A 72089-nucleotide genomic window follows, 5' to 3' on the forward strand; every position below is an offset into this window, starting at 1 on the left:
GAACTATTGGCACAGACAGACTAAAAACATATCAGGATGACAAATTAATGTTTATGTGCAAAAGTATAACTTGGAGAGCCAAGAATTTGCACAATAATTTGGAAGAAACAGCACATGAGTGAGGGATAGATTTTGGTAAAAGTAAAGGATTGCAGAAACAAGATGTAGATCGATGGAGAAGTAGGTGGATAAAGAAAAAGGATGAAACGGTTGATAAAGCATCATTAGCTTTTCCTGTAAAAGAAAAGGAGCCAGTGACAGTAGAATGTCCAATGAAGGAAATCCCAGGAGGAGGATATGTACATGTTCCATGGACCAGACAGGATATATTATCATTTACAAATCATTTTCCAAGATTACGAGAAAAACCTGTAGAGTGGTACAGGCAAGAAGAGAGGTTTGTAAAGTTTTCAAAGGTTTTGTGGGAAGATTTGGATGGATTATTTGACATTGTTGTACCCGCTGATTTATGGACAGAGTGTAAAATTACAGTTGATTGGCCAAAGGAAGAATACCCTAGGGATGCAAAAACAGGAGCCCCAGGTCCAGAAGTCATGAGGAAATATGAACAGGTCATAACATTTAAAAAAAAAAATTTCAGCCAAAGGAAACAGATTAGGTAAAAATAGACAAAACAACTCAAGAAGCTAAAGAATCTGTACACGCCTATTATGAAAGGCTACTCTTAGTTTTCAAACAGTATAGTGGATATGAGACTTCAAGCGAGAAGGATATGAGTCATTTTGTATGTCGATTTATGTTTGGACTGAGACCTGAGATAAGTGAAATGATTAAACAGCATATGATGTGTTGGCAGTCTAGTACAGTAGATGAATTATTGAGATATGCAAAATATTGTAGTGATGACATTGAAGCTAGACAACGTAAACTCAAAGAAAAAGCAATGTGGGCACAGGTAAAAGTTGCGGAACAGCAAGAAGCCCAGATAATTAATCAGACTAATTAAGCGGGCAGACAAAATCTAAATTTAATATTGGTAAAGGAAAGGGTCAGATGACTATAGAAGAAGCTAAAAAGAAATGGCCATGTTTTAATTGCAGAAATATGGGGCATAGGAGGGATAAGTGTAAATTACCTCCAAAAATTAATACAGAGAATAAATCATTAAATCCACAGTTGCAGAATGAGGTGAGTTACCAATCACCACCACAGCAACAAGTAGTTACTCAGCAGAGTCAGGTGCCACAACCACCTCTCCCGCAGAGTGTAAATCCCCAAAGGTACAGTGCAGAGGCAGGATTCTATGATGGAGAGCAAGTAAAGAAATTGCAGCGCGCAGCTGCTGTTTCGCAGTATTGGTTACATCCGGAAGGAAATGAATCAGATGAAAGTTTATGACGGTGCCTAGGAGAGGAAGAGGAGTGCATGGTTGGCACAACTGTAGAGGTAGATCAGTCAGGTCCATTTGCGGATGGAAAGGTGAATGGTGTAAATGTTATTTTCCTTGTGGATAATGGTGCTACCCGTTCTACTGTTATATCAGCAGAAATTCCAAATCTTCCTCTCTCAAGTGAACATATCCAAGTTGTAGGTGTAGCAAACAGACAAATTAAAGCCCTTCTAACACAACCAGTAGAGGTGGAAATTGGTCCTTTTAAAGAAATGCACCGTTTTGTGGTGTGTGATAGCAGATCTGTAAATTTACTTGGACACAATATATTGTGCAAAATGAACTGTGCCATATACTGTACTCCAGATGGCATTGCTTTCCAAACATCAGATGACGATGTTTTGTATAAAATGACAATGGCAGTAATTGACTCTGGAAGAAATGACGCGTTCCCTGTGTTTAATAAAGAGAAAATTCCAATAGAACGTAAAAGAACTGCTAAGAATGAGGTATGGGATTTTACAAGTGAAGATATAGGTCTAATGAAAGGAGTAAGTCCTGTGACAATAACTATAAGAGAAGATACAGTTTATCCGAATACTCCACGGTACAAATTGACACCAGAAATTATTGCAGGAATAACACCAGTAATTGATAAAATGATTGAACAGGGAATTTTGAAAGAGATAATCAGCAGTCCATGTAATTCACCTATAATAGGACTGAAAAAGCCTAATAGACCTTTAATGAATAGTACAAGACCTGGGAAAAGTGAATAAAATTGTTGTCCCCTGTTGTCCAATCATGCCTAATCCTGCTGTGATTTTATATCAAATTCCACATGATGCGGAATGGTACACACACATTGATTTGTGCAAGGCCTTCTTTTCAATTCCATTGCATCCTGATAGCCAGCCGATTTTTGCTTCCAGGTTTGAAGAGCGTATTTTGGCATGGTGCCGCATTCCTCAAGGGTATACTGAGAGTCCTTCCATATTTAATCAGATCGTGAAGTAATCTCTAGAAAACTTGAAAATGCCTGAGAAATCTGTATTGGTTCAATATATTGATGACCTATTGGTGGCATCAAGAAGCAAGGAAGCCTGCATTTCTGACAAAATTGCATTGCTGAATCATTTGGCAGAAGGAGGACATAAGGTGTCCCCATCAAAACTACAGTTCTGTCAGCAAAAAGTACAGTATTTAGGTCATAAGATTGAAAAGGGTATGAGAAAGGTGACAACAGAAAGAATCAGGATTATCAGGGGAATGAGACTGCCAACAACACAGAAAGAGGTGAGAATGTTCCTTGGAATGGTTGGTTATTGCCGACAGTGGATAAGTGGATTTTCGTTAATTGCAAAACCTTTACAGAGATTGACAAAAGGTGATGTAAAAGACCCAATTGTGCTGGATGAGAAAGACATGGAAGCCTTTGAAAAATTGAGAAACAGTTTGTGTGAAGCGCCAGCGCTAGGCATGCCTGATTATGAGAAAGATTTTGAGCAGTATTGCAGTGAAGGAGATGGGGGTGCACTTTCAGTTTTGGTACAGAGACATGGAAGAAGAATGAGAAGGCGAATAGCCTATTTTTCAGCTATATTGGACCCAGTAGCAAAAACATTGCCTGGATGTGTGAAAGCTGTAGCAGCCACTTGAGTGAGTTTAGAACAGAGTGAAGGAATTGTGATGGGATATCCTGTTAAAGTGTATGTTCCACATTCAGTTGAGATCATATTAACCCGCACAAAAATCCAATTTATGACCCACAGCCGTTTGACCAGATATAAGAAAGTGATTTTGGGTGCAGACAATGTAACGATTGTAAGATGTAAAAATGTGAGGTCACTGTGTCTTTACCTTAAAAGTATCCCCTTGAGGATCTGTTGTACCTTCTGCTCAGCCAGTGTGTCTGTGGTATGGAATGTTGGTGTGTGATGATGCTGTAGAATATTAGATGAGTGAGGTTGGCAGTTGGTGGATGGGCTGAGCAGCAGCTAGGCTGCTTCTGGTGGGGCTCTTAATTACATCTCTTGAACTCAACATCTTACTTAATATACACCTGGATTGATGGACCCTTCTTTTATTACAACATTTTGGCAACTATTTTTTAAAGAACCTGCGTGTGCGAACTGATGGAAGCTAAGCCTAAGTGAAATTTAACCTATTTGAAGCCTGAAGAAAATTCTTAATGAAGAACCCCCTCTTGGAACCAAGTGCAACAGCAAGCTTGTAGCCCTGAGCCCCACCAGTGACCACAAGACCTGTCGGCCCCAACCCGGGCGTGCCAGTTCTTTCTGTGTTTTCTTGGACTTGTTGGAGTGGTCCTGCAGTGATGTAAGCTGGTGTGGTGGTGTCCTTTCCCACCGATGACCTCATGTTCGGTTGTATGCAACCACTGTGTGGGAGTACCTGCCGTGACTATCTTAGCCAGCTGTGTTTCAGTTACAAGAGTTGTAGTGTTTCAAGCACTGTGTGTGGATTTTGACCACTGGGTTCAACCGAATATGCAGCTGTTTTAGTTGTTGGGTCTTCCACAGAGTCTGTGGTGGAAAGAGCGACAAGGAAAAGGAAATTGACACCTGCCCACAGAGTCTGTGGTGGATGGAGCGTCAGGGAAGAGGAAGTTGACACCTGCTCATGTGTTTTCTTGGGCCAACGATGAGCCCATGTGTTTTGTTTCACCGTCTGTGTTACAGTTAGTGGTGCAGCGTCTGTGGCTATTGAAGAAATTGTTCTGTACTCCTGGTTAAAAGATTGACTTCTGCGCATGTTTTAAAAATAACTTTCAATCAATCATGTCATTTGTAAAGCGCACTACTCACCCGTGAGCGTCTCAAGGCGCTGGGGTGGGGAATGATACTACTGCTCGAAAAGCCAGGTCTTAAGGAGTTTGCTGAAGGTCGGCAGGTCTTGGGTCTGCCGTGGGTGGATGGGGAGGGTGTTCCAGGTCTTGGCGGCGAGGTGGGAGAATGATCTGCCGCCGGAAGTCGCTCTTCGGAAGCGGGGGACTGTGGCGAGGGCGAGGTCGGCGGAGCAGAGCTGCCGGGTGGGGGTGTAGAAGCTGAGTCGGTTGTTGAGGTACGTTGGTCCGGTGTTGTGGAGTGCCTTGTGTGCGTGGGTGAGGAGCTTGAAGGATATCCTCTTGTTGACCGGAAGCCAGTGCAGGTCTCTCAGGTGGGGTGTGATGTGGCTGTGGCGAGCGATGTCGAGGATCAAGCGTGCAGAGGTGTTCTGGATGCGTTGGAGCCATCTCGGGAGTTTGGCCGAGGCTCCTGCATAGAGGGCGTTTCCGTAGTCCAACCAGCTGCTGGCGAGGGCCTGGGTGACCTTTCTTCTCATTTTCAGTGGGGATCCACTTGAATCCCTTTGCTCACCTGTCTCCAACTGACTCTTCTCGAGCGTGGTGTCCAGCTCGAGTCCGTGCCTTGAGAGTTTATGCAGTGGTGTGGAGCCTTTAAGCTGTACAGCAAGTATGTGCTTGGAGTCACCCGGGACGCTCCTAGCGTACATGCTGCCTACGTGCCGCCATCTTTTCTCCTGCTGTTATATGTGCCACCATTTTAGAGGGCTTTGCTGGTTGTACACTGTACCTCTGCCAGCGGATGGAGAAAGTTTTTTTTGGGGGGGGGCACAGCTGCACAGCCATTCAGAAGACGCGACAAGATATTGTTGTTATGATCCGAGGACGCGACTGCTTATAAGGCCAGAGGACACAGTAATGGACATAGGGCATGGTGATCTTTAGTTGCACTCACTTTGAAGGGAACATTGGAATGCGGCCGTCAGTTGCAAGCAATAACATGGTCTGGTCAGAGGACACACTGAACTGCGGTTCGTGATCCGAGATGTTATAGAGTTTTGGAAGGCATTTATATCTTGGAACAAAGCCGGTGTATCAACGTTTATGTGTTGTTTCCATTTGACCTTACTGCTAATATCCTGATAGTGTTGTCATTTCAGCTAGGGTAATTTTTTCATGCTCAGAGTCAGTTTAGAGTGAAGCTTAGGTGTGATTTCCTCTGGCACTTCATGGTGTGGTTGATGGATGTGTTCTATATTGTTACTTAGGTTCTGTTAGGAGTATCCGTGTCATGATATGTTCTGCTCGTTTGAGGAGTAACTATGGCGTGAGTTGTTTTCCTTGTTTTATTTAGATTCCTGCATGTTCCTTAGTCACTGTTTTTTGTTGTTGTTTTTTTTCCCCATAGTGCAGGGTACAGTTATTATCACATTGACAATTAAGTTCAATCAGACATATATAAATTACATATTTTGCTCCCCATCCTTATTTCTCTGCAGTTCTAACTCCACCACAGGGGACACACATATCTCTCCTCTGTACAAATTCCATTTGGACTACTTCTTGTCCCATTTCTTTGGGCACCCTCTTGCGATAAACACTTCTTTCTCAGCTATCATACACAATTATCGAGCTCCCTCTTCCATACCGCTACTTCAGGTTGCCTGACTCCACCCCACCCCCTAGCAATTTCTCTTTTAAATAACGTGAAGCCCAGCGTTGCAAATTGTTGTTCCATCTCTGTAAGATCCGTCGCCTCCCATATGTTTAGCAGGCCCAGTCGTGGCGTCAAGGTAAGTGTCTTTCCCAGGGCAGAATGCATATGTGTTGTATTTCTGTCCCATCAGCTTTGCACCATTGGGCACTCCCATATCATATGGTGAAAGTTGGCTGACTGCCTGCATCCCTTGAAGCAGAGATCGCCTGGCCTAGACCCAATCCTTGCTAGAGTAATCCCAGCCAGATATGAGCGGTGGAAGATACGGAGTTCAATAAGGCGGAATCTGAGTGTGATGGCAGCTTCTCTGGGAGACATTAGCGCTTGCCTCCAATCCTCATCCTCAGTTACCCCTAGGTCCCTTTCCCATTTCTCCTTGAGCTGTCCGAAAGAGTCTGGCATTTTATTGCTAGGTTTCCTATAGGTGAAGGAGACGGCTTTGGTGTGCAGCTGTCCATCTAACAGACGGTCCTCCAAAGGCGAGGACTCCGGTATGTCTACACAGCTAGGAAACGCCGCCATCAAAGCATGCCTTATTTGCAGATAGCAAAAGGCCTCACTGGGCGCCAGTCGGTAAGTCCTCTGTAACTCTTCAAACCGAAGAATCCTACCCTTCTTAATCAGATCACCCACCGTCGAAATACCAATCATGTCCCAGTTATCGAATCCCGGATGATGGCAGAGCATACCCACCTTTTGTGACTACCACAACGGCGTCAGTCTAGTGAGCCTGTCTGTCCAACCCAAACGGGAGTTGGCCAGTCTCCATATCTGCAGCGTGTGTTGAGTGGGACCTACAAACTGCTTTCTCCGTGGACAAGAGTAAAGTGCCCCAAGATAGCCAGCCCGATCCATCTGATATCTATCTAAAGCACATGCCAGATCATCCGGTGGGGCGTATCTCCACCTATTTACAGTCATCAATTGCGAGGCCCAGTGGTACAACTGTATGTCAGGTAACGCGATGCCTCCATCATACCATCCCTTCATCAGTTTTTGAAGCGCTATTCTCGGGGCCCTTCCATCCCATAGCAGAGTACGCACCTCCCCATCTACCGCAGTAAAGTAGGCATCTGGAACTCTATGTGGGCAATTTTGTAAAATATATAAAAACCGCGGAAGAGCGAGCATTTTAAAGAGGGCAGCACTGCCAATCAGTGACAGTGGCAGGGATCTCCAATGTTGGACATCTGCTCGCAGTCGCGTCAACAAGGGCGCTAAATTGCGATCATAAAAGAGAGCCGGATCTGGCGTGACAAAGATCCCCAGGTATCTAAAACCTTCCTCCGCAACCATCAGGGCACAGTCTTTTGTAAGACGTGGGGTCTGTCCATGAAGTACATATAATACTGACTTGCCCCAATTAATAGCGTATCCAGATACTTTCCAAAATTGGTAAAAATGTTAAGGAACATATGAATGGATCTGTAAGGGTTCGCAAGATATAAAACTATATCATCTTCGTAGAGTGATATTCTATCTTCACAATCATGGGACCACCGCAGACCCCTGGTCATAACATCCTGACGTATCCACGCCGCCATGGGCTCCAACATCAGCTCAAACAACAATAGCGACAGAGGGCAACCCTGTCTGGTGCCTCTGCGGAGAGAGAACTGTCTGGATGTGTAGTTGTTCACTCTGACTTGTCCCGATATGTCAGTATAAAGTAGCCGCACCCATCGCATGAATTTAGGGCCCAATCCTGCTCTCTCCAAGACCCCAAACATATATGACCATTCAATTGAATCAAAAGCCATGGAAGCGTCTAGGGATAGTATGACTGCGTCTTCTTCTAGGTATTTCTGTCAAGCTTAGTCACTGTTCTTGATAGAGGCGTGGGATGGCTGCGTGTTGTTTGTCACCCGGTTCTTATTGAAATGTGTGGTGTGGGATGACTGTGCATTGTTTAAGTCACCCGGTTCATATTGAAATGTGTGGTGTGGGATGACTGTGCGTTGTTTAAGTCACCCAGTTTTTGTTGAAGCGTGTGGTGTGGGATGACTGTGCGTTGTTTAAGTCACCTGGCTCTTTTGAATTGTCGTGTTTTGTATAGGTGTTTGTTGTTGCGATGACTCTGCCTACTTTGATTATGAAATGGTCTGTGTAGGATTAAAATGCACGTTGTTTAAGTCACCCGTTTTGCCTATTTATTGATGTTTGTCATTTCATTTTTCAGCTCTTTATGTTCTCTGCTGCACCCATTTAATATGTATTTTTGTCTGGCTGCATTACGTGTTAGCCTGGCAAGCTGGCATGCATGTGGTTTGTGGGTCAGGTATTCGAGGTGGGGTGTGGTAGATTGTGTGATGTGTTTTCTTGATTGGTGGTCAGGGAGAACATGTGTGTGATGTGTGAAGATGTGTGGATCGTGTGTTTTTCTATAGAGTAAGTAATGGGTTACGTGGTGCTTTATTCATTTCCTATATTGTAATGTATTGCATGTATTAGATTGCATTTGAGTATTAGATTGCATTTGCTATGATGACGTCTTTGTTATTGATGTTTAACATTTTCCTGGACTAGGATCCATGCTATTTTCTTTTGTCACTTTTCCATATTGTTTGCATGAACAATTACCACCTTTACATTGTATAAGTTACATGCATATTTTCATATGTATTGAGTTGGGTTTACATGCATTGTTTATTTAAGATTATTTTATTTAATGTGTTGCATGCTTGTACATCCTACTTTTCCTTTCCGGAGTCCTTCCTCTTGCTATTTATTTGTGGGATGCATGGGGTTGTATCAATGTTTTCTTTTTCCTTACAGGAAAGGGGATGTGTTGTATCTGCTGCTCAGCCAGTGTGTCAGTGGTATAGATTGTTGGTGTGTGATGATGTTGTAGAATGTTAGATGAGTGAGGTAGATGGGCTGAGCAGCAGGTAGGCTGCTCCTGGTGGGGCTCTTAATTACATGTCTTGAACCCAACATCTTAATAACTAATCTTACTTAATATACACCTGGATTGATGGACCCTTCTTTGATTACAGTAGGATCCATAAGTGTTGGGAGGGAGACGGAATAGCGACGTGACGCAGAACAAAAGATATCGTTCTAATAGGTGTCCCTCCCAGCCTGCATCTTTTGCGTACCATGCATAACAATCCACTAAAACAGTAAGACTTTGCACAGTGTCCTTAAAAATCTCCATTGAGCGAAAACTACCAGAACCAGGTGAAAGTGTCCCCACTGGTTCTCGGCAGGGATCCAAAAATCACCCTATGCTCCTGACAAAAGCCACGGACTCAGGAGGGCGCAAGTAGGCTGAAACATGTTGACCAGATGTTTCTTTAGATAGATGTGTGGGACACCTAACTTTGTCCCAACACACATCCAGTATCTTTTTTATCTTGCCCCAACCCTTATTTTTTTATTATATTTTTTTTAATAAAGTCATACGATTTTGGAAGTAGGAGGTAATTTTAAGCACATTGTTTTTGCATTATGGATCCCTAATTGTCTCTGGCATGAGGACAGACCTGATCATGTTACTATCAGTCATCAGTATGTTAGCGGGTAGGGGGCGTGGCTAGGCGCCAATGAATAGAAGGCTAAGCACAGAGCTCCCACCCGGCGATCCGTCATCAACTACCATCCTGGCGACCTGAGGCCCTACGGTGGGGCTGGAAGACACAATTTACCCCTGTGATAACCGGCAGAGACCGAACTTGAAGCGGGTTACAGCAAAGAATAGAGCGACCCACGTCACGCCACCCAAAATGGCGGACACTTTGACGAGGAGCAGGCAGGAGTCGTGTGATCGGGGCGAACTGGTGACCCAGAGGGGAACTACCCCACACCCCCTGGACTGACAACAGACATCGCAAACTGGTTGCCAAATGTTGCAGATGAGGTAGCAGAGAGCCATGGTGCTACTCACCTATGCCCGGGGTACGGAGACACTGTGGCGCATACAACTTTGCAGACCAAGATTCCGACCCTCCATTAAAACCCCTGCTGCGCTTACCGGAGGACGTGGAGGGGCCGAACGACCTAGCAAGGCAGCATAGGAAGCAATATGGGAGACGTTGACCCTGCCGACGAATGAGGAGAGGCGCTCACCAGTGGCTTGGAAGACGAAGTGGGCGGCAGCATAGAGGCCGCAATCCAATGCGGGGCCCTGACTTAGGACAGCGCAGCCAGTGAACAGCCCTTTACAGCCGGTGAAGAAGCGTTGCAGGACTCCACTATGGGTGTGAGTGAAGCAGGCAAGATCTCTAGCTGCTACTCCTGTAATGGCAGCAGCCTACATGAGGATCAAGATCTAAAAGCGCCTGGACTGCTGACCCTCGGCCTTCGGATGGAGCTCAGAATGGCAGGCTACAGCAAAGAGCACTGCAGTCCTGAGGAGAAACCAGGGCAGAGAGAGAAGAAATGCTAAGCAAAGAGCACTGCAGTCCTGAGTAGAAACCGGTGCAGAGAGAGAAGAAATGCTCAAAGTTAACTGTCTGGTGAGCGAGCTGCGGCATCTTGTCACCAACGACGGATCGGCTGTAGCTGTTGATCAGAGTAGCTGCTGATCGGAGTGTTACGGCACCAGAGCCCATCTGGGATTAATGCACGCCCAGCCGAGTCTGAGTTGAGATCTCCAGTTCAACGTGTGAACCTGCAGCGCACATCTGGGGAGTTGCCTCATAAGTGCATCCTGAGCACCAGCCGACAACATGGACCCCCGCCTGATGGTCCGAGAGAACTGATGAGGAGGTACGTCCTGGTACGCTCTAACAGAAACTGCCCACTGAGCCCCCTGGACTGCAGGTGAGCAGGGAATCGGCGTGCTGGGGTTCAGACAGAGGCAGCAGGACATGCAGGAGAGTGGCCTGAACTAGGGGCTACCTCCGGGCTGTAATTGAGATTGTGGTATTTCTGTCCGGAATACGCCTGGAGACTGGCAGGAGGCAGTTATGGAGGAAGGTTCCTAAATAGAGCTGGACCCCCTCCCCATGTTCACAGTGGACCTATGCAGAACTAACCACATCAGCAAGAGTTGGAGGGCACTAAGGACTTGGAGCGAAATTCCAGCCTATTACGAGCGGTCCTGAGAAATAGCAGGCATCCCTTTCGAATAAGGCCCTCCCTGCCCAAAAAATAGGATCTACGCCAGGCATCTGAAACACATTCACTAGAAGCAAGGATTATTGAGCAATAGCGGATTTCTACTTAGTGCGCTGAAAAAGAGGCTCTACTAAACACTGAGGACAAACAACCAAACCCAACTCTAGAACTCTGACGGGCTGGAGAGGAGACAGAGACTGATGACCTGAGAGTGTAAAGCTGAAGGAACATGGGGAAACCCTCCAGGAAACGGGGGTCAGAGGGCCCTGATTCCCTATTAGCATCAACACAGACTGATGAAACGGAAGAGGCTGGGTCGCCCCCAGCGGGGGACCATCAGAACGGACCGACGATCTGCGACATTATGCAGGCTATCACCACGTCTCATGAGGCGTTCAAAGCAAAGATAGACACTATAGGCACAGACCTCAATCTCCTGAGAGACGACCACCGATGCCCAACTGAAAGGGTCACCTCCACTGAGCGGAAGTTGGCAGACATACCCCTTGAAATGACCTCACTACAGAAGTCGATGTCCATCATGGAGACTAGGGTCAAGGCACTGGAGTTACGGGCAGAGGATAGTTAAAACAGAGCCAGCAGGAACAATATACAAATTATTGGTGTCCCCAAATGGGCGGAAGGTGCTAACATACTGACTTACTTGGAGGATTGGCTCCTTACAGAAGTGGCACCAAAGGGCTTATCCATGTTTTAGGCCTCTCAGAGTACCCACCCGGCCTCCTAGACCAAGAGCGCTCCAGCGCCCAATAGTAGCCAGACTCCTACACTAAAGGAATCGTGACCATATACTGGTGCAGGCCCAGCTATGGCGAGACCTCCAGATCGACAACAGTTGGGTAATGATATTCCTGGACTTTTCCAGAGAAGTGCAGAAATAGTGAGCAACCTTTCTAGCAGTCAATAAACACTTTTGCCAGCAGAACATTCTTTTTGGAATGATACTCCCAGCCCGTTTGTGAGTGGTCACGCCGTCAGGAGTTCATTTCTTTTTGTATCCACAAGAAGCATGGAATTAGATCGAATCATGACCAGAATATGGATTGGGGAAGGGCTCCATGAACTCCTCCCCTCGTCATTGCAAATCCAGAACCACCAAAAAAGCAGAACCATTCATAGCAGAAGCCAGACGTGAATACTGCAATGTGCTGAGGGCTGCAACAGAGATTAGTAACAATGGTACAAGCCCATGCTCTCCGAACTGCGAGCAGGGGGACCAGCACTCAGAAGACAACTGGGACACTATCTCTCCAGAAGATACCGATGTGGAGCTGCCTAAGATCACTCCTGGATCGGCAGACAATTTAAAGAAGAGGCTGTGAGTAATAGTGACTCTCGAGCAGCTTTGAGTAAGCTGCATGCTACACTCAGATGCTTCTGGCCCCGCATGGGCGTTACTTTTTTCTTTTACCTCTAATGGAGACTAAGACTTGAATCTTATACTAACTACAGTGGGATGGGGGGAACTGGGGTGGAGGGCTCTGAGTAGACATTGGACACTTTAGCTAGCCATGATTGCAGTTTTGCGGGTACCCCGTGAGTAGGTACCAGTTGGTATCTTGTTTGGATGGGGATTGTTCTCATACCTGTCATGGGGAGTAGGGGTTGGAGTTCAGGTTCTTTGGTTATACTTTTGTTGGGAGTTTGGCATGTCCAGTGGTTTGGGTGGGACGCAGATGTGACATGGAGTAAACGAGGAGACAGAGTCATACAAATCCCCATGAAGAGGGAACAAATGCCACGCACCTACACATGGCACCCACCGTAGAATATAAAATCCTCCCGTGGAATGTTAGGGGGATGAATACCAAGTCTAAACGACACAAAGTATACACCTATCTAGCACAGAGGCGAGTACAAATTGCCCTATTACAAGAGACACACCTTAAAGCCAAGAAGGGGGCTGCGCTGTAGCATAGATGGCGGGGGCAAGCCTATTACACAGACTACTCCGCTTTTGCGAGAGGGGTGTAGGGATGGATTAAAGCTGGGGTCCCATTCTAATACACTGGGCACCTTGTGGACCCTGAGGGATGCTACGTAATGATGTCTGGGAGGCTGGAAGGTCGAGATGTCACCATAGGGATTCTCTGTAGAAGGCTGGCTTGTATATGGTGCATACTTACTTAAGAGAAGAACCCTGCACTAATCTAGACAACCGTATGGTGATTTTAGTGGTCTTATACAACTTTAGAAAGCTCTCTAAGTGGTAGCTGTGGAGAGCAGTCTTCAAGCTTAGTCCAGAAAGAGTGTAAAGCAGCTTATTTTACAAGTACTTAATCTTATGGTATAGGTTAAGTGAAAAAGAACCACAAAGTGTAGTTCTAAAAATATGTATTTATTATAAACACTCACTAACATTTTGCAATATCTCCTACCCGGAGATATTGTCACAATACACACAATACTTTGATCATAGAACACGTAAGTAGTACAAATACACAGTGGTCTCCAGGGGGAGAGCAAACGATATAACAAAATAGTGGAATGCACCAAACCACAACCTGAGTCGAGAATGGATCCAGAAGAGCAAGGGACCCAAGGAACCACCCAAGGTGAATATCTAGGAACCCCAAGGAAGTCATGTGCAGAGTGGGAACACAACCGTGTGCTCAATGTAAGTCACTAGGTAAGTTGTGGTTGCAGTTTTAAAGAAAAATTACCCTTCCCAGTGGACCCTGAAGAAACCCAGTGGAAGACGTAAAGTTGGACAGTCCCCTCACCCATGTATACCCCAGGAACCAGGATAGCGACACCAGGGATGCTGGGTGCATAGCTGTGAAGTGACGTTGTAAACCGCCGTAGACCACAATGGAGGACTTCAGTGAAGATGCTGTAAGAAACTGGCTCTATATATACTACACCAAAATGAGGTAAAGTGTGTATAGAGTCCATGTGTCCCCAGAGGTAGACAGAGGTCAAAGTTAGATAGAACCTTACTCTCTAATAGTGGTAGCTGGCTGAGCAGTACAGCAGTATCAGAGGACAGTGTTAAGCATTTGATGTACACACTCAGTCAGCAAATTATTTCACACTGAACTCTAGGCCAATTGCTTTTGTATAAAAATATGCTGTTGTTTATTTTTAGAACCAAGCAAGCCTGGCACAGGTAAGCATTAAATACTGTTCAGTAATAAGTTACTGGATATGAACAGTTTGAAAATGCAATAGAAATTGTACTATGTTTGATTTACAGGGGAGCACTATGGAACATGCCAATTGTCGTGCATTTAAACAAATCTTTCAGATTCCCGCTTACGCTCGCAATGCTCTGGTGCGATTGGAATTTGGGCTGAATAAACAGAGTTATGAGCATTGAGCCTCAATGGTGCGGCTTTTCCAAGGGGTTTGTGCAGCCCCCGTACACAATGAAGTCAATTCTAAAGATCATTTTTATGAAAGGAAACAATCCGTGGCGCGAAGGCCTGCATACTGCCTGTAGTGAATTGAACCTCGACATGACCAAACTGCAGGATTTTATTCACCAGCCTGGCATCCAAAAGTCCAAACTGAAAAAACAAGTCAGAATATTATCAAAGGAAGAGGAATTCATCCAGTAGTAATATTGGGATACTTGCAAGTTCCTAAGAAGACCACCTAAGGCGGCCATACCTCGACACGGCGATTTTAAAACAAATTTTTGTGGTGAGACTTATGGTCTTGCTCATCAAAGGCATCAACAGTCACTGGAAAGCCTTAGCGGCAATAACAACTTGCAGACTTTGGCCCATCTGATTTGTACATGTCATTGTTTGTCACATGCACAACGCACTTTATTGAAACCTTGTTCCTAAAACATGGGGTGCGAACCTGTACTGAACTATGAACTGCTTTTTAATTTGGAGACTCCAATGGAATTGGCAAGGTTTGCAAAGTTTGCATATAAGGCTAAAGAACTCTTAGGCAAGTCCGGCATACCACACCCTTGAAACAAAATTACTTGCCTCGCAGAAATCATGCTTCATTTAGGATTGTACATCCTTTCATTTTATTGAAATGAACTTAGTTTATTTAAGCCACTGTCGGACTCATGTATTTTACAAAACATCTAAACTTTTTATTTAAAATATGGTTTTAAACATTCCGAAGATAATTACGAATGCTCTTTATAACTCGGTGACTCCAACCCTCCACTGTAAGACTTGCAAAGTTTGCACATAAGGGGAAGAACCGTTCAGTATTAAATTGATTTATTGGCTTCATTCCAGTACTTCATCGATTTTATCTGTTTTTAAGCACGGTTTGTAAAAATCATCTTTGTTTGTTTTAGTAGATATAATATATCAAAACTCGCTTGGTAGGTATTAATTGTAACGAAGTATGTGAAATTTTATTTGAATTTTTGTAACAATTTTTATTAATTGACACAATAAACTACTCATTCATTCATTCTTTCATACTTTGTTTGATTTACAGGGGAGCAGTAGTATGCAACACTTAGCAAATCCAGTTCGTTGAAATGAATTGGCTTTTTCAGTAAATTACAGGTAAGTTACTTTTTACGTTACTTTTCTAACTCAGTGCTGGATACCTAGATTCAGCACTGGGACATTTCCTGCAAACAGGTGAGTAAACACGTTTTGGTTATTTGTGTGATTTTTAAGGAGTATTTTTAGATTTCAAAACTCCACTCTTAGAAACTTTTTGGAGAAATCCTAGAGACCAAATTGAATAACTCTGTAAATGTCACCATTTATAAAAACCCGCTTGGAAGAAATCAATAAAGAGATGAAAGAAATCCAGGAGTATTTAATGCAAACAAAGCTGCAGAAACTAGCTAAAGAACTAAAGAAATTCTCCTTAGAACGGATACATCCTTACAGCAGCAAGGATTACAAACCCAATGAAAATACCTCGAACTACGATTCCAACAGTGTATCATCCAATGACAGCTCAGATCAGAGCGGAGATGACACAACTACCCGAGGTAGAGGAAATTTCAGAAACAGAAGAGGCAATAGAAGAGGCTACAACAACTTTGGACGCCCTCCATATTACCAAAACAGGGGACAAGGTGTGCCCTTCCACCCCTTCAATCCACTATTTCAAGGATGGCCGAACCCGTTCTTCCAAGTACCTATGAACCAACAAATGCAGCCACAAGGAGGCCAACATTTTCAACAAGGCATTCCTTTTTTAGGGAATGGCCGGTCCAATCGCCGCTCAAGACAAAAAGGAATAACCTGGTCCGATCAAACAAGACAGGTCCAAACCAGGAGCGTGACCAAGGCCAAGACGGGACCAGGTCCAACGACCTTATCGTAAACTTGACAAACAAAAATCTTACGGAGAACGAGATCAGTGTCCTAAACAAAGGCCTAGGTTATGTACCTACCCTAAAGACTGACATTTTCAAAACAAAATGTGAACTAGCCAATTTCTGCCGCACCTTAAAACTAAAAGCTTTCTTTAAGGACGAATTGCCACCACCCCAAGAAGGAGATGCAAACTTGAGAAATAAGTCCAACTTCTGCCCTCCCAACTCACAAGTCCCGATCGAAATATGTACCTTCGAACAGGCCATAATGAAAGAGCTGGATGAACTGAATCTACAAACCCAAAAACCTTTTCAAAACATCACTAAGGCGGAACAACTGGCCCTTACCGAACTCAGGAACGACAAAGAGATCGTAATAAAACCAGCGGACAAGGGTGGAGGAATAGTCATACTATCCGTTGAGGGTTATGACAAACAATGCCAAGATTTACTTTCAGATACCAAATTCTATGAAGTCATAACAACAGACCCGACGATGCGTTTGCAAAGGACAATATCTCTCATGATCGAAGAGGCAGAAGCTAACAACTGGCTGTCCAAAAAAGAGGCGGATTACCTAGAAACAAAGTCGCCAGTAACACCATATTTCTATTCCCTTCCAAAAACACACAAAGGAAAGATACCCCCTCCCGGGAGGCCGATAGTTTCTGGGATCAATTCAATTTTGGAACCCCTCTCGGAATTTGCAGACCAGTACTTGAGACCCATAGTCCAAAGAACCCCGACGTATCTGAAAGACACGAGAGACCTACTAAATATGTTGGCCAATTTCAAATACTCAGAAGACACAATGCTCCTAGTAGGGCTCGATGTAGAGAGCCTCTACACGAGCCTACCACAGGAAAAAACTCTAGACATTCTGGAGACAATACTTTTTGGAATGGAATGGCCTTATAAAATGCCCAGACATTTCGTCCTTGAATGTTGCCGACTAGCGTTAAATGAAAACTTTTTTCAGTACAAAGACACCCTCTTTGCCCAACGTCATGGGACATCTATGGGCAGCACCTTTGCCCCAAGTGTAGCGGCACTTTATGTAAGCACTTTTGAAAACACCTATGTTCATAACAGAAATAATCCCTTTTTTGAACAGATTATTTTTTGGAAGAGATATATAGACGACATCCTATTGATTTGGAAAGGAAACCACGAAACTCTAAAGAATTTCCACTGCTGGTTAAATAACCAAGATGATTGTCTAAAATTCACATACGTTGCCAATGAAAAAACCCTAGATTTCCTGGATATAACTGTTTTTGCAGAAAACAACACCTTACAAACTCGGACTTTCTTTAAACCCACAGCCAAAAATAGCTTATTATCATTCAAAACCTTCCACCCGCGGCCATTACGAGAAAATCTCCCGTATAGCCAGTTCCTCCGCTTGAGAAGGAACTGCAGCTCAATAGGTGATTATAAAAATCAAGCTGAGAATTTATGTGAAAAACTCACGGCCCGAGAATACCCCAGGAAGGTGATCCACTCTTGCAAAAAACGAGCACGTAACCAATCGAGAGAAGCATTACTAGAAACACACCCCAAGACACAAGATGACAGAACAACGTGTATTACTACCTACAGTCCAGTCACAAATCAGGTCAAAAAGATAATCAACAAAAATTGGAAGATTATAACATCAAACAAACTAAACTGGCCCAAACCACGCTTTGCAAACAAGAGAAGTCAAAATCTCAAGGACCTACTGGTTCACACCAGGCCACCGCCCAAGAAAAAGAAAAATCAACCAGGACTATGGAACACAGTTCCAATAACAGGACGTTATCCTTGTGGAACCTGCACAGCCTGTGAGACCACAAAACCCACAAAAGAATTGCAGCTACTTCCCAATTTCGTCTGGAAACTAAAGCGCCACACGAACTGCAATACAAGTCATGTTATTTACATGATCACCTGTTCGTGCCAGATGAGATACATTGGCATGACCTGCCGAAAAGCAAGACAGCGACTATGTGAACATCGCAGCCATGTGAATTGTAAACGAACCACTACCAAAATGTCCACCCACTATAAATAATTAGGTCACACTATTAATGACCTCCAGTGGGTCATTCTGGAAACTCTAGAAACAGTAGATAGGAATGCTACTAAAATCCTATTCGAAAAGGAGCAACGCTGGGTCCATAGATTAAAGACAGACACCAGCGGTCTCAATGACTCCATTCCATGGTTATCCCTGAATAAATGATTCAAACCTATCCTCCTACAATGAAAAAAAAGAATTTGCACCCCACAAACCAGAGCCGTAACCACAGAGAGTGAACAAACAGAAACTGAGTGCCAAAACTTAATAAGAGCCCCATTGGAAAAAGCCCAAAAGAATTGAACTATTCGAACAGACCATGTATCAATTTCAACCACAAGTCTCCCTTTTTTTACAATAAATTCACAACATAATTAATAACTCCACCATTTCTATGAATAAACAACGACAAAAATCTGTTTCCAAATTCAATTAATCTATCGAGGAATTAAATATACTCGTGAAATACGCTGCATCACCGCGAGCAGAAATAGAATTGACAAACTACAAATATTTTGTCTATTTCTATTATTTTTGGTTCTCTTAAAGAACCGGATTCAACTCCCAATGAGTTCCGGGTGAAGAGTGGCAGAGACAGCACATGCTGCGCGTACCGAGGTGAAGGATTGAGGTAACAAGCTGAAACAACGGACATTGGAGATGCAAACCGCAAGTAGTATTTCTATTTGAAACTAACAATTGACCTCTCCCTATAGTACAACCTCCCTCTGTGAGCCCTCCTCCCTGAAGAAGCAAAACCATGCAAGACGTAGAGGTAGGCTCGATAATCTACCATCACGAGCTCAGCTCTTATAGCCAAACGATCCACCCAGAACCTAATCACTTATCGATACTGCGTGTACAATATTAACCATAGCGACAAGACCCAATAGACATCACGGTAACTCCAGGTGGTCACACAAATCAGAAAAGAGAAATCCCCCCCCCCTTTTTCCACAAACAGGACCACCAAATAGCCACCAATAAAAATAACATAGGACTGTCACCTGATAGCGAACAAGCATGTCACCACTCTTGTTATCAGAACTTTTAAAGATAGTCTGACACGGATAGAATTTACAGCTATGAGCACCGCACTACAGTATAGCAAAATCACTCTTTTTCACAATGGCATGAGAATGAGTAAGTTGACGCCTGAAATGACTGTGATTCTGCACAAAGTATTGCCATTTTGTAGTTTCTTGTACAAATCAGTAGTTTTAAAAATATTTTAAAAATACTGTACAATTGTACACAACTGTGTGTCTCCCAAACCCCCCCTTTTCCCTATATGTTGTTCTGTATACGTTCTCTTTTTCCTATAGGTACAATGCGACCTTCTACTACCTCAAGAATCAGGTTATAAATTTACTTATTCTTTCACTTTATTCACTGCACCATTTTGGTCCTGAAGAAAGCCTACTGACCTTTTGGCAACTAAGGCTGAAACACTAATGGAGTGCGCAAGAATTTATAACCGATTCTACAGCTGCACAAAGTAATTTTATACTTGTCCAACTCCAGAGCCATTAAAGTCAATATTCTGGCAGCCTTGGACAATTTTAATTTATCACCACCTTTTCACTCACCTTTCCACGATCACTACTGCCTTAACCAAAGGTAAAGCCTCCTGGCGGAGGGTGCACACAAAAAACTGACCCAAGGATTACGCACTCACGTGTTTAAATGAGCGGGGACACATCATATACCGCTACGAGATACCCAAAAAACGCGTGTATGATGGTCTTTTATTGGGAGACACCCACTTACCTACCTGCAGACCTTGGTTTATACAGGACAAGTGATCCTTTCCCCTATAGGCTTTAGGAGCCTCCATGGGGCCTCTTATAAAAGCTGGACAGCAGCTAAGCAGGCAGCTTGTGTTTTTGGGGTTAGGTTTCCAGGATTGCCTGACTAGCCAATATCGAAAAGACCAAAACGAAGCCTCACACATTGTCTTGTGATGTATAAGGGTAAAAACTGAAATAAATGTAGTTGGTAAAAAAAAAGGTGGCTATTGGCAGAACAGAAATCAGAAATGTAAACCTCTTACCTGAATTTTATTTAAGACTGGCAGAAACAATGCGGACCTCACTTACATTTTCTGTTTTTTTCAATATAATTGTGTACCACCTTTTTGTAGTTGCCAGTCTTGCAATTCATTCTTAACTCTACCTTAAACTTGAAAAAAGTGCTTTAATATTCAAACCGATACAAAATAGAATATTACATCATTTTTTGTCATTTCATTGACAAGGTAAATAATCATATGGATTCTGGGGCGATGAGTTGTCTTTCTTTGGCAGTCTTTTAGTGTATTACATCCATTACCTTTCCCACCGAATGTCGGTGATGACGTGGATGACTTTCTAGAAGAAGCAAAATTGAGTAAGTCCTCTTCATGCCTCTTTGAAGCATGGTCGCAAATTACGTCTTCAGTTCATGTTTTAATGAATTACTGAAGCTAATCGTTAATGAAGGTTTGCAAAAAAGAAACTTGTTTGAACCGGCTGTTTAGCACACATGCTATTAAAAAGAAGGCTGAGGCTAATTTAGTCGCAGATGTAGAGTCATAAGGCCTGGGTCACAAAGGTAATTTTACACTTTTGTGTAAGTTTAATATTTTTTGGGTATTCCCAAAACACACACGTTTAATTTACTGATAGTTATTTCATGACTGTGGAGGCTCCACAGGTGGGGAGGAGAACTCCACATATAAAAATACAGACCTGTCCTATCTTTTTAGGTACGGAGTTCTTTTCCCCGACTGCGTCGTTTCTGCAGTCATAAAATAAACCACTACCTTGAAATTTGTGTAAGAGTGTTGCAGAAACAGAGGGGATCTCAATTAAATGCTCTATTTTTTAGGTCTCGCCTTTTCCATTCCGCAGGAATGGATTGGAGAGAATTCTAGTGGTCAAAATACTTGTCAAACTATGGCTTTTTCTGTGCGGTTTTCTTCGAGTTCATGTGGCCACAGGCACGCGCTTTTGGGACATAAACTTTTTTTCCACTAGCTTTTGTTGTTTTTCATTGGCTCTTCACTTTGGCCACGCCTTATTGAAGCTGCTCCCTCCGCCCACCTTCTCTTTGTCCAGCGAGTGCCTCTTGCTTATCTCACCGTAGCACGACAACATTCAGACGTGCACTCTTTCCAAGCATACCCCCCCGCCTTTAACTCGTGTAAACACGCACACTAAACACAAACAGCCCACAGACTCTCTCCCATTCACGCACAGCAACACGCACACGTCGACAACATTCAGACGTGCACTCTTTCCAAGCATACCCCCCTGCCTTTAACTCGCGGAAACACGCACACTACACACAAACAGCCTACAGACTCTCTCCCATTCACGCACGGCAACACACACACGTCGACAACATTCAGACGTGCACTCTTTCCAAGCATACCCCCCCTGCCTTTAACTCGCGGAAACACGCACACTAAACACAAACAGCCCACAGACTCTCTCCCATTCACGCACGGCAACACGCACACGTCGACAACATTCAGACGTGCACTCTTTCCAAGCATACCCCCCCTGCTTTTCACTCGCGGAAACACGCACACCAAACACAAACAGCCTACAGACTCTCTCCCATTCACGCACGGCAACACGCACACCAAACACAAACAGCCCACAGGGAGCATAAGACCAGCACACGTGGTAGTAATGAAAACTATACAGAGTCCAGCCGCTGCGCACCAAATTCGATCTTTTGGGACTCACATGTAGCTTACGTTACGAGCAAGATGGCTACCGGCGTTCATCCATCCTATCAGTGCCACGCATCGAAAGCCCCCGTGTCCCTATTACCCAGAAGCCCAGCACCATAGAGAGACACAGGACAGCTGGCACTCTCCTAGATGTCCATGCTCTACAAATCGGGACACTAACGATAAATGTATTTTTGGTCAGAGGAGTTAAAACACCCTTTTGTGTCTGCAAATAAATCATCATTTTGGGACAGAAATAACAAGGAACACCAATCCATGCAGTTATTCCAGGACAAAGGTGTGAGGATAACTAGCACCAAGACAGGTAATAGACTGTGACCGGCACATCTGCAAAAAAAATTCACGCACGGCAACACGCACACGTCGACAACATTTAGACGTGCACTCTTTCCAAACATACCCCCCCTGCCTTTAACTCACGGAAACACGCACACTAAACACAAACAGCCCACAGACTCTCTCCTATTCACGCACGGCAACACGCACACGTCGACAACATTCAGACGTGCACTCTTTCCAAGCATACCCCCCTGCCTTTTACTCACGGAAACACGCACACCAAACACAAACAGCCCATAGACTCTCTCTCTCCCATTCACGCACGGCAACACGCACACGTCGACAGCATTCCGACGTGCACTCTTTCCAAGCATACCCCCCCTGCCTTTCACTTGCGGAAACACGCACACCAAACAAAAACAGCCCATAGACTCTCTCTCGCCCATTCACGCACGGCAACACGCACACGTCGACAACATTCCGACGTGCACTCTTTCCAAGCATACCCCCCTGCCTTTTACTCACGGAAACACGCACACCAAACACAAACAGCCCATAGACTCTCTCTCTCCCATTCACGCACGGCAACACGCACACGTCGACAGCATTCCGACGTGCACTCTTTCCAAGCATACCCCCCCTGCCTTTCACTCGCGGAAACACGCACACCAAACACAAACAGCCCACAGACTCTCTCCCATTCACGCACGGCAACACGCACACCAAACACAAACAGTCCACTGACTCTCTCCCACCCCCCCTCCCAGACTCTCTCCTATTCACGAACGGCAACACGCATACCATAGCTTCTCTCTCATTCATTCATCTGCACGTTCCTGCCTTTCACTCGCGGAAACACGCACACAAAACTCAAACAGCCCACAGACTCTCTCCCACCCCCCCACACTCCCAGTCTCTCTCCCATTCACGCATGGCAACACACACACCATAGCTTCTCTCTCATTCATCTGTACGTTCTCCCCCCCTCCCAGACTCTCTCCCATTCACGCACGGCAACACGCACACCATAGCTTCTCTCTCATTCATCTGCACGTTCTCCCACCCCCCTTCTACTTTTATGCCCGCTTTTCTCTCAAAACATTTTAAAACACAACCAACAGCCCCCAGACTCTTTCACATTCACGCACACCATCTGCTTCTTCCTTCTACCCTCTCTAAGGTCCAGCGCACGCCTTTTGCTGAACCCACCCCCTTCCTCTGTAGCACGACAACATTCAGATGTGCACTCTTTCCAAGCATACCACTTCCTGCCTTTCAACTCGCGGCAACACGCACACGCACTTCTCTCTCATTCATCTGCCCGTTTCCCCCCCTTCTCTAGCACAACAACATTCAGCTGTAGTAATTAAGTACGGTAAAATTAGCAAAGCACCAAAAGACACATTTTTTACAAATTTCCTTTGTTTTCCAACACTTTACATTATCTAACAATTCTAAAACATGGCGAATATCTCTTTTTTGCAATTTTTTAGGAGATACTTACTTAGGGTAAAAATACAAGGATACTGCAGTTGGTTAATCTCAGTTGTAAAGATTCTAATCTGTTGTCGGACATCCGCTGTGATATGTAAATGTGGTGCGAAAATGCAGACCACTGCCTCTCTCACATCCAGCTGCACGTTCTTCCACTCCCCACACCCCTCCCTTTCATGCACGCTCTACGCTCTCCTTTTTTTTTCTCGAAACTCAAGTGAGGCCACAGACTTGCTACATAACTTGCGTTCTATTTCTTAATTTTAAAGTGACAGAAGACTTACTCACTCTGGCCTCTGCAACACAACCTTATTACTTAACACTAGTAAGCACAACCACAGTACCAACACAGCCTAACTCACCACCAGCACAAACCACAAATAACTGCTTTTGAATTTGATGAAAAATAAAAACATATTTTACGAATCATCTTATTTTAACTAAACCTTTACGTTACTTAGCATTTGTGATGATATGCTGCTCTATTCAACCACACTTCCTTCTTTAACTCCCTGTTCTCTTCTCTTCTCCTGTGCTCATCTACCTCATTCTATCTATCTATCGCTCTCACTCTATCTATCGCCGTCACTCTATTTATCTATGTATCGCCCTGAATATATCTTTAGCACTCGATCTATATATCGCAACACCACAGCATCACTCAAAGGCACCACAGCATCACTCAAATGCACCACAACATCACTATGCCCTACCACAGCATCACTGAACGCCACAGCATCACTCATCGCAACAACAACATCTATCCGCACCACCACAACATCAATCCATGCAACAATTCAACAACAACTATTTATAAAATCTTCGCTCAATGTTTCAAACTTTATTACAAATGCCACAAAAAATGTTTAAGATTTCACTTCTAATCTTAGATATTCTTCACCAAAAAAAAACACTGAACATAATATTCACAAAAGGTATTTAGGAAAGTTTACAATATTGCCATTATACATTATAAATAACTTTTATTTCAATATTAATTAACAAAAAAAGACATTTATATTAGTAAGATATATACATCTAAGTCAAGTAAATACAAAACATGTGGCATTACAAATGCTGTAAGTGTCACATTTGCTAAAGTTAAAAGTATTGGCATTGTAAATCAGAAAACATAAATATAAAATGTAATTTACAAAACCAATAGCTCCAACTTTCCTACTGCGAGACCTATTGGCAACGCCAGTGCTTGTTTAATACAATTGTTTACTGCCTTTTTTTTAGTTGCGAGTCTTGCAATTATTTCTTAACTCTACCTGGAACTTCAAAAAAAATACTTTAATATAAAAAATAAAATATTACATCCTTTTTTGTCATTCCATTGACAAGGTAAATAATCATCTATATTCTTGATGAGATGAGATGATTTTATTTGGCAGAATTGTTTCATATGGTATGGGCTTGCATCTCCCTCTCAGAGTTTTGGACAGAGGTTATCGACTTTGCTAACGATGTTACCCACCAGAATATTTCACGTTCACCGATAACGTTTGCTGGGATTGTACCCGCACTCGGCCAGATGTAGGCTCACAACCGGATTCATCGATCTGGCTCTGACCTAAGCTAAGCTTCAGTTAACACTTAATTTGAAGGCCACAAAGCAACGAGGGGGCAGGAGAGCAAGCACAAGCAACGAGGGGGCAGGAGAGCAAGCACAAGCAACGAGGGGACAGGACAGCAAGCACAAGCAACGAGGGGGCAGGAGAGCAAGCACAAGCAACGAGGGGGCTGGACAGCAAGCACAAGCAACGAGAGGGCAGGAGAGCAACGAGGGGCAGGACAGCAAGCACAAGCAACGAGGGGGCAGGACAGCAAGCACAAGCAACGAGGGGGCAGGAGAGCAAGCACAAGCAACGAGGGGGCAGGAGAGCAAGCACAAGCAACGAGGGGGCAGGAGAGCAAGCACAAGCAACGAGGGGGCAGGACAGCAAGCACAAGCAACGTGGGGGCAGGAGAGCAAGCACAAGCAACGGGTTTAATCTGAATAAGTCTAAACTGTGACACAATTAATACAGTCTTTTTTTAACTGCATATTAATTATTTATTTTGTTTTTCCCATCCATATTTTTATAACATTATCATTCATATCTATTAATCTTACGTCGCTGAAAGAAAAATGAGGATACCTTTACAAGGAAAACAGCGGAAATGACAACATCAGAACTAATGACCACATAGTGTTTTTCCAACCAGAGGCCCAGGACATTACTTCCTAGTATCAGGTTCAAAAGGGATGTCCAGGAGATGACACAGTTGTTTTTATAAATTGTTAGTTACCATGGCTTTGCTCCGTGATGTTGTCTAGTGCTTAGTTGGGGGCAAGCCCTAGAACCTGGACCAAATGCCAGTTGAAGTGTCTCTATGAAAATAGGAATAGTGTTTTGTAGTGCAGTGTACTGTTAAATAATTGCATCAGGCCTCATCAAAGGGCAAGAGGCACACAACAAATCCAACAAAACAACAGGATGCAAAACAATACAACTGAATGTCAAATGGGAGGCCAAGTACCCCGAGTAACTTGGACTCAGTGTGCAATGTAAAGCACATCTACTTGTTATACATTCTTAGCACATTGTTGACAATAAAGCAAATTCTCCTTTTTCTAATTCAAAGACCAATCCTAACCTAATGGTCCTTTACACAGAATATATAACAAACTATATACATTAAAAGACCCCCAGTTTATTCCAATCAATGATATCAAGCCCAATGCATTTCTGGACCCCGTCCATTTTGCAGGGGCCAATCTAAATGAAAAAATAATAATTGTACAAGTTGGTGTTACCACAGCAACATGTATACACTTTATGATGTATAGGCAAACGTTTGCACTGAACTTTTGCACAAGCAACGAGGGGGCAGGAGAGCAAGCACAAGCAACGAGGGGGCAGGACAGCAAGCACAAGCAACGAGGGGGCAGGAGAGCAAGGACAAGCAACGAGGGTGCAGGACAGCAAGCACAAGCAACGAGGGGGCAGGACAGCAAGCACAAGCAACGAGGGGGCAGGAGAGCAAGGACAAGCAACGAGGGTGCAGGACAGCAAGCACAAGCAACGAGGGGGCAGGACAGCAAGCACAAGTAACGAGGGGGCAGGACAGCAAGCAGAAGCAACGAGGGGGCAGGACAGCAAGCACAGGCAACGAGGGGGCAGGAGAGCAAGCACAAGCAACGACTCATGCATCCACCCAACCTCCACTCAACTCCATTCGCCCATTGACACATACATCCAACCATCAATTCATAAATCCACCAATTCTATTCAACCAACCACCACTCAACTTTATCCACCCACTGACTCCATCCACCTAACCACCACTCAACTCCATTAACCCAGTGACACATACATCCACCACTGTACTCTATCTACCCACTGACTCATGCATCCACTGACTCCTAACAGTTTGAGCCCCTCAGTCACTTCGGGACACTCGCCGAGTCTCTGCCCCTCACTTTCCAAGCCCCCTCCCCGCCCCCTCTCTCGTACACACTCTCACATCACCGTCCTTAGCTGCCCACAGGTAGCCTCCGCCCCTCCCTCCCTGAAGCACCGTCAGAGGCCGGCTTACCGTGGGCAGCTTCCACTTCACGCCCTGCACCTTGGAGGAGCCGGGCACCAGCTCCTTGAAGCCCAGCGAGGAGGCGATGGCCGGAAAGGAGATGTTTCCGAAGAGCTGCCCCGCCTGAAGGCACTCGGCACACAGCGCCTCTAAGTCCTGCCGCAAGTACTTGATGGCCTGCTCGTTGGTGCCCAGGCCATTGGCCAGAGCTCTTGCAGCTCTGAGTGACCCAGGCGTGCTCCCACTCCTCCCGGAAGGCCTGCTTGTAGAAGTAGCAGGCTATGACGATGGTGGCAGGCACAGTGTAGAGCATGCTCCATCAACTTCTCCAGCTTCTCGGTCTTTGTACAATTGTGCTTCATGATGGTGCGAATGCAGAAAAGTGACACAAAGCCAGCAGGAAGGAGGTGCCAATAAAGAGGTAGACAAAAAGTGGGGGGAGCACGAAGGAATGCAGAGCGTCCACGCTGTTGATGCCCACAAAGCAGACGCCGCTCAGCACATCACCGTCCACTTGTACCGCGGCCAAGATGGTGATGGTTTTGACGGTGGGCACGGCCCAAGCAGCCAGTGGAAGTACTGCGTGTTGGCTCCAATGGCTTTGTGGCCCCACTTCATGGCAGTCGCCAGGAACCAGGTGAAAGACAGGCCAGCGCTGTAGACTTGGGAGCTGGGAAAACGGGCTCGAGTCTTGGCGTCGGTTCAGCTTCCTGTGATTCTGGGCAAATCACTTAATCTGCCCGTGCCAAACAAAAATGTTGTCATGTAACTGGTGCTCTGCTCATCCAAAGCGCTCAATGCCTCCGGGCAGAGTTTGCGCTGTATAAAACTGCAAAGCTGGGCTGTGTTGGCCTTGGTGTCTCTTACAAACTGTGCCGTATCTCGCATGGCCCGAGGCCACCTCGTGGGCCATTGTAGGCTTCCGTATGACTCCACGCTGAGACTTCCTGGTGTGGTGGTGGCCGGTCCTGCTGCTCAGCCGGCCTTCGCTGCTCCCCGCTGCCGCCCTCATGGTTCCCTCCTCTGGGGCTCACTCACACGCGTGGCTGCACGCGTATAAGCCGCGCATTGTTCCCGGCCCCAGGGCTCGGTATCGATGGTCTGTGCGGGCTCCGTATCGGCGATCACAGGCGCCGATGCAATCTTTGCACTCAAGTTCGTGCAGGTCTAGTGCTTTTCACTTCATGCTCTCAGCCTGCCTCCCGCGGGCGGTTTTGAGGGGCTGACAGGGGACTGATTTGTTTGAGGAAGAACGCGTTGTGCTGCTCATGACCTAACCAGCTCGCTCTGTGAGCACTGATGAGTGAAGCAAGGGCAGGGAAGAGGGACAGAGGGGCGGGGGCCTGGATGTACAGTGGAGCCCATAAACAATGTGTAGGCCGTAATAATTTTCATTGCGTAAAACCAAGCACTTTAAGTAAGTATAGACGGGGACAAGTGGAGGTATTCAAATGGTTGCAGTTTATTTACATTTTTGGAAATGCCCGCCCTTCTTAAGGTGGGGCAAAGCTAATTCAATAACTATTATGAGCAGCATTACAAATCTCCAGGCGGCTGGGGGCACACATTTGTACTTCAGAAACTGCACCATAAACAGGCACACAGTGAAAACAAGTTCCCCCTCTGTACCTGGGCCGAGCTGCGCTGTGTGGAGAGGAGGCAGAGTCTGCTCACGCTGCCTGCCCGCGCCAATCGGCCCTCTGATTGGTTAATAAGGAACACCAATCAGAGAGCTGACTTGAGCGTGCAGGCAGCGTGATGAGGGGCGGGCTCTCTCCCAATGACGTCAGGGAGAGAAAGAACAACAAAAACACACCCGTCTATCCCAAAAAGACAGGGCTTGAATGGAGAGGAGCCCCTCTCCTCCAATGTCTGGCCTCCGTTTAGGAAGCCAGCCAATGGAGAAGAGGGGCAGGTTCAAGCCCCACTGTAGGAAAACATAAAATCTCGGCTGCGCAACACTGCTGCGCAGTGTACGCTAGGCCGAGGCCTAAAAAATGGCAAAAGGAGCTTGTTAAATGGGTGGAATATGAGAGTGGTGAGCTTGGGCCCATGTACAAACAGTATTTAGCAACTCGCAAATAAATAGCGATTCACAAAATACTATTTTGCGACTCGCTGTTAGGAAGGGGCACGCCCTTCCTAATAGTGACTGCAAAGCTATGTACCAATGTTTTGTGACCGCAATTGAGGTCACATAATACTCACAAATTACCACCTACTTCAAGTAGGTGGTAATGCATTCGCAAATGGGGATGAGTCCCCAGGGACTCCTTTCCCTTTGCAAATGCATGCAATATTATTTTTTAAGGGAAGGCAGTGGTCCCAGGGACCACTATCTGCTCTTAAAAAATGAAACAAAAACGTTTCATTAAAAAAAAATGCATCCCGTCTTCCTTTAAGGAAAATGGGCTGCATTAAAAAAAAAAGCTGCTTTATTTAAAAGCAGTCCCAGACATGTTGGTCTGCTGAGCCCAGCAGGCCGCCATCCTTGTGAGGGCATATCATTCCTAATGGGCTTGCAAATTGCGAGAGGCCCATTAATATTCATGAGCCTCGCAATTTGCGACCCCATTGAGAAATGCAAACAGTGTTAACACACTGTTGTACATGCCAAATAGCGCCTCACAAATTGTGAGTCGCAAATGCGATGCAATTTGCGATGCGCTATTTGGCAGGTTGTACATCTGGCCCCCTGAGTCTTACTCTACGGCTAGCTCAACCCCCAAATGATGACTACACGTGTAACACGGCAGGCGTGGGATTAACCACTAGACAAATCCCAATGGGACTATGGGCCTGAGGGTGTACCGCAGGTGGGGTCTCTCCATCCTCAGGAAGACCTTTACTTGTCTACTGATTGGCCTACATACACCGATGACCGATGGAATTATAATAACACATCTTTGCACATTGGACGATTAGACCCGGTATTTTTTGGACTGTTTGGAGGGGTGGCTGAAATGTGTTGCAACTCAAAAGCAGTTCAGTAGCTGGTATTGGATATTGCCCAGATATTGTAATGAACTGTGGGCTATATAAATTGCTTGAATGCATATTACGTGATCGATATGACCGATGTTACTGTAATGTGTTGATGTTTTCTTTTTCGAAAACCCAATAATATTATGTTGCAAAAGAGCTGTCTTTCTTTGTCAGTCTTTTAATTTATTACATCCATTAACTTTCCCACCGAATGCCAGTGATGAGGTGGATGGTTTTATAGGAGAAGTGAAATTGAGTACATCCTCTTTACTACACAGGAGTGTTGAGAAAATCACTTTGATGCATGGTCACATATTACGCTTGCAGTTCATGTTCTAATGAATTACTGAAGCTAATCATAAATGAAGGTTTACAAAAAAGAAACTTGCTTGAACCTGCTGTTTAGCACACAAGCATTTAGAAAGAAGGCCTGAGGCTACTCTCCTCGCAGATGTGGAGTTGAGAGGCCTAGGTCACAAAGGTCATTTTACACTTTTGTGTAAGTTTACTATATTTTTGGTATTCACAAGCCACAAGTTCAAATTACTGATAGTCTTTTCATGACTGTGGAGACTCCACAGTCGGGGAGGAAAACTCTGCACATAAAAATACAGGCTTGTCCCCTTTTTAGGTCTCGCCTAGCATTGCAGCGCGCATGCGCTGTCCGCTATGCAAGGCATATTGTAGTTGGGTATGTTTTAGAAGAGGAGTGGAAGCCCCGCCCATCTTTTTTATTGGCTGGCATCATCGCCCATGGTAAATGCTGGCTTCCGGTTGAAAATGAGGATTCGTAGTCCCTCATTGTTACCGCCCTGTCTCCTTTTGGGACCGCCCATCAGGACTGGATCTTTTACTTGCAGCGTTAGACTTTCTCCTTCAATTTAGTCGGTAAGCACTTTTGTTTTCATTTGCGCAATGGCGACAGCTTGTTTTCTTATTCCATGTTGTACAGCAGCAAGGTCGAAAGGTTTTTATTTTTAAAGCGCTTTGACGCGGTCAACGGTGGCGCGTCACAGCTTAAATATAATGTAAAACAAGATATAAAGTTAGAAAAAAACGGTATGCCATGGATAATGATAACCGCATTACAGCGCTTTTTAAAATTCCGATCCGGAGGTGACATAGCAGCCAATGTGCTCGTACTTCCCACACTTCCCATCAAGGCAGGCATGTCCACGGGCTGCAGTTATTAACGAGCGCATACAAGGTCGCCAACTAACACAGGGCCTCTCAGCACGCCGGGCGATAAGAGCTACTTCCCGGGAAAGGCTGTTGGACAGTGAGGGTTGGATTCTTTTGATTGGGTAGTGAGGTCTCTATTGCGCAATGTCTGATGGTTTAAGTATCCTGTCTGTCAATATTTATGATATGCTTCAAAGGGAGTCTAAACAGCCACTACCCTATGCTGCTAATCGCAATTTGTTTCAATTGCGTAAATTGCTTATTTTGTTAAGAATTCCAGAGCAAAATATATTCATGTAGTATCACAAATTAAATTAGAATGATAATTTCAAACAACAAAAGTTCAAGCATAAGTCCGTGGTTTCTTTATTTGTCATATTTCTTACTCCTTCACAAGGACTTGTTTAACAGATTCTCCAGTTCATAAGTCTTGAAGTCAAATTATAGCAACACAGCCAGAAATACAGCCAACACGCGTGTTTCGTCTATGGTTATTCTCCAAAATACTTCATCAGGGCTGCAATACAAATTATACACAATAAATTCCCTCTACCATCTCAGTTCTATCGGAAGCTTAGCCTAACCTCCACCATGTAAAGGGAATATTCTGAAAACCAAGAAAGCAAAAGAATAGCCCAAAAATTTTTTTAAAGAAGAAAAAAACACCCACATTTTGCATTTTAAGACCAATCACCAACCCGTGTCTTAAAATCTCAAACCAACATCAATTCTCCTGACAACAAGGTACAGTGAGAGTTGGGACCGTTTTGTGAGCCTGCTCTTTCTCTGCCTTCAATTGACTTCTTCCTGTTACTGACTGAACACCACTGCTCTGTGGCAATAAGGACTCGGCTTTGTAACCGACTGATCTGCAATGAAATACCCATGACTGTTGGAGTGACAAGCTACTGTGTGACTGAGGACATGCGAGTGCTCCATGAGTGACTTTGTTTTGATTGACTGCGGATTGACTGCTAGCTCCGTGGCTGAATGCACACCGCTGCTTCTCCTGCTTGTTTGTGATTGTCTGCACATGAATGCACTGTGGTTATGATGACCGCACACAACTGAGATCAATTTGGAAACCACACACGATGAGCTTTGTAATCTGTATCTTCTTGCACTCAAGTTCTCTGTAACAGCTGCTCACAGCTACTGTGCAAGATTCCTCACAGCTCACTGTCATGTAGATTTCACTTTAAGCATCTGAGTACCTCTCTGTGCTTACCTGCACACCGCTGGTTTGTGAATAAGGCTTAGTTGCTGCTGTGTGCCTTTGTTACAGTGCTTTGTGTATTGTTTTGCGGCGAGCAGTTCTCAAACAGCAGCACCAGCGAGAGGGGCACAAACTTCTCCATGAAAAAAATTCAAATTATACTACAAGACATCGAGACACTTAGTGACGCCGGGCTGAGGGATGCTTCTTTACCACAGTTTAGGACAGAACCTAGTTCGCTATGGTCTGTGGGTGCTTGGGGTGTGCACTCCCGCCCAACATTTGTACGGTCAAAGTAAAACAAAAGAACATGCAGTAGTAATTAGTGAGTAATCTTAGCCTGATATAAAGGCAAATAGGAGGCTCCTCAGGATGTAACTATTAAACACTTACATTCTTTATTTTTTTTTATTTTTTATATTACTGACCAAACGTGATGGCTGCTCACAAAACACTGCTCTGGACTGCGTACCACGTGACTGTCTGCAAGTACACGATCATACTCTTGGGCATGCAAAGTGACTGCCAAGCAAGGACCAAGCTGTGAATGTCAGCTCTGTCACTTTGTGATATGTTGACTCTGTAAAGCTATTTGATGCCAACCTTGTAAGTAAGCGACTGGCAGGGCAAGCACGAAAGAGCAGGCATTGTTGGCCAGTTCAAGAGAGGCTGCTTGCATACCAGATTTATCAGAATATCAACAAAAGATACATTTACAAACAATAAATCTAAATAGAACTAATTTACATAGTTAGAAGTTTTCCTAGAAATCTGGCATGGATCGCACTCTCAAGCACCTGTGTTGGATAGCCCCTTGCCTTGCCTTGCCCTCCTCCCCCCAGTAGATGTTCTGAAGCTTATATTCAGCTCCCTCAGATGTCCATGTCAAGTAGTTCAAAAAGGCAGAGTCAGAAGCAGGGCCAGACTGTCCATTGCAGGCACAAGGCGTTCCAAGTGGTCTGGAAGGATAGGGGCCAGTTTTGGATTAGCGGGCTGTTTTTAGGTCGAGCCTGGGCTGCACATAAGCTGCTCTGCCAGGCATGCTGTATTGAAGTATGGTATAAGATCTCCATCCATTTCCCGTCCATCTTTCCAATTGGCACCTGTTACAGTCCTTAAAAATTGTTGCTTTCCATTTGTGAATAGACTTAGTAGTCCCTCCCTGGTACCGCCTTGTCTGCATTTGTAACCTTCCAAGACGACTGGACTTTTTACTTGTGTTGTTACACAGTCTGCTTTATCTACTCGCTGAGCACTATTTACTTTAATAATCTTCTCTATTCCACCCATGACGTCGCAGCATGCCACCACATTTTATTTTGTTATTAGTCATGTATTTTTAAACTTCCAACACGGTCTGCTTTAACTATACAGGCGGTACAAAGGGGGTGGTGATGGACGGAGCATCTGAACCAATCAAACACTCACACCCAGTCAAAAGATCTGGATTTGATCCATCACCGTTCTTTAGCCCACTCTGCCACCCCAGTTCAGACATGGCTATATGCAAATCAGTCTGACCCTGTGCCTCATGGGAACAGTCCAGCCCGAACTGCCAAGCCATGCCTTCCCTGGACCGGAAACAAGCTTTCGAGGACCGGTTTCTGGCATTCCAGCCGTCTTCAGCCCGGCTTGCTTGAATCCAGTGGCAAAGTGAGCAAGGGACTCACGTCTGAGCATACCCTGCCACACTTATGGCGGCCAAAGCGGTACAAAAGGGGGTGGTGATGGACGGAGCATCTGAACCAATCAAACACTAACACCCAGTCAAAAGATCTGGGTTTGATCCATCACCGTTCTTTAGCCCACTCTGCCACCCCAGTTCAGACATGGCTATATGCAAATCAGTCTGACCCTGTGCCTCATGGGAATAGTCCAGCCCGAACTGCCAAGCCATGCCTTCCCTGGACCGGAAACAAGCTTCCGAGGACCGGTTTCTGGCATTCCAGCCGTCTTCAGCTCGGCTTGCTTGGATCCAGTGGCAAAGTGAGCAAGGGACTCACGTCTGAGCATACCCTGCCATACTAATGGCGGCCAAAGCGGTACAAAAGGGGGTGGTGATGGACGGAGCATCTGAACCAATCAAACACTCACACCCAGTCAAAAGATCTGGGTTTGATCCATCACCGTTCTTTAGCCCACTCTGCCACCCCAGTTCAGACATGGCTATATGCAAATCAGTCTGACCCTGTGCCTCATGGGAACAGTCCAGCCCGAACTGCCAAGCCATGCCTTCCCTGGACCGGAAACAAGCTTCCGAGGACCTGTTTCTGGCATTCCAGCCGTCTTCAGCCCGGCTTGCTTGAATCCAGTGGCAAAGTGAGCAAGGGACTCACGTCTGAGCATACTCTGCCACACTTATGGCAGCCAAAGCGGTACAAAAGGGGGTGGTGATGGACGGAGCATCTGAACCAATCAAACACTCACACCCAGTCAAAAGATCTGGGTTTGATCCATCACCGTTCTTTAGCCCGCTCTGCCACCCCAGTTCAGACATGGCTATACGCAAATCAGTCTGACCCTGTGCCTCATGGGAACAGTCCAGCCCGAACTGCCAAGCCATGCCTTCCCTGGACCGGAAACAAGCTTCCGAGGACCGGTTTCTGGCATTCCAGCCGTCTTCAGCCCGGTTTGCTTGAATCCAGTGGCAAAGTGAGCAAGGGACTCACGTCTGAGCATACCCTGCCACACTTATGGCGGCCAAAGCGGTACAAAAGGGGGTGGTGATGGACGGAGCATCTGAACCAATCAAACACTCACACCCAGTCAAAAGATCTGGGTTTGATCCATCACCGTTCTTTAGCCCACTCTGCCACCCCAGTTCAGACATGGCTATATGCAAATCAGTCTGACTCTGTGCCTCATGGGAACAGTCCAACCCGAACTGCCAAGCCATGCCTTCCCTGGACCGGAAACAAGTTTCCGAGGACCGGTTTCTGGCATTCCAGCCGTCTTCAGCCCGGCTTGCTTGAATCCAGTGGCAAAGTGAGCAAGGGACTCACGTCTGAGCATACCCTGCCACACTTTTGGCGGCCAAAGCGGTACAAAAGGGGGTGGTGATGGGCAGAGCATCTGAACCAATCAAACACTCACACCCAGTCAAAAGATCTGGGTTTGATCCATCACCGTTCTTTAGCCCACTCTGCCACCCCAGTTCAGACATGGCTATATGCAAATCAGTCTGACCCTGTGCCTCATGGGAACAGTCCAGCCCGAACTGCCAAGCCATGCCTTCCCTGGACCGGAAACAAGCTTCCGAGGACCGGTTTCTGGCATTCCAGCCGTCTTCAGCCCGGCTTGCTTGAATCCAGTGGCAAAGTGAGCAAGGGACTCACGTCTGAGATACCCTGCCACACTTATGGCAGCCAAAGCGGTACAAAAGGGGGTGGTGATGGACGGAGCATCTGAACCAAACACTCACACCCAGTCAAAAGATATGGGTTTGATCCATCACCGTTCTTTAGCCCACTCTGCCACCCCAGTTCAGACATGGCTATATGCAAATCAGTCTGACGCTGTGCCTCATGGGAACAGTCCAGCCCGAACTGCCAAGCCATGCCTTCCCTGGACCGGAAACAAGCTTCCGAGGACCGGTTTCTGGCATTCCAGCCGTCTTCAGCCCGGCTTGCTTGAATCCAGTGGCAAAGTGAGCAAGGGACTCACGTCTGAGCATACCCTGCCACACTTTTGGCAGCCAAAGCGGTACAAAAGGGGGTGGTGATGGACGGAGCATCTGAACCAATCAAACACTCACACCCAGTCAAAAGATCTGGGTTTGATCCATCACTGTTCTTTAGCCCACTCTGCCACCCCAGTTCAGACATGGCTATATGCAAATCAGTCTGACCCTGTGCCTCATGGGAACAGTCCAGCCCGAACTGCCAAGCCATGCCTTCCCTGGACCGGAAACAAGCTTCCGAGGACTGGTTTCTGGCATTCCAGCTGTCTTCAGCCCGGTTTTCTTGAATCCAGTGGCAAAGTGAGCAAGGGACTCACGTCTGAGCATACCCTGCCACACTTATGGCGGCCAAAGCGGTACAAAAGGGGGTGGTGATGGACGGAGCATCTGAACCAATCAAACACTCACACCCAGTCAAAAGATCTGGGTTTGATCCATCACCGTTCTTTAGCCCACTCTGCCACCCCAGTTCAGACATGGCTATATGCAAATCAGTCTGACCCTGTGCCTCATGGGAACAGTCCAACCCGAACTGCCAAGCCATGCCTTCCCTGGACCGGAAACAAGCTTCCGAGGACCGGTTTCTGGCATTCCAGCCGTCTTCAGCCCGGCTTGCTTGAATCCAGTGGCAAAGTGAGCAAGGGACTCACGTCTGAGCATACCCTGCCACACTTATGGCAGCCAAAGCGGTACAAAAGGGGGTGGTGATGGACGGAGCATCTGAACCAATCAAACACTCACACCCAGTCAAAAGATCTGGGTTTGATCCATCACCGTTCTTTAGCCCACTCTGCCACCCTAGTTCAGACATGGCTATATGCAAATCAGTCTGACCCTGTGCCTCATGGGAACAGTCCAGCCCGAACTGCCAAGCCATGCCTTCCCTGGACCGGAAACAAGCTTCCGAGGACCGGTTTCTGGCATTCCAGCCGTCTTCAGCCCGGCTTGCTTGAATCCAGTGGCAAAGTGAGCAAGGGACTCACGTCTGAGCATACCCTGCCACACGTATGGTGGCCAAAGCGGTACAAAAGGGGGTGGTTATGGACGGAGCATCTGAACCAATCAAACACTCACACCCAGTCAAAAGATCTGGGTTTGATCCATCACCGTTCTTTAGCCCACTCTGCCACCCCAGTTCAGACATGGCTATATGCAAATCAGTCTGACCCTGTGCCTCATGGGAACAGTCCAGCCCGAACTGCCAAGCCATGCCTTCCCTGGACCGGAAACAAGCTTCCGAGGACCGGTTTCTGGCATTCCAGCCGTCTTCAGCCCGGTTTTCTTAAATCCAGTGGCAAAGTGAGCAAGGGACTCACGTCTGAGCATACCCTGCCACACTTATGGCGGCCAAAGCGGTACAAAAGGGGGTGGTGATGGACGGAGCATCTGAACCAATCAAACACTAACACCCAGTCAAAAGATCTGGGTTTGATCCATCACCGTTCTTTAGCCCACTCTGCCACCCCAGTTCAGACATGGCTATATGCAAATCAGTCTGACCCTGTGCCTCATGGGAACAGTCCAACCCGAACTGCCAAGCCATGCCTTCCCTGGACCGGAAACAAGCTTCCGAGGACCGGTTTCTGGCATTCCAGCCGTCTTCAGCCCGGCTTGCTTGAATCCAGTGGCAAAGTGAGCAAGGGACTCACGTCTGAGCATACCCTGCCACACTTATGGCAGCCAAAGCGGTACAAAAGGGGGTGGTGATGGACGGAGCATCTGAACCAATCAAACACTCACACCCAGTCAAAAGATCTGGGTTTGATCCATCACCGTTCTTTAGCCCACTCTGCCACCCTAGTTCAGACATGGCTATATGCAAATCAGTCTGACCCTGTGCCTCATGGGAACAGTCCAGCCCGAACTGCCAAGCCATGCCTTCCCTGGACCGGAAACAAGCTTCCGAGGACCGGTTTCTGGCATTCCAGCCGTCTTCAGCCCGGCTTGCTTGAATCCAGTGGCAAAGTGAGCAAGGGACTCACGTCTGAGCATACCCTGCCACACTTATGGCGGCCAAAGCGGTACAAAAGGGGGTGGTTATGGACGGAGCATCTGAACCAATCAAACACTCACACCCAGTCAAAAGATCTGGGTTTGATCCATCACCGTTCTTTAGCCCACTCTGCCACCCCAGCCAGCACTTATTTAATTAATTTTCGGCGTGGTCTGCTTTCACTTTAGTAGCGCACTTATTTATTTATTTAATTTAGACTGCTTGGCACTTTCACTTTAGCTGCTGTGCTTATTTATTTATTTATCTTACAGCACAACTGCTTTCACTTTAGCGGCCTTGCTACAAAAGCCTAATTTATTTATTTTTACACTTTGTGTAAAAGCACCCCATACGCGCTTTCACTTTAATTTTCGCCGCACCCCTTTGGACTCTGCTCACTGTAACCTAAATACGGCTTGCAGCGTCTAAAGAAAGGGGCGCGGCCATCATTTTTTAAAAAAAATGTTTTATTGCGAAACATAGAAGGCACAGGTTCATATGGTCGTTCAGACCAAACAAAGGTAGGATCATCCACAAGCAATTCGCAGGGCAATACACAGCCATATGGGCCCACATCCCGGAGGCTGGGCGGCGTAGAATTGGAGCATGTGTCAAGGAGGCTTAGCCTTATATTGACAATTCGTGTATATCATCATATTCGCCAATTTTCACAAGATACTCCCGACCCCATGCCCTTCATGTAATCTCACTGCTATCCCCCTGTAAAGGCACTGTTTCTATCATTCACAATTAAACATTGGTATAACATAGAACAAAAACAAAAACAAACCCCCCGTGCATGGCATCATTAAGAAAATACATTAAGAATCGGACCACCCATGCGAGGGCCATGGAGGCGCAGTCATTATGTCCAGGAGAAGACCTTTAGGGATCATAGCAAATCACAGTCATATACAAGGAATATTAGTGTGCGTCTAGTGAGGCTCTACACCTGACCCGGTCCCCTCCAACCCGACCCCCCCTCCCTCACTCCTGGACTCAGATCCACCAGGGGTGAGCAGTTCAGCGCTAGTGACATCTGAATCATCCTCCGTTAGCCCCTACATACATATCAACCTCCAGGCAAGCAGGTCATCCTGTAATTTCTCATCCCGGCGAGTGCTCTGCATGTGCGTCTCTTCAGCCAGGGACCATTCTCGAGCATCCCGAAGCCAGAGGGACACCTCGGGTGCCCGTTGACCCATCCAGGTTATAGCTACTCACCGCCTCGCCAGGACTAGCAATAATGTTAGAAATTTGTAGGACAAGTTCTTCTTTTTAGGCTTGGGTACCAGGGCCAAGAAACAATGGAGAGGTTCCAACTCAATCCTGAGTTTTGTTGCACGACCAATATGGTCCACCACTTCCCTCCAGAAGGTACTAACCGGTGGGCATTCCCAAGCTAGGTGGAAAAACCCCGCTCTCTGTGCACCACACCTAGGGCAGTTGTGTCTCCTAACCGCAGAGATGCGATTCAGGGAGACTGGAGTCATATACGTACGGTGAACAAAGTTAAAATGGATTAGTTTGAATCTGGCATTAAACGAAACCTTTCGGGTCAGAAGCCCAATTCGTTTACACTGTCCCTGCTCCAACTCCATCCCCAGGTCTGCCTCCCAGGCCGCCCAGGATGGCGCGGTCGGAGGGGTCGAATCTTTACGCATAGCCGAATACAGCAGGGAAATCAGCCGTCTACCCCTACCTCACGACAAAATGATGTCAAGGGTGTGGGTCAGTGGAGGCGCCTCCGGTAACTAAGGCCATGTCGTTCTAGCTATGTCCTGGAGCCCTCTATAGTGGAGATATTGTCCTCTACCCAACTCAAAGGACTCTGTAGCCCGTTCAAAGGACACAAAGGAGTCATCTGGATAAAGGTCTGTCAGAGTCTCACAACCACCACATCGCCACGCTCGGTAGGACATAATCTCCTCCACCCGGATCACCGGGGCCAAGATCCATATTGGTAGTTCCCTGTGGAAGGGGGCCCGTCGCAACACCCTTTCCACGAATCGCTGCCAAATTCCTGCTGTATGCCGTACCACATAGGGTAAAGTCTGGTCTGCACCCCTGCCCTGCATCAGGGCTTCCTTGAGATCTTTCTCAAATGCCGTGCCTGCCAGTAACGTCAGCTCCCAGTTCTCCTCATCTGCGAACCACCTTGTGGCAGGGAGGATCTGTGCCGCATAATAATATAAATCAAATCTCGGGGCCTCAAGGCCTCCCTCCTCCCAACATCGGGTCACCGTACGCAATGCCACTCTGCTGCGCCTGCCTGCCCAAAGTAGAGACGTGAGGAGTGAGTCAAGTGTGCGAAACACTCGGGGGGAAGCGGACACAGAGTATTCCGCAAAACGTATAAAATCCTGGGGAGCATTACCATCTTGGCGATTGCCAAACGCCCCATAAGGGAGAGAGGAAGGGTGTTCCAAAAAGTGACAGACTTGTGAAGTGCCCGGAGCACTCGGTCGACGTTGTAGGTCAGTAGGGCCTCGTCGGTTGAGGCCACCTGTATGCCGAGGTAGTGGAACGCTTCCCGCTCCCATCTGAGGCCCAAGTACGGGAGATCTGCATTCGGGTCAGGAGCACAGCTTGTCAGTGGGAAAATTAAGGATTTATGAAGGTTAATGCGTAATCCAGAGGCTACGCCAAAGCGGTCCAGAATTCGCATCAGCGCGGGGAGGGAGACATCTGGGGACGTCAGATAAAATAGGGCATCGTCAGCATAAAGGGAGATCACATTTACTGTGTCCCCTACCCTGATACCCCATTGCTCCAGCTCGGCTCGGACAGAGACCGCCAGGGGTTCAATGGCTAACGCAAACAGGAGAGGGGAGAGAGGGCAACCCTGACGAGTGCCCCTCCCCAAGCACCACTCCTCCGAGCGGGCCGACCACAGTCGAACTCTAGCACGGGGTGCTCCGTAGAGCACACGGATCCAATTGCAAAACACCGGTCCGAATCCTGTCCCCTGGAGTACCTCCAATAGATACCCCCAACTCACCGTGTCAAACGCCTTGGCTAAGTCGATCGACACAGGCACATGAGGATCCTCTCTCCCCCGCACCTCGTGGACAATATGATTCAGGCGCCGCAAATTCATCGCCGTGTTACGGCCAGGGATAAACCCACACTGGTCCTGGTGGACCAAGTGGGTCATGAATGGGGCCAGGCGAGTGGCCAATAGTTTAGTAAGAATCTTTGCGTCCGTATTGATCAGGGTAATAGGCCTGAAGGCCGCGGGGTCTGAGCCGTCCCCTCCCGGCTTCAAGATCATGCAGACTTCCCCTTGGTTCATGGTGGGCAGAAGCTCGCCCAGTTCCAGGGCTTCATTATAAACCTCCAGTAATAGGGGGACCAGAACGTCCCCAAATGAGTGGTAAAATTCAGGTGGGAAACCGTCCCCACCTGGGGTCTTAACTCGTGGCAGGGCGGCCAGTGCAGCGCCGATCTCGCCCAGTGCCAACTTCGCATCCAGATTCTTGGCCACCGCCTCCGAGAGGGTCTGGAGGTTCAAGTCCCGAAGATAGGACCGATAGGACTCCTCCGTGACCGAAGGGTCAGCCCCGTATACGGTCTGCAGGTGGGATCGGAGGACCTCGAGAACAGCAGACTCGGAATGCACCATATCACCATCCGAGTTCCGCAGGGCGACTATCCTTTCAGGGGCAAATTCACGCCGAAGGATCCAGGCCAGTAATCGGCCAGATTTGTCGCCCTCACGGTGAAGACGCTGTCTGTATTGGCCTAACGTGTATTTATCGAGGCGGGTAAGGATGTCATGTATCGACACCTGCGCCTCCCTCTCCGCTTCTTGGTCCGAAGCGTCAGGGTCTGGTCGAGCCTGGGTGCGTTGAAGCACAACCTCCGCATCTCGCAACTCAGATAGTAACTGTTTCCGGACCCCGTATGTGAGGCCCATACAGGCTCCGCGTACTACCGCCTTCAGGGCCTCCCACTTAATGGAGTAGGGTAGATCACCGTTCCCCCAGTTCAGATCGATGTAATCCGATAGGGCAGTCGCCACATGGCCCCTACCCACCTGGTCTTGAAGGATGTCCGTTGGCATCCACCAGGTGCGGGGACGAGTAGGTTGAGTAGCCCATTGCGCCAGGCATGTTACTGGGGTATGATCTGACAAGTATCGGGCCTGATGCGTAACCGTCAAGGTGAGAGTTGGGGCAAGGTTAGCCGCAAGTACGCGGTCCGACCTACTATGGGTGCCATGAGTCGGGGTATAGCAGGTGTAGAGTTTCTGAGTGGGATGACAAGTTCGCCAGACATCAAGCGCACCCAAGTTGTGCATTACCTCCTGAAGACGCGCCGTCATACGGGGCTTCGTGCCTGACCTAGAGGGATGTCGGTCCAAGTCAGGGTTCAAGACGCAATTGAAATCCCCAAACCAGAGGGAGGGGGCATCCAGATCTGGAGCAACAAGGTCTTGGAGATGAGAGAAGAAGGTCGGGTCATCTACATTCGGCGCATAGGAGTTCAGAAGTAAGAACTCCCTGCCGTCCAGCTTGACTCGCACCAGTAGATATCTACCTCCAACATCTGCCTCAACATACTGGACAGCGCAAGGAATTCCCGGTGCCACCCAAATGAGGAACCCCCTGGCATAGGTGGAAAAGGAGGAGTGGAAGAGCTGACCTCTCCATTTCCTGGAAAGTCGCTAGGCGCCTTCTTCGTCTAAATGGGTCTCCTGTAGACATGCAACAGAGACCCAATGTCTTTTAAGGAAGGAAAGGACCCTTTGTCTCTTGGTGTAAGTACCCAAACTGCGCACATTCCAAGTTAAGAATTTAAAACCCATGGTCGATGATTGCGCCCAGTCGGGCCATAGCATGCACACATTGCGATCTGCCACCTCCGGGCCCACGCTCCAGGCGGACCGATGTGCCAGCCCAGCCAGTGAGCCACACATAAATCCGATTCATCATACAATTAATGCCAACCACATTTTCCGCACGAACCCCCCCTCGTTCTACAAAAACTCCGGAACTTAGAACCCCTGCAAAAACAGTCTCCCTCCCCCCACCCACGAGCAAAAGGACAGCAACAACCAAAAGCGCTACCCTGCCCTTCCCCTGCCAGTGCCAGGACGTACACAGCCACCCCATACAACCCACTCAACACACACTCACACACAACCAACCAAACCCACCCACCCTCCCCCCCAGCCCCTCGAGGACCCAATGTTTCAGGACAGTCCCTGGGCATGTCCATTGAGTGCAGTTCTATTCTGGGCGACGGTGCGCCCTAAAAGTGTGGACCCCACACCTCGTATTTCCGTCTAGCAGGATGCAAGTCTTCCGCTTTAGCTAACCATCCGGAGTCCCCAACACCAGACAGAGACAACAACGGTTCAAAAAAGATCCAGGAAGAGGCCCCCCATCTCGGAGGACAAGAAAACATTAACAAAGCAGTACCTTAGATCAGAGCTCACTCGAGCTGCGGTTCAGGAAGGCCAGTTTCCGGGACCACCGGAGCCGTGGAGTCTGTATCGGGCAAAGTTTCCTGCAATGTATCTGGGACCAGGACCTCCCCAGGGGCAGGCGCCCCAGGGGACTCCGGGGCGGCCCCCGTCGGCGATGTTCTCATGCGGAGTGCCCCATCTTCTCCCACAGTTACCCGAGGCTCAGCAGAACCTCTGGATCTGGACCGGCATCTCCCTCTGCCTCGACGGTGCTGCTGGGGTCGTGTCCCCCAGGTTTCGCGGGGGCCACCGCGCTCACCAGGGGGCAGGTCGTCTCCCCTTATTTCGAGCCACTACCACACCTCCGCCGGGGACTCGAAGAAGTGAGCACGGCCCTGGGAGAGCACCTTGAGTTTGGCCGGATATAGGAGCATGTATTGAAGTTTCATTTCCCGGAGTTTTTGCTTTACTCCTAAGTAGGAGTTCCGTTGCTCCTGTACCTGTTGGTTATAATCAGGATAAATGGATACTCGGCTGTTTTCAATTGTGAGGGACTCCCTTTCCCTTGCGGCCCTCAGGATACAATCACGATCCTTATAGTTCAGGATCTTAGCGATTAGAGCTCTAGGAGGCTCACCCGGTCGCGGGGGGGGGGACAAGGGCCCTATGCACCCGTTCAATGACAAAGACACTGGACAGTCCGGTTGGGCACAACTGAGTGCGGATCCAGGTCTCCAAGAAGCGGTCAGCATTTCCCACCTCCAGGCACTCCGGTACTCCTAGGACCCTGATGTTACTTCGGCGGGCCCTGCCTTCCGCGTCCTCCGCTCTTCTCTCCAAGGCACTGGTAGTGGATGTCAGTTGTGCGACTGATTTTTGCAATGAGGCCATTTCAGTTTGTAATTGGGTAATATTACCCTCCGCATCTGAAACCTTGTCCGCTACTTTACGGAGATCTGTCCGGAGTAGATTAACATCTATGGATACAGTCTCGATCTGTCTCTCCAAGGCAGAATGGGATTCCTGAATAGCCTTCAGTATTTCTGCTCGGGAAGGCTCCGGTGGGCCATCCCCACCATCCTCCGGACCCATCTGACGCGTAATCCTCTGCGAGGGCAGACGTGGAGTAGTGTACTGCACTATGGTGTTGGGTTGGGAGGACTTCGAGGACCTATCCTTGCGGGACGCCATCAGGAGGGGTAGATCGTGTACCAGAGTATTCCCACCAGGCCCCACCGGTTAGTTACAGAGTGCAGTGGCGGTCCAAAGAGTGGATTATCGGGTGAAACGGCAGCGTAGTAGGTGGCTTTAGGTAGCTGCGACCCGAGTGGCATCCAGCCCAGGCAGGGAAGCAGGCAGGGGCAGCCAATACGGTCCCGGTGTATCCAGACCTATGGGGGTAGGAGTCCGGCACCCCCCACGTTAATTAAGAGATGGGCTACCAGCAGTTCACAGTGTCCCCACAGGATCAAACGGCGGGATCTCTAGCGACCCGGTCGATATAAGCTAACTGGTTCCCCCGCTAACCAGGGCACCCGGAGCAGTTCCTCTCACCGTCAAGGGCAGCAGACCGATCTCCAATCCTCCAAAGACGCCCCCCGAGGAGAGCGCACAGCTACAGCGCAATGGGAGCCAGGGTTAATCCAGGCGGTTTGCCGTTGCAGAGTATGTAAGCGAGCACCCCTGTATCCGGGCAAGATGGCGTGCAAGCGGGGGAGGGGCGCCAAGCCTCGCACGTCCGCCGGGGCACAGCACCTCGGGCCGCCCCAGGCCTCACAGCCACCGCGGCCCCTCGCTACAGTCTATTGCCCAGGTGAAGAGCGGGGGTCGCAAGCTCCCCGCACAGAGTCAAGGCGGACCAGTCCGACTGGGCCGCCTGGCCACGCAATGTTGAAGCGGCCGCCCCCAGGAGCGATCTCCGCGCCACTGCACCGCCTCCGTCCGCCGCTAGTCCCCTAGGGCCCCAGGGAGCAGTCAGGCACTTCCTCGGGTCAAGGCACCCCGATCGACAGCCCAGTGCAGCGGGGCCTCGGGGGGAGGGGCGGGGGTTGTAATCTCACCGCGCGGGCCGGCGGGATTCGCCGAGGTCCCAGGTCAGCCGCCAGTTGCTCCGCTTTGCTTGCCAGCCGCCTCACCCAAGGAGCGGAGGCCCGTCGAGGACTCGAGCAGCCTCGGAGTAGCGTAGCTCCTCTCCCAAGCGGACCACTCCCACCGCCACAGTTCCGTGCAGGCCCAGACCACGGCTTCACGTAGTTCAGGTCGGGGCCCTCAGCCCGCCGACAGGATCACCGGCGTGATTTCGGGGGTTCCGGAAGTCGCCCCGGCAATGTGAGGGTCTCGATAGTTTCAGGGAAGTTACCGGCCCATCTGCTGCCGTTTGGAGAGCCCAGCAAGGATCTTTGAGCAGGATAATCGGGTCCTCGGAACGGAGCTGGTGAAGCTCACGTCCTGTCGGCCATGTTGCTTGGCCACGCCCCCGGCGCGGCCATCATTAAAGTGGTCTCGCATTTCACGAGAGTTTGAGCTATTAGCATTAGAAATGACAATGCCTTTTATATATGTGTTGCTTTGAAAAAACACATACTTAAAAGGCATTATCATTTACAATGCCAATGGCTTAAAATCTCGCAATTGCGAGACCTATTGCATTGAAAATGCCTGTTTATTTTTAGGTGTGGACTTCTCAGGTTTGTGGTTTATTTTAGAACTGCGGAGACTACCTCTGCAGTTCTAAAATGAACCACAAACCTGAATTTTATGTAAGATTGCGGCGGAAACAATGGGGATCTCACTTATATGTTCTATTTTTTTAAATTGCAGTTGTTTACTGCCTTTTGTACCTGCCAGTCTTGCAATTCATTTTTAGCTCTACCTGGAACTTGGAAGTATTTTAATATTCAAACTGAAACAAAATAAAATATTACACCCTTTTTTGTCATTCCATTGAAAAGATACATAATCATCTGTATTTTAGGGTGGTGAGATGTCTTTCACATGGTTGTTTCACATGGTATGGAGATTGGATCTCCCTCTTTATGCCACAACAGCTGGACTGCACCATCTCACAATGGAAGGAGAGGCTGCGTGGTAGGAACGATTCCACACCCGATATACAGCACAGCTGTTGTGGCATAAAGAAAAGAACGTTTTGTCCGGAGGCCTACTAAAAGATAAGAAATATTTGCTGCAAAGAATGCCTGCGGAACCCACTGAGGGTACAAAAAAACACTCTCATAAATGGACTATATATCCCAGCATGCATTAACAAAATGCGGAGCAAACATGCACTTAGCAACGCCCACGATGGGCGGGCATAACACTGACATGCAGTAATTCGTTTTTTTTTTTAAACTGTTTTTATTGTTGCAGTTACAGAATCACATTTGCATAGTTATATATTCGTCGGTGTAGCGTCAACATTCGGCCACAGCCAACCGATAGTGCAACTTTGTAAAAATTTTTTAATTTTCAATGTTATAACTAGTACCTTAAAAGGTCACTGATTGGATATCTGGCACTGAGCAATCTATACATTATCATATTGATTAAAAGCAATACAGCAATAAAGGCATTATAATCTGCGACATGTGCGTTCCGCATCTCAGCCAGGAGAGCATGGAGAATCATGGGGCCTCCCCTGTCTTCCCACTGTCCCACCGCCCTTCCATCCCCTATTCTATGTCATCGTCTTCCCCCGAACTATCAATGTCTTCCTCCTCTGGCAGAGGCTCGCATATCTCCCCCCTATATGTGTTCCAAGGTGACCACATTTTGTTCCATTTACGTGGGTTGGATCTTTGCTGATATACCGCCCTCTCCACCACCATCAGCATGTCCATATTCCTACACCATTGAGCTAGGGTAGGCGTTGCCGGTGCCCCCCATTTCTGCGCTATGTCGCGCTTTGCCAGCATCATTCCTATAACCACCCATTTCCTTCCATGTGTCGTCAAGTTGTTCGGGCCCCACACATTTAGTAAACAAACCCTGGGGTCAGGTGTGATGGGGATTTGTAAAGTCTGGGCTATAGTGCGTGTTATTCTCCTCCAGTAATCCATGATGTTGGGGCAAGACCAAAGAGTATGGAACAAAGTACCCTGTGCTCCGCATTGTCTCAGGCAGTGTGGGTGGTCAGCTCTATGGATTTTGTGCAGCATAGTGCGTGTATAATAGACTCGATGCAATATTTTAAATTGCACTAGTCAAAATCTTGCCGATATACCGGCTTCCCTGGGTGATGCCAGTGCAGCATTCCAATTTGTCTCGTCTAACTCCCCTATCTCATCCTCCCATGCTTCTTTTAATTTTTGCAACGGGTCGGGCAGGTTGTTTATTAATTTACGGTATGTGAGAGAAGTAGCGTTGGCCTCCATGTAATCTGTAAGTAGTCGGTCTTCCAGAGGAGCCGACTCCCGGACATTAGTATCAGGCTCTATTGCCGTCATTAATGCGTGTCGGATCTGTATGTATCTGTATGTTTCAGTCACTCCCAATTCATATTGTTCCCTGAGGGTCTCAAAGGACACCACCCCGTCCTTCGTCCACATATCACCCACCGAGTAATTCGTTTTTTAATTGTGAGTTCTCTGCTACACATTCGTGAAGCTGCCCCCATTCCCCAAAATTAGCATAAATCACTTACGCGATTCAGGGCTCATCGCCCCTTCCTCATGGGCTGCTAAATGACACACCGTAAGCCATCTTTTCTTCATGCTTTTTATTTAAGTTCCAGCCCTCAGTGGGCGTTGCTGGATGCACATCTTGGTAGATGCATCCTGGGACGTGTATTTCCTGATTGTGGGCTTCATTGTTTCCCTCTAGTAGGATTGGTGTGCCCCACGGGGACCCCACCCAAGACAAAAAACATTTATGATTTTCAAATTTTGCCAACAATCTTCAGAGGATCTGAGGTGAAAAAATAAATAAAAAACTAGAGCAGTCACCCGCACGTGTTTTTTTAGTCCCACGAAAGGGCCAAGTCCCAGGGGTAATTCTTTATATTAATATAGGGGAGGGGGCATATGTGCCCCCTTCTCTTAAAGTGTGCCAACCTGGGGGATGAGTTCCCCAGGGCCAAAATCGGCCTGAGGAGGGGGGGTGCATTGCTTACTCCCAGGTTGGCTACCTTTGGGTGTTGGAAATGGCATGGCCACAGGCCAACACCTATCTCTGGCTTGGCTGCATGGGACGGGTTGCCACAGGGCCTGGCAGTAGGCCGAGCCCTTCGGCCAACCCCCCCATGCACAGCCGAAGGATTAACGTATGGTAATTAAATATTACTTTGTTTAAAAAATCCTAGAAATTCATGAAAAAAACAAAGGTTACAGGGACGTTATAGTTAGGAAGTAGAATTTTAAAAAACTTTGAAATTCATTAAAAAAACAAAGGTTACAGGGACGTTATAGTTAGGTTCAGATTTTACACACATAAAACCATAGAAATTAAACAGGTATAGTTATCTCAAGAAACTCAAGGTAATGATAACTCGCACCCTCGCATTGCACTGCTAGTTACCCCACATATTGCATCAATCATGGCATCTTCTATGACATCATTGATAATATTACTGTAACATCTGCAATAAAATTATTGGTCTAAGTTGAAGCACCACGCCCAGTGTTTGTAGGTGACCACCAGTGGATCCTCTTTCCCCTACATTTTGGACTCCCAAGGATCACTGGACAGTTTTGTATATACTTCACATTGTTGTAATATTGTTTTGAACACAATTATAAGCAGAAGCACTATCACTACAGGACCTGATGAATGCTGCAACACCTCTTTTAAGGGTTATAGGCTGAAGCATGTTGTACTATCCTAGTGACATGATTGAGCAGGACTAACTTTCCCTTCAGTGTCCTGTTTTTTAATCTTGGCCCAGGAACATATCACTAAAGGCATTTGTGTACCCTATAGTCAGTTTTAATTTAATTTTCACACTTTTCTTTCTTACGCTCTGCTGATCTCACCACCCTAATATCATTTAGGGGTATTTATCATACCTCTCAAAACATCTGCTGTGCTCCTCCCTCTCAGTGAGGGGGTTTTAGCCCACACCATGACTAGGTATCACGGTGTGAGGAGGTTCCCAATGATGAAGCATGCCACCTATTGTGGGTGAGGGAAATCGTCCTTTAAAAGGAATATTCCATATGAGCTAGGTTACCCCTCTTTTCTTTTCTTCGCCTTATATTTCTGTACACCCTGTTAATGTTTGACCATTGTGCGTGTAACAAGAGGGAGAGAGAGGACTAGATAGCTAGTCCTAGTCCCCGAGGGTTTATATGTGATTAATCAAAGAGGACTAGCTTAAGTTGACCAAAGTGTTGCAGTACTCTAATTAGTTCTGTCACGGGCACCTTGTTGGTGTATTCATGAAGCCCTCACCCACCAACCTAGTTGGTGGCATGCTTCATCATCGGGCCCACCCAGTGACACCTAGTATGTCCCGGGTGTGCTACGACGCCTGATTACAGCGGAGCTGGTATATTGCTGAGAGTGCAGTGAGTGAGGTTGAGTGAGTTGTGATTTAAAACGGCTTGGTGGTGGTCCCAGTACCCGAGGGTAAATTAAATTTTAATAACTGGGCCGTCACCAGCGGTGAAAAGTAAGGCTACAGGACGCGTAAGGGTGGCGAGTTACTGCCCCCTGCGTCCTTCAGATGGTCGACATGTTTCAGCCAGTGCCTTAGAGTATTCTGGCTTTCCTCAGGACCGTTTTTTAAAAGGTGTGGTGAAATAAAACAGACTTAGTGTTGTGGTACAGACTATGTGATACACTCACTAAGGCGTTTTTCTATATGTGAGAGGGGGATTCCCTTCTCATGCATACGCTTTGGGTTATTAGCCAAGGCTTCCTGGAGGGAAGCGGTAAGGGGATGACCAGTCTTTCTGGTCAGTGCCTGCCTTGTACCTGTTGTCCCGCCGTCGTCCTCCGGTAGGACGACGGCCGGACAACAGATGTCGACCATCTGAAGGACGCAGGGGGCAGTAACTCACCACCCTTACGCATCCTGTAGCCTTACTTTTAACCGCTGGTGACGGCCCAGTTATTAAAATTTAATTTACCCTCGGGTACTGGGACCACCACCAAGCCGTTTTAAATCACAACTCACTCAACCTCACTCACTGCACTCTCAGCAATATACCAGCTCCGCTGTAATCAGGCGTCGTAGCACACCCGGGACATACTAGGTGTCACTGGGTGGGCCCGATGATGAAGCATGCCACCAACTAGGTTGGTGGGTGAGGGCTTCATGAATACACCAACAAGGTGCCCGTGACAGAACTAATTAGAGTACTGCAACACTTTGGTCAACTTAAGCTAGTCCTCTTTGATTAATCACAATGTTTGGCCATTGCCTGTCCTTCACCATGCTGGGAGGCAAGGTGGCAATGGCTTCAACATCCACCTGACCCATGAAGAAAAAAGTGTTTTTGGTCCAACTTCTTGTTTTCCCTGGGCTAACTTCCACTCCAATTCCTACACTAGCAATCCTGTGGAACTGCACTCATGTGGGTAACTTCTTGTAATAGACAGAGTGGCCAAAGCCTGTTACAGTCCAGATATACCTCAGCCTTAGAGGCGTCAAAGAGTTTTTTGCCTTTGTAATCTCCCCACCTAAATTTGGGAACAGTGTGTGACTTCCAATCTTGGTTAAACTTTTAGGGCCCTTGTGAGAACTTCTTTGTATCCTTCATTCTCCCCTCTGTCCCCTTCCGGATGGGCTGAACACCCTTTCTTTGGATGATTTCCATGGACCTTTGTAGATTGCCAAGTGCACACCCAAACATCAGCTGCCTTAAAAAACGGCCTGGGGTCAGACAGTTTGAAATCCACTAGATGATGGTGTAACTCTGAATGACAATTACTCAAGATGTGCTACTTCATGATCAAATTGTATAGGCCATCATATGTATCCACTGTAGTGACTTTCACCAGCCTTCCAGTCCCTTGAATGAGATATTTACTGAATCAGCCCAGGACTCTTTTTCCCGTAACAGTACGGTCCGAAAATTGGAATCAGAAATGTATTTGGAAAAAATGAAATATTACCCAATTAATGAACATTGTGCCAATTAAAACTAAAAAATCAATTTTGCTGTAATTTTAGTTTAGGGATTATTAATTTTGACTTTTAGAATTAAGTGGTACTGCTAAACACAAGTTCTGGATTTTACCACTGAACATCAGTGTATGAAAGTGAATTATTAATTGGGGGTGGATAATCGTCCATCATAAGTAATAAAGTCACTAACCTGTTAGGTCCAGGCAAAGGTTTCAACAGTTTAAACCTAAATTCAATCCCTAGTAACTTTAAAAATAGAGGAAAAACTTAATAACAATTAAGAAGCAAAATAACACTAAAACAACAAGGTATGAATTGTAGGTTCATGAGAGAAAAAGGCAGACCTTTGGTTTAATCATGAGAGAGACTGCTCGTGTGGAGTAAGGGCTGTTGGAGGCACACCTCTAACTCCGTCCACCTAATTTAGATGGGTGTAATTAAAGTCAATTTTCAGTGCCCGTCACTGCCAAGAAAAGCCTGGTGGTAAGGGACAGTGAAAACGTCTAAATACTCTCCTCGCCTTGGGACTCCCATGGCAAGGGGGAGCATTTTTTTCTTTAAAAAAAGAAAATACCACTTTGGGATTTTCTTTTTAAAAAGAAAAAGAAAACAGTATGGTGCGGAGCTGTGTTATGTTGAAGGAGCCCTTCACCAAACTGCAAAAAGCTGTTCCTGGCAATGCTTTAAGAAATGACCATCTTCTTGACGGACATTTCTAAATCTAGCAAAATACAGGAGAAGCAGGCTTTCCTGTAAACAGGTGAGTAAATGCATTTGGTTAAAGGTATGATTTTTAAAGAATATTATTGCATTTCAAAAGTTGACATTTCGAAACTTTTTCACATAGAATCACCAATGTTATCCTATGGGAGGAAATTCACTTAGCAGGTAAGTTAGGTTATCATTACTTTTCCTTACTCAGTGCTGGATCCTGGATTCAGCACTGGGACATTTCCTGAAGACAGTTGAGAAAATGCGTTTTGGGTAATTGGCTGATTTTTAACCCCTTTCATGCTGGGCCGATTCTGCTCCTGTGCTGCAGATTTCAGCGCGTTCATGACGGCCCCCAGCCGTCATCAGCACACGGGCACTGTAGTGCATGATGGCTGGGGGCCGTCAACAGCATGCAAGGGGTTAAGGAATATTTGTAATTTTCAAAAGTCGACACTTTTTGGGAGAAAAAAGTGTCAATGTTATCCTAGGAGGAAAAATGAGCTATCGTTTAAAAGGTAGGTAATCGGTCTTTTGAGTTAGGGTTCTGGGGTTAGACTCAGGGGTTTCCCAGGGTCAGTGATGCACTGTTGTTGCACCCTCAGCGGCTCTCGGGGGGCCGGGTGCAGAGTGTTGAGACCCACTGTTATCCTTTGGAGGATAGGGGGCTCCGATTGGTGGTGGCTGGCAAGCAGACCACAGGGTTGGGGGTGCATAACTCCTAGGGTTAAGCTCAGAGCACGTTGGGGACCAAGTTAGCACCAAAGGGGCACCCTCAGCAGCGCTAGGGTAGCCAGATGCAGGGTGCTGTTTTAAGGTCAGGTGCCCTGTTGATTTCAAAGGGGATTCTCCAGGACCAAGAAACACTGCAGGCTCGGGGACGAGAATCTTCCAGGAGTGACCACCACTTCGAGGGGTAAGTTGGAATGTAGAGGGATGGTTAGGCACCGCTGGGTTGGGCACACAAGGACGTCGGGCATCTGGTGCAGGGGTGACTTTGAACGTCAGATTTTCTTACCCGCTCTGGTCACGGTAGGGGGGGTCCTCTGGATTGAGGCTGCAGGCGTCGTCTGGAGGCTTGAGGCAGGTCAGGGGTCACCAGATCTCAGGTCAGGATTGCTTGGGGGACCTCCTCGTGGTGTTTGTTCACTCAAACACGGGCCGGGCTTGGCGGGTGCAGAGTGTGCTGGATTTGCGGTTCCTGGATGGCACCAGAAGCTGCAGTTTAAACACATCCGGTGTTCATTGGAGAAACAGTTTGGAAAGTGAATGCAGGGAGGTCCTCCGGGCTTTTTGAGGTTGCTGCCCGCTGGACACGCCGGGGTTTTGCAGGAGCAGGTTCGAGGGGAGACAGGCCTGTAGGGCTGGGGCCAAGTCAGTGGGCATCGTCCTCTTGTTAGCTCTGCACAGCTTCTCGTCCTTCTTCTTTTCTTGTGGTTGCTGGATCTGAGGAAGGAAGGTTCAGGGTACCCCTATATATTAAATTTAGGGGAGTTACAGGTAGGTAAAGGTCAGGGACCAATGTGTCCCTTCCCTGGGGTGGGTACACCCCCTATTCTGCCACTCTCCAGTAGGAGGGGGGCAGGAGCCTGTCCCTGGTTGGCTGGGTCCCCCATCCTCAAGATGGCGGGGACTCCAGGTTGGGCTTCACCTCGCCTCCCCAGTTGGCACAGGTGGGCACACCTCTCTTCCTCACTTTGTTTTTCCCGCCGGGTCTCCCACCCATAGTGGGGGGTAGAACTATTGGAGACTGGTTGCTGAGTGCGGTATGCCTATGAAGCTTCTCCTTCGTGTACCCTGCCCATCCTGGCGGAGGAGGCTTGGCACCTCTTCCCAGGATGCAGCAAGCTCTCGACCCAGGGATCCAGAAACATGTCTGGTAGTGGCAGCCTAGGCAGCCACTCAGTTAGGTCACTGGGAGTTGGTCGAGTTTCAGGGGGCATCTCTAAGATGCCCTCTGTTGTGCATTTTACATTAAATCCCACACTGGCATCAGTGTGGGTTTAATGTGCTGAGAAGTTTGATACCAATGTAGCTATTATGGTGCTGTGGTGTTCGTAATGACAAACTCCCAGCACCATATACTCTTAATGGCAGCACTGGAATGGACCTGGGTACTGCAGGGGTACGGGGCTAATGCACCTGTACCCTCACCACTGGCATAGGGCACCTAGCTAGTGACTGATGTATGCCAGGGCAGTGTTTTGTGGGCATGGTACACAGGGATGTGTGCCATGTCGACTCTTTGTTTTGTTCTCCACCAAGACACACAGCCTGCAAAGGCAGTGTGTGTGTGTCAGGGCACAGGGCCTCTAAGGGTGGCACAATAAGTGCTGCAGCCCTTAGGGGCCTTCTCTAGTCACAGTGCCCTGGGTACCTATGGCACCATTTACCAGGGGCTGACATGTGGCCAGGGATGCCAATTGGGTTTAGGCTTCAATGCAGGTTTAGGAAAGGAACATAGGCCTGGGTACCTGATTGGCAGGAGCCCAGGGCACACTCAGTCAAAGCACATCAGCAATTCAGCAAAAAGTGGGGGCATACAAGACATTACACTACTGCGGACCCGCCTACTTGAACTACCACCTGAACTTCCATCAGCCCACCAGATACGTCCACTCCGGGTCCCTTTTTCTAACCCTCACCCTCGCATCGGACGTAGCAGATGCAAGGTCACTCCTTCTCCTACCTTTGAGCAAAGACATGGAACGATCTATTCTTTCATCTACGAACGTCCCCATCTCTTTCAGAGTTTCGAAAGTCCCTAAAGACCTTGCTATTCAGCTAATCAACTGAACCCTGCAGCACCTGGATACCCTCACGGGTGACAAGAAGGGCTCTACAAATCTACTGATTGATTCATTCATTGAAGGCTTCCCTTTCACCGTTTTGCCCTTACACCATACTATGAATAGGCAGGCTTCACCTCTGTCCCTTTCAAGTTAATGACATTCCTAAAACCTCTCCAGCTGCCGTACCTGAGCTGATATATATCACACTCTCCACTCTCAGCTATGTCATGTGTGGGTATGGCTTTCAAACCTGTGCATGAAACTACTAAACATATTTAGAGATTCCCACCAGACAGGGCGGATCTTTGTCCATTCAGTGGAGCCTCTGTCGCAGCTGCTCCATTGAAGGCAGGAGTTTATTTTCACAAATACAAAGTTGCAATGACCCTAATGTGCGGGCAGGTTCCTCCATATGGCTGGTAGCATTGTGTGTTTTCCCCGCCCAGTACCACTTACTACAAAATGTAAAGCATTACAGCCCTGGGCAAGGAAAATTAATAATGGTCATCCTGCCCTCAATAGCATGGGGCAAGCACCACTGTGACCTGTAGTCCCAATCATAGATGGGCCACCAGGTCAACAGTGAACACATGTCACCAACTAGTGGTGAGTGAGGGTCCTTCAAACAAGTGAAGTTCTTTTCCCTCCGCCTATTATAGGGTGACCACCAAGCGCCCTGACTTTCTTCTATTGAAGACAGTCTATTGGGCTCTTACAGGGACTTAGAGATTGCCCCGCTGCGTGTATGCACGTGTGTGAGCATTGATCACGCGTGCAGCACACGGCGGAGTTAAATATATTTTTTAACTGCCACCAGTTTTATTATTGTTTATATCACAGTCACTCCTTTGTTGTTTATATACAACAGTGAACACAGCCAGCAGAGGCTCTGATGTTGTAAACCCACCATTTCTCCCAACCCTAAATGTTGTAGTGGAAAGACTAGGTTGGTGGGGCAGGAGTACCGCAATTTACGGCAGTGCTTTCACTCTTCCAAATTGTAAATGACCTCCACAGACCGAATGCTAAGAGCCATGTGGGCTATTACTTCACAGAGACACACTCCTTTTGGTTTAACCCACAACTAGTCTACCATCATACCAACAACACTTAAGGACAGATGTATCATTATTTGACGCAGCACAACGCAGCAAGACAACTTGCTGTGCTGCATCAAATGCAGAGTGGAAAATGTAATGGGGCAGCCCAGTGTCCCTCAGAACCTGAGTATATGTATTTTAAAGAAATAATTGGTTCTTTCGGGGTTTGCAATTACTCAGGACAAGTAGCAACAGCTTACTTATGACACATATCAATGGTTTGAAAAGAAAAACAAATAAAGATATAACACACACCAGAATTTAGAATTTAATAATGTATTGGGAGAAAATCAAATAATCATGGCTGTCGCAATTTACAATTTCAATTGCAATATGAAATACACGACTGTTGTGAAAAAGTGACATGTGGTGATTGGTGATAAAGATAGTACACTATATACAGAAACAATTGAGCGTGCAATGAAAAAAAGGGGGAGAAAGATTTCATAAATATGTATGTCTTTATTATTTTATCACATATGCTTCAGGATCCAATGATAAATGGGACTGTGATCATGAGCGTTGTGTGGACATATACAATACGCCGACGTTTCGACCCTGTGAGTTGCACAAGAGTGAAAATGCGTCAAGGTCGGTCTTCCTCAGGGCAGGAGAGGGGGGATTGGCAGCCTAAAAGCTGAATTCCTAGGTTTCCCTGAGAATAATACATTTCTAGTCAGATATGGGTTGGAGAATAAATCACAAGGATCTCCACCAGCCGGTTTGGAGCCTCAAAGTATTGCTGTAAATGACTTCCACCCGTCGGTTGGAGTCGTATTTTTATAGCCAGTCCAAAGATTTTCGTGATCTGGTAAAGGAGCCTCCGTCCGTCCGTAGCTTAGTTTAGAAACTTTTTTTCAGTAAGGAGCGATGATGTGTTTGAGGTCATGGACGTGGCTGGAGGTGAGAGGATCTATGAAGTATGAAGAAGGCTTAAGTTTGGAGATGGGGAGGAGCTACGCTAGCAAACAAGATGGCTGCTTAGGCTCCCGGCTCCGCCGACCTCCGTCTCCTGCCAGATGATCCTGTCAAAAATCCTGTTTTTGCGCCCGACCTCCATGTGGATGAACTGGTGTACAGTCCGAGGATGCAATCCCGAGAACCTAACCGGCTTGGTAGACGGAGTTACGTCGAGTTAAAGTTTGTGGCCTAGTTCAGCTGGAGAGCCGGGGCCTTAGGTACAGGCCCAGCCGGGTTGCAGTTGAACAACATCGGCCGTGGGAATCAGGCAGGGTCCGGTCTATCGCATTGGAGGTCGTTTTTGCCCGATTTTGACGGCGGTCATTCAACATTGAGGGAGAGGAGACGTGGCACGACTGCGGCTGTGGGCGGAGGTCCCTGTCCCGTGTACCCGGTTTGCCGCCGTCGGGGTTCGGTGGGTCGGGATCTGCGCTTGCGGAAGCGGAGTTCAGATCGCTACTGTGGAGAACGATTAGTCACCCTCCGACGCCGTCCGTTCCGCTCTTGTTTGTTCCCCCGGAGAGACCGGGCTCTCTGGGGGAAGTGAATATGGTCGGTACTGAGCGAGGAGAGATGGACCGGACGGAGCGTGAGCCGTCGCTGAAGACAGTATTGGCAGCCATTGGGCCACTTCATTCACATGTGGAGGCCCTGGTTCACAAAATGATTGCGGGCCTATCTGAGACGGAGTTTGTGAGACCGGACCCTGCTCCAATGCAAGAACTGCAACCAGCTAAGATTCCCACGATGAACATTTTGACTCCGGACGAGGTCCCCGTGCGACAAGAGACGCCGAAGCCCTTGGTCAGTGCATTGGAGGATCGTGAACCTGGTGCTTCGAACGTATTGTTACGCTTTACATCACTGCTGACTGTGGGAGATTCGATTGGCGCTCCCTTCCCGGAGACTCCTGTTAGTAACTGTTTTTGGACTACAACGACATCTTTCCCCTCTCTGTTTACAGTACGGTTGTGGAGGAAACAGCATTGGGACTTTCCGTCAATGAGGGAGCTTTTCTGTGCGGATGGGGTTCTTAAAGACTTAACGTTTTTGATTTGTCTCGGACTAAAAATGTTTGACTCTTTTCGCACTCTGAGTCTCCTGTGGACGTGGTGGTCCCACCGGGAGGGGATCGCATGATAGATCGGAAGGGCCAAGGCTGAGATCGATTGACTGGGTTTGATACTATGGCCTTAATGGATGTTGGAATTGTTACTGTTGGACTCACGGGAGGTTGGGCGGTGTATTACAGCTCCCCCTGATTTGCTTTTTCTGTATTTTTGGATAGAATTGTGTTTTCATCGCAGGGGTTGCTTGTTACTGGCGGGGGGATAGGGGACCGGGAGCCCGTACGGAAATGCTCTCCCCCATTTTCTATATTTAGTACTAAGGGGCTCATTAGGATGGCGGACGGAAGGGCGACCGCCGTCCTGGAGTAGGCGGAAAAAGCAATTTTTCCGTCCGCCTGCCGCTGACACCCCGTCCGCCACATTAGGATGGGAAACACTGTCAAATTTCCGTACGTGGCGGAAGAGCACGCACTGCCGCGGAAGTACACCCGACCCCGCAGCGGACGCACCCAATCCAGACACACCGCCGTACGGAATGACGTCTCCGACCGTCCTCCAAATCACGATGGCGGAAAACACACATAAATTCGCTGCGGAAAAACAACCTGCCTGAACACGGCGGAATCACCACAGCGGAGATACACACCACAAGCAGGTCGCCGTCAAGGACCCAGCGCTGCACGCATTTCTGATACTCTTCGTGCTCCACCACTAGCAAGTCATGGACCATCATCGACGACGACGCAGGTACGCCAACTCACCAATTGCTGACTGAAGGGGAGTACCTGGCAGGGCAGTGACGTTGGAAGGGGGAGTGTCATGTCACAGGAAATACATTGACGATCGCACCAAAACATACACAATTGAAGTACACACCAGGAATGACAACGACAAACCACAAAACATGATTTATTAGCTTTATTCAACATAATAGGTGCATAATATCAGAATATCCAAGAGCATGGGCATTGGGTACAACAGATAATGTACATCACTGGCAGCACGTCAGAGTGGGTAAGTGCATCAGCAGTCCATTGCACAGAACAGCTACATCAGAGGCAGCATATGAGAGGGCACATTGCAGTATCAGAACAGCAACAGGGCATTGTGGACAACACAGCAGGTACATCAGAGGCAGGAAATGAGAGGGGCTAAGTGCATCAACAGTCCATTGCACAGAACAGCTACATCATTGGCAGCACATGAGAGGGGGTAAGTGCATCAACAGTCCATTGCACAGAACAGCTACATCATTGGCATCACATGATAGGGGGTAGGTTCATCAACAGTCCATTGCACAGAACAGCTACATCATTGGCATCACATGAGAGGGGGTAAGTGCATCAGCAGTCCATTGCACAGAACAGCTACATCATTGGCATCACATGAGAGGGGGTAAGTGCATTAGCAGTCCATTGCACAGAACAGCTACATCATTGGCAGCACATGAGAGGGGGTAAGTGCATCAGCAGTCCATTGCACAGAACAGCTACATCATTGGCATCACATGAGAGGGGGTAAGTGCATCAGAAGTCCATTGCACAGAACAGCTACATCATTGGCATCACATGAGAGGGGGTAAGTGCATCAGAAGTCCATTGCACAGAACAGCTACATCATTGGCAGCACATGAGAGGGGATACGTGCATCAACAGTCCATTGCACAGAACAGCTACATCAGAGGCATCACATGAGAGGGGGTAAGTGCATTAGCAGTCCATTGCACAGAACAGCTACATCAGAGGCAGCATATGAGAGGGCACAATGCAGTATCAGAACAGCAACAGGGCATTGTGGCCAACACAGCAGGTACATCAGAGGCAGGAAATGAGAGGGGCTAAGTGCATCAACAGTCCATTGCACAGAACAGCTACATCATTGGCAGCACATGAGAGGGGGTAAGTGCATCAACAGTCCATTGCACAGAACAGCTACATCATTGGCAGCACATGAGAGGGGGTACGTGCATCAGCAGTCCATTGCACAGAACAGCTACATCATTGGCAGCACATGAGAGGGGGTAAGTGCATCAGCAGTCCATTGCACAGAACAGCTACATCATTGGCAGCACATGAGAGGGGGTAAGTGCATCAGCAGTCCATTGCACAGAACAGCTACATCATTGGCAGCACATGAGAGGGCAGAATGCAGTATCAGAACAGCAACAGGGCAGTGTTTACAACACAGCAGGTACATCAGAGGCAGCACGTGAGAGGGCACAATGCAGTATCAGAACAGCAACAGGGCAGTGTTTACAACACAGCAGGTACATCAGAGGCAGCACGTGAGAGGGCACAATGCAGTATCAGAACAGTAACAGGGCAGTGTTTACAACACAGCAGGTACATCAGAGGCAGCACGTGAGAGGGCAGAATGCAGTATCAGAACAGCAACAGGGCATTGTGGCCAACAGAGCAGGTACATCAGAGGCAGCACGTGAGAGGGCACAATGCAGTATCAGAACAGCAACAGGGCAGTGTCTACAACACAGCAGGTACATCAGAGGCAGCACGTGAGAGGGCAGAATGCAGTATCAGAACAGCAACAGGGCAGTGTTTACAACACAGCAGGTACATCAGAGGCAGCACGTGAGAGGGCAGAATGCAGTATCAGAACAGCAACAGGGCAGTGTTTACAACACAGCAGGTACATCAGAGGCAACCCAAGTACGTGTGTCAAGCGACCCGTGACAAGGACAATAATAATATCTAGGTGGTTACATTTGTCAATCTACACACAAAGTTAAATGACATGTGAGTGATGGCAACTAAACCTCACACCACAGAATCTGGTGGACTGCTTGAACTACTCGCCTCGGACACACCGCCAGCACCAGCGACAGGAGTGTGAGACACAGCCACCGATCTACTGACTGACACATGAGCCATAGACCCAGACACACCGCCAGCACCAGAAACATGAGTGTGAGACACAGCCACCGATCTACTGACTGACACATGAGCCATAGACCCAGACACACCGCCAGCACCAGCAACCGGAGTGTGAGACACAGCCACCGATCTACTGACTGACACATGAGCCATAGACCCAGACACACCGCCAGCACTAGCAACCGGAGTGTGAGACACAGCCACAGCTGTAGTGACTGACACATGAGCCCTAGACCCAGACACACCGCCAGCATCAGAAACAGGAGTGTGAGACACAGCCACAGATCTACTGACTGACACATGAGCCATAGACCCAGACACACTGCCAGGACATGTCCCTGTACACTGACCAACAAATACCATGCCTGCATCTGACACATGAGAGTGGCGGACACACACAGTGCCAATACCTGCAACAGGAGAGGGCACAACTGACACAGTGCTATTACATGATGCATGACAGCGAACAATAGACACAGTGCCACTATCTGACACATGAGAGTGAACTGCAGATGAGCCACTAGGACCACTGAAATGATGAGCCACAGGGCTGTATGGGCCAGGAGGCAGGGTGGCTCTGGGAGATGGGGACAGCTGTACTGGAGCGACATTGGGCTGGTCAGGTCTCACTGGTGTGTGTCTCCGTTTCTTTTTGAAATGTAGGGGCACCCCGGACATGACTGGACTGGTAAGAGGAGTGGCATCATCAGACATCAAAGGTGTATCATGTGCTTGTGGTGGTCTGCTCTCTGGGGACGTGCTGGACCCTGCCTGCCGTTTGCTGTGGGCCTGCCTTCTGCTCTCTGCATCATGTGTAATGGGGGATGCAACAAAAGTGTACTCCTTCCTCTGCTTCTGCGGGGCGTGGATGGGAGTAGAGGTATGGGGGACTCCGCTGCTGACACATGTGTTGTACGTTCCTTAAACATCATCCTCAGTGCAGCCAGGGGTGAAATATGCCTGTCCTTGATGGTGCTCATGTCCATGGGAGAACCCTTTGCCATGGGATGTGCCTTGGACGTAGGAGGTGTCCTGTCCCTGGAATGTCCCTGATCCCTTGCCGGTGCCCTGTCCCTGGGTGCAGACTTGTCCATTGTAGTGTCCCTCTCCTTTGAAGCTACCTTGCCCTTGGGAGTGTCCCTGCTCTTGGGAGGTGCCCTTTCCTTGGTACTGTCCTTGCCCTTGGGAGTGTCCCTGCTCTTGGGAGGTGCCCTTTCCTTGGTACTGTCCTTGTCCTTGGGAGTGTCCCTGCTCTTGGGAGGTGCCCTTTCCTTGGTACTGTCCTTGTCCTTGGGAGTGTCCCTGCTCTTGGGAGTGCCCTTTCCTTGGTACTGTCCTTGTCCTTGGGAGTGTCCCTGCTCTTGGGAGGTGCCCTCTCTTTGGTACTATCCTTGTCCTTGGGAGTGTCCCTGCTCTTGGGAGGTGCCCTTTCCTTGGTACTGTCCTTGTCCTTGGGAGTGTCCCTGCTCTTGGGAGGTGCCCTTTCCTTGGTACTGTCCTTGTCCTTGGGAGTGTCCCTGCTCTTGGGAGGTGGCCTTGGCTTGGGAGTCCCTTTTGTGGGGGATGCCTGTGTAGCATGTGAATCCATTTCTACCAACACCCCTTGATGATCCTGTGTGTCAACTCCAGTGTTGCTCATGTCGTCTTCGGGGAAAGATATCCCAGTCCTAGGGGATGGTGTCTGTGCCCTCCGTGCCCTGCCTTTGGCTGCTTCTAGTGTAATAACCTGAATAAGAGGCCTGGTCTGATGACTCACTCTCCCCTGTAACATCAAGTGGTGTGGATGGTGGTACAGAAGTAGCACCCTGTCTATGCGACTGTACAATGTCTGAGGACACAGTGTTTGCCAATGACTGAACTGTTCTGTGGAGACCAGCAACATCGCCATGCATCCCCTCCATGAATGCCACCACCACCTGCCACAACTTCCTATCGTGGTCTTGGAATGCATTGATCATGTTGGTCTGCCCTACACACAGCTGTCGTAGCAGATCAACAGCCTCTGCACAAAGTGCACTTTGTGTCACAGGTGCAGGGGTAGCGGTTCCTACACCGAAGGCAACTCTGCTCCCCCTCCTCTGGCGAGCACGAGCAGTACAAGTTGCAGTGGGTGGCAGTGTGGGCCCTGTGTGCTGTGTCCCGACTGAAGGTGTCGATTGCCCACTCCCTGTCTGTGACAACAATGCTGACTCACCAACACTTTCTGAGGATGAGGGCGATGGTGTCTCCACATGTGAGTCCTCAGGGACGGTTCTGTCCCCCTCTCCGTGGCTGCCCTCTTCAGTGTCAGTCTGCGTGTGTGTCATCTCGGATCCGGATGCATTGCCACCACTCATCTCCGTCGTCTGTGTCTCAGTGCCCTCGGCCAAAGCTGGAAGAGAGAGGGAAGAGATGTTAACCTAAGTGACACACTCACGTACTTAAGGTTTCAAAGTCACACCGTTCCGTACAGTCGATTGACATGTAGCACCCATCCTGTACACGAACCACCCCTACCACACATCCACACATCATAGATCCGTGGGTGTATGTGAAACCTGTACATCATACAAACAGGCCAAGTGCATGCAGACCACCACACATGTCATGCCATGGGACACCAGACCTCAACGGCATGTCCTGGAACCCTCAAATACAAATCAACTGGCATGTCCACCTGGCGGACATGGGTGCTACCGGTCACTCCGCTAATGCCACCAACATGCAATATATGCTAAAGATACGCACCACGGATGTCACTACTGTGTCTGTGCACCGATACATGCATTCACTCACCACCAGCGTAGCTAGGAGGGTGCGGGGGTTGCGGTCCGCCCCAGGCGGCACGATGTTGAGGGCGGCGGCCGCGCTGCACTGGCCTGTTGTGGCAGCCTTTATAATTTATTTGGGTACACTGACTGACACTACTGCCAGTCAGGGTATCCAAATAAATTATAAAGGCTGCCACAACAGGCCATGTTTGAATTGCCCCTGGAACCTTCCACAACTTCTTTCTCACACAGGAGAGAAATAATTCCCGGAGCCTCAGGGGTGCTGCGCCACACAAGAGTTCAAAAGGGCAGAAGCAGGGGACGTCACAGGCCCCACCCGCCCCCTGCCTCTGCTCTTTTGAACTCTTGTGTGGCGCAGCACCCCTGAGGCTCCGGGAATTATTTCTATCCTCCGCTGCCTGCAGTGGCACTCTGCAAGAACAACTCTAGAGGAAGGAGGGAAGCATGAAGGAGGATGTAGCATGGGGATACATGGTACCATTTGTGTCACAGTGCCAGCTTCAACAACTTGTCGACTTGGTGTGAGAGAGGCCCCGGAATGTGAGTTGTTTTATCTGTGCCTTTTTGTTTTTTTTGCGCGCGCTGCTGCAGCTAACATTTTCAACAAATTTGCATGAGCTGCACTTTTTAATTGATTTGAAGTATGGCCGAAGGTTTCGACAAGTTCTTATAATTGTGAAATAATTGCTTTGCTTCCCCAAACCGGTGTTATTACGGGCAGGCGCAGCCTGCTGTTCACTTGAACACAAGCAGCTTGATGAGTGCTAAACGCGGCAGACAGAACATTTCCATGAGCTCTCATGCGGAAGAATTCTCATTACAGGAAAACGCCACTTTTGGTCCAGGAGGCGGGTACTGACCTCAGTCAGTGTATAGTACCTCCGGAACCTGATGCATTCCGTGATTCCATAGAATGTAGGGATCGGAATGCAAGGCTCAGGACTCGGAGGCTATGGCGGGGACGCTTGCAGAGCTGGCTAGTAGCTACCTCCCAGCGATATGATTATTCTCTAAATAAATCAGGAAATAACGAGGTTATGAAAAAATAAATTGTAAACATTATTTCCGTTACAAAAAAAATGTTTACAGTTTCATGTCATTATTATTTAACCAAAGTCGTGGAAAATCCATAGACAAGTTCCCACAAATGGAGCTAGCAAAAGCCACTCAAGTCGTTAACAGAAATGCTCAGTTTTTAGGGACGCTGAGCGTGGCATGGATGGAATAAGTTACTATAGTCATTAGTACTTCAGTACACTCTGAAGAGTAGAGATCGCCAGGGCCACCACAGGCCTGAAGTAGAGACAAGCGTAAACTGGTTCTTTATACAAATGAAATCCCTTTGTACTTGCTACTTTTATTGTGAGTCAGAACTGTTTGATTTGGCTGTATTACAACCCGAAAAGAAGTCTATATCGTGTTATGAACACATGGCATCGTTGCGTGCGATACACCGATGATTCACGCTGTAAGAGAAACAATACTCCATGGAGGTGGCGTTTCTTTGGCTATCAACGTGCGTGTGAGAGTTTAATGCAACACATTTAAAAACGCCCAGAAGTCTCCCTCTGTCACCAGTGCAATGTCACGATCGCGCACTCCTGAGGCGGAAGCCGGGAGGTTTTAAAAATTGCTTTTTGTGTCACTGAATAATTTGTATTTTAACTCACCACGCGCTAACAAGCGCCAGGGCACTCACCTGCACTGGGAATTTCAGCGAGCAGCGGACCTAGCGCTCACTCGCTGTTTAACTTTCCCCTGCCTCAAACGCCAAGCCGGCGAGAACTTAGGCCACGCCCCCTGAAGGCCACGCCCCCTGACGCTGTATTTAAGGCGCTGCTTACAAGCGACCTTCAATCTCACGATCGCGCACTCCTGAGGCGGAAGCCGGGAGGTTTTAAAAATTGCTTTTTGTGTCACTGAATAATTTGTATTTTAACTCACCACGCGCTAACAAGCGCCAGGGCACTCACCTGCACTGGGAATTTCAGCGAGCAGCGGACCTAGCGCTCACTCGCTGTTTAACTTTCCCCTGCCTCAAACGCCAAGCCGGCGAGAACTTAGGCCACGCCCCCTGAAGGCCACGCCCCCCTGACGCTGTATTTAAGGCGCTGCTTACAAGCGACCTTCAATCTCACGATCGCGCACTCCTGAGGCGGAAGCCGGGAGGTTTTAAAAATTGCTTTTTGTGTCACTGAATAATTTGTATTTTAACTCACCACGCGCTAACAAGCGCCAGGGCACTCACCTGCACTGGGAATTTCAGCGAGCAGCGGACCTAGCGCTCACTCGCTGTTTAACTTTCCCCTGCCTCAAACGCCAAGCCGGCGAGAACTTAGGCCACGCCCCCTGAAGGCCACGCCCCCCTGACGCTGTATTTAAGGCGCTGCTTACAAGCGACCTTCAATCTCACGATCGCGCACTCCTGAGGCGGAAGCCGGGAGGTTTTAAAAATTGCTTTTTGTGTCACTGAATAATTTGTATTTTAACTCACCACGCGCTAACAAGCGCCAGGGCACTCACCTGCACTGGGAATTTCAGCGAGCAGCGGACCTAGCGCTCACTCGCTGTTTAACTTTCCCCTGCCTCAAACGCCAAGCCGGCGAGAACTTAGGCCACGCCCCCTGAAGGCCACGCCCCCCTGACGCTGTATTTAAGGCGCTGCTTACAAGCGACCTTCAATCTCACGATCGCGCACTCCTGAGGCGGAAGCCGGGAGGTTTTAAAAATTGCTTTTTGTGTCACTGAATAATTTGTATTTTAACTCACCACGCGCTAACAAGCGCCAGGGCACTCACCTGCACTGGGAATTTCAGCGAGCAGCGGACCTAGCGCTCACTCGCTGTTTAACTTTCCCCTGCCTCAAACGCCAAGCCGGCGAGAACTTAGGCCACGCCCCCTGAAGGCCACGCCCCCCTGACCCCTACATCATGTGCTGCCACCGGAAGCGCAGCGGACGAGCGCAGCGGGAGCGCCGTTTGCGCGCCGAAGGCGCACCTAAGGCAAGCCCGTCTGCGCCCGTCCGCGCCCAGCCGGGCCTAGGGCCAGAACCCCTGCCGGACCAGACAGCCCTTGGGGTAAGCTATTCACGCCGTGACCTCCTTAGTCTTAGACCCCCTATTGATATTACATGTAACTATATCTATGATCCGGAAGGCCCATACAATACATGTACTCGCTGCCGCCCTGTCCAGCTCAAGCTCCCCTGCCGACATACTTTGCCCACAGCTCTCAAACTAGCCACCCTGAACTGCCGCTCTCTCCCCAGACATGCGTTGCTAATCAACCATCTTATTGAGGATCATGAGCTCGATATCCTGTTCCTCTCAGAAACATGGATTACAAACCACTCGGACTCAGACGTCATCCTGGCTACCCCCCCAGGTTTTCTGGTTCAATCCCAGCCCCGCCCTTTGGGTAGAGGAGGAGGCCTGGCGATCATCTACCGGGACCACCTTACCTGCAGAATCCACGACGCCCAGATCACGGACTCTGAAAGCCTCCAATTTTCCATCCACGTAGGTCCAACCCACACGCTTGTGGGACTCCTAATCTACCGCCCCCCCGGCAATATGAGCTCTTTCACTAGAGCGCTCCTTGAGACTATCGCATCGCAAGCCCACTCCACCCCCAACTTCTCCATAATAGGGGATCTTAACATCCATTTCGATGACCCCACAGATACAGGAGCGGCTGAATTGATTGGAGAACTGGCAACATTTGGCCTCTATCTAGCTAATTCTGGTGCCACGCACACTAAAGGCCATCTGCTTGATCCAGTATTTACGAATGACACCACTCTTCAAGTCACTAAGTCCCTTCCCCTACCATGGACGGACCATTTCATGGTCCCTTTCCGCATTCTAGGAGTAGCCAAGAAACTCCACAAACCCACCACCTACATTAAAGATAGAGCATGGGCCAGACTATCCCCTGAGGACTGGACCAAAACACTGAATTTATCGATCCCGACTCCCTCGGAAGACCCGACCACCGCGGACAGTAAATTCAGAACCTGGATTACCACCTCCCTTGACTCCATTCTCCCAATAAAAACTCGGGAAAATAAGAACCATAAACTAGGATCCGCTCCATGGTATACTCCGGAACTCCGGGTCCTTCGCAAACAATGTAAAAAAGCTGAACGGACATGGAGAAAAGACTGGCAGCACGCAAGTAAAGTGGAGTATCAACAAACGGTGAGACTATACAAAGGTTCCCTAAAAATCGCCAAAGCCTCTCATTATGATACTAGGATTAAAAACGCTACTAATTCGGCAAGGGAATCATATCTCATCGTTAAAGAGCTACTGAAAAAATCTGTCCCACTCTCATCTAACACTACGCCTGTGGACAGAAGTAATGAGCTGGCCAACTACTTCAACGCCAAAATCGACCGCATCTTAACATCTCTGCCCCCTCCCAGCCTACCCAACAACTCGAATGACGAGGGTTTCGCTAACTACGCAGTAAATAGCACGCTTCCTCAGCTCACCTCCTTCAAAGCAGTAACTAGAGACGAGGTAGAATCCACCTTAACCAAAATGAAAAGTGGATCCCCGTTAGACCCCGTCCCGATCAGATTCCTCAAAACTATTGCCCCAGTCGTAGTACCCACAATTACGGAGCTCATAAATACATCACTCTCCCAAGGCTCGGTCCCCCCCAGCTGGAAATGTGCAATTGTTAAGGCACTCCTTAAAAAACCCCAGCTTGACCCAGCCGACATGGCGAACTACAGACCTATTTCTCTCCTCCCTGGTACCAGTAAGATGGCTGAGAAACTGGTCAATGGCCAATTGTCATGTTACCTGGAAGCCAATAACATCTTACGGCAGTCCCAGACGGGTTTCCGTCCAGGTCATGGCACGGACTCCGCCCTCCTCGCTGTCATCGAGGAGGCGAGATGCATCCTGGATTCAGGAGGATCAGTGGCAGTGATCCTCCTGGACCTAAGCGCAGCCTTCGACACAGTCAACCATCGTGTCCTTCTCCATCGGCTAGCTGCTGCAGGGATTGCAAACTCAGCGCTCAAGTGGATAGAGTCCTTCCTCTCAGGGCGATCGTACCAGGTGTGGGATGGCGAATTCCACTCTGCCACCCTCCCCCTCACGAGCGGAGTCCCCCAGGGGTCCTCATTAAGTCCAACCTTATTTAATGTCTACATGGCCCCCCTTGAAGACGTTGTCACCCCCTTTGGGATTAGAATAGTAAGCTACGCCGACGACACCCAACTAGTCGTCTCACTTTCCCAATTGGACAAACACCCGGACAATCTCCAAAACTGCCTTAAAAACATACACACCTGGATGTGCGAGTCAGCACTCAAATTAAATGGGTCCAAGACTGAGGTCATGCTTCTGGGCAAGCAGTGGTCCACCATCCCTCCCTCGGTCTGGCCAGACGTTTTCGGAGAAATCCCCACCCCGAAACAGGAAATCAAAACCCTAGGAGTCTGGCTAGAGCCCGAGCTGTCACTGAAGACTCAAGCCACCAAGACAGCAGGGACCTGCTTTGGCCTAATGCGCTCCATCAGGAAGATCCTTCCACTTCTCCCGCCACTATCCAGGAAACTCCTAGTACAGGGCCTGGTACTTGCAAGGCTGGACTACTGTAACATGATATACCTCGGAGCACCAGAATCTACCCTCACCAAACTCCAGCGAACGCAGAACGCAGCCGCCCGGCTACTCTGGAATCTCCCCTCCAGAGCATCAGCCAGGCATGCAATCCAGGACCTCCACTGGCTTCCTATCCGCCAAAGGGTCGATTTCAAGACCCTCTGCACTGCACATAAGCTGCTTAACGGTTCCGGCCCAAACATCTTAAGAAACCTGGTTACCCCTTACAAAGTCTCCAGGTCCCTCCGCTCGGAAAATGAGAATCTGGCCAACGTCCCCAGGCATAGGAAGACACGCTCAGGTGGCCGCCGCTTCTCGATCAATGCCTCCACGAGATGGAACGCCCTCCCCCGTACCCTCCGACTGGAATCCAATCACCTGCGGTTCAGGAAGAAATTGAAAACGATACTGTTCCCTAAATAAAAATTTCCCCCCTGTCTGCCCTCAGGTTCGCCTTCAAGATTTTAGCGCGGGGATGCCCTCGGGTCACCATGCGCTGTACAAATCGCTAAAATAAATAAAAAAAAAATAAAATGAGTAAGCTCCAAGATGAGCTCACTATCGTAGTGGTGATAAAATTCTTGTCGTTCATTATAAAATGTAGAGGAACCATGAGAAATGATTAGAAGGCTGAGGGTTTGTTGGAGTATTATATTGTGCCTAATAACATCACATAATACATAAATATGATTATATTTACCTCAACCCTCTTAATAATCCTAGGAATTTATTTTTGTATTAACTGTTTTTATGAAATGTTTTTAGGGTTTTTAATATTAGGTTACTTGATTGACAAGTGTAACGAAGAAGAGCTTGTTGCAGTGATTTCCCTTTTTAATCTAAGTGTTAAAATGTTGTGTTCCTATTGTATTTTGTTGAGTTTGCTTATATGGTGTTTGTCAAATACCGAATAAAGCTATCTTTTGACTTTGACTTTGACTTTGAGTAAGCATATATCGAACCGATATCGAAATCTGCTGGCTGCAGTAAATCGATCCTAATCGGCGGATGACATAGCTGAACGTGTTTATGCGCCTGCTGCAGAGATCTATTGGCGACAGTGCAAAGGCAACAATGATAAAGCAAGGCCTTCACAGTGCAGACAGAGGAGGCCGATACCCAATTCAGCATTCTTTCACTGCAGGCCCTGAGGGACACTCATCAGCCAAAAGCTTTCTTCAAGAGCTTGGTTCCGTCTGGCTAGAAGTAGAGTAACTTTGTCAGGCCTGTAGAGTTCCCATTACCGTAGTTTTTTGGCATCATATGACAAGACATCTTTTTAGCTCAGTCAGATGTTAAGTTTGTAGGAGACAGAGAATGCTCTAAAGTAGGGAGTGCTGCATGTTAACCTCCTTAACAAAGTTATGAGGGGTGAATGGAATATTTTAGTCGAAGATGCTTTCCAATTCTTTCACTTTCTGAGAAGTGGTAGAGTAGCTCTGCTCATAAAGCCCATCTTCCTCTTCCCCTACAGTTCACGCGCCCTGACTGTGCCCCTTCCATTCTGCCCTTCCTGTGCCCTGCCCTCACACTGCTACATCTTTTTTTGTTTGAGTCAGGCTAGGCTGACTAGGATGGGATGGAGGTTTTTAAGCATCTACATAACCACATGCACTTTACTCTTCACAGTCAAAAAGCAGGTGAGCATTGGTTTAGACAAATTATTAATTAGTTTAGGACAACCCTCACCTCGTTTTTGATTGTGAAGAGTAAAGTACATGTCTTCTTAAATTTGCTTGAAAATGCACCATTTGCCCACTCATTTCTCAAAATGTTCTCAGGGGAAAAGTAGAACCCCCCCTTAGGTCATTCGAGCTTGCTCGCTATGCTCGCTCGCCACGGTGTGCTCCACCACTAATTTTACGCCCTACCACTTTCAAATGTCACCAGCCGCCACTGCCACCAGCAGAGCCTTCCGGTGAGTGGAGCGTAGTCTGTAGCTAAGTGGAGGGGCCACAGCTATTAAGCGGCAGCCCTCCCCACGTTCATCTCTCTGATCTCAAAGGCCTGCTTCAAGGTGCCACAAAACACGCCACACGGCAAACACAAATCAGTGGCAGATCAAGAGCCATTACTTCAAACTTCAGGTCTGCAGCCCGCTATTAGACTACAGCATAGCCAGGTGAGAGCTACAAAAGTGAAGAAGTGTCGCTCTAGGCTTTAGGTCAAAATATGTTCATGGCATGTAACGAGTTGGAGCACTGTTTAATTAGTTACAAATCTTCGAACCAGCCTTTACATAATTGTCATTGATCATGCAGCGCACTAAAGAAG

The sequence above is a fragment of the Lissotriton helveticus genome, chromosome 11 (assembly GCF_964261635.1).
Source record: "Lissotriton helveticus chromosome 11, aLisHel1.1, whole genome shotgun sequence".
NCBI classification, from domain to species: Eukaryota; Metazoa; Chordata; class Amphibia; order Caudata; family Salamandridae; genus Lissotriton; species Lissotriton helveticus.